General features: G+C 41.5%; 1 protein-coding gene across 1 annotated transcript; it reads left to right on the top strand.

Annotated features, from left to right (window-relative positions):
- Nucleotides 1-24,114: 24,114 nt before the first annotated feature.
- On the top strand, nt 24,115-50,403 carry HTRA3 (HtrA serine peptidase 3). Its single transcript, XM_068403271.1, has 9 exons — nt 24,115-24,933; nt 34,512-34,611; nt 36,374-36,596; nt 37,292-37,486; nt 40,141-40,173; nt 40,838-40,952; nt 46,943-46,991; nt 48,339-48,434; nt 49,430-50,403. The coding sequence occupies exons 1-9, from the start codon at nt 24,510-24,512 to the stop codon at nt 49,593-49,595; spliced, it is 1,401 nt and encodes a 466-aa protein (XP_068259372.1). The 5' UTR covers nt 24,115-24,509; the 3' UTR covers nt 49,596-50,403.
- The last annotated feature ends 638 nt before the right edge of the window (nt 50,404-51,041 follow it).

Genomic DNA, 51,041 nt, shown 5'->3' with positions numbered 1-51,041 from the left:
GCCAGCTGAGAGATTTGTTGTCATTGAGTTTGGTGTTCTATTTCAGGCAAAACCCAAGAAATATACCCTAGAAAGTACACCATTTTTAGCCACTGAGTTTATCACTTTCATTGCCAAGGAAAATATTTTCAAAATTGAAAAACACGTAGGCTTTATTTTCATACTTGTTGAAAAAAAAATTTCCACTGCTACACAAACACAAACAGACCCGTGAGCACAAATCCTCAGTGAGGTAATGGCAAAGCTCAGAAGCAAGTCTGCAAGAACTGAGACATGCTTATGTGAACAAAAAAACTATTAAATGTACAGGCTGGGTGGCTGACTGCTGTCTTCCACAGGTGCTAGACATAATTTAGCAATAGCATTTTTTTAATTACTGCTTTCAGTTTTTATTTGTCTTTGCTGTTATTTATAGAATATGCCTGTCAGAAGCTTTTGATCCTAATTACTATCTTCTAATTACTCTTATTGAGCTCCTTTAATTTTAATGGATATCCGTATGTGTGCCTGAGACTAGTGGACTGAAAAGACAATATTGAGGCTATGGTTTGCAACCACCATGTTCGCCCTTATGTGGCATAAGGGAGAATGTGGTCCTGGTTCTGTTATTAAGAATAGTCAGTCTACTACTGTAAGCAGCATGTTTGATCTGAAATGACTTGGAAATTTTTTTTTTAATTAAAAATTACCTTCCTTTTGGTGAAAGAGTTAAGTGTATACAATATTGGGAAAATAAAGTATTTAGTATAATTTTTAATTTTAGAAATGTGCAGAATTTTTGGCCTTTCTATAGAACTGGTGACTTAGTGAGGACAGAGGAGCAAAGATCGATAAATTCCTTTCTTCCCTCTTCTATTTTCACTGAAAATTTACTCTTTTTTATTAAGTTGTAACCTGAAAATCCAACAATGCCAAACACACCCTCAGGAAAAATGGCTATTACCATGCATATAAAAGGAGATGGCGTCAAGAATACTTTGTCTGTGGGTTTCATAAAAACAGATTTCTGAGGACAATTTGATCTCTCTCCAATGGAAAATTTCTGTGGACTTATGAGCCATTTTGAGTTAGAAAATGATACCAGTGCTGATGGTATTTGTCCATGGAAAATCTTGACCTATGTCATGAGGCCTAAAGGAAAGCAAAACAAAACCCATTTTCTATAGGAGAGAACAATGAAGATGGTTCTGAGAATAACAACTTATGTAAATGCATTTCTAACCTCTCACACAAACAGCTTCTGGGATCCCTACCAGTATTACCTAGACTGTAACAGAGCAGACACCACACAGAAAAGAGATCCTTGAAGCCTGCAAAGAGAATCAAAAATTGCCCCTAGGAGCTCTGAAAAGAAATTCCTTGACACAGATGTCTATGTACTCCTGGCTGTGCCCACAAAATTATCTCTGTAGAATGAAGACCATAACCCTCTTCCCTAAATAGTTATAGTCTAATAGCAAAGGTGACACAACTACTAAGAATTCGAAACAACAGCTAATGATAGATGTGGGCCACAGAAAAAGTCACATCATACAGAAGCTTCTAAAATAGTCAGAGCCACCAGTGAATGCAGAATGAGTAAGGAACACACCATTAAAAAAAACAAAACAAAACAAAAAACCTCAAAAAACCCCAAATGACCATCATAAGTACCATAGCATGGACTGGAGAATCACTATTTCACAGAAGTTTATGGCTACAGAAATTCAGTGCTTCATTCTGTCCTTCCATTCAACAGTCTGGGCATCTTTGACATAAGTTATGTATAAGGCAGCTTTTTCACGAGCTCTTTGAGAAGGCAGGCACGTGCAGCCTCCTTCCCTGAGACCTTACACAATGATGTCCTAAAAATGCTTGCTGTGAACAAAGCTGTTACCTCCTATGGTTCCTTGGGAAATGAAATGTCCTACAGTGTAAGAGTCTGGGAAATGAAAGGATGAATTGCCATGTATACATAACTGATTGGTTTTCTGTCTACAGGAAAACAAGATACATTTTGACTTAGATATGTGTTGAATAAAAGGTAACACACTTCCGAGCCTAGCTGAGTGCTGCTTTATCAGTTTCTGAGAAAAAGACATTTTTAAAATAAAGAACACATTGGTGGTACGTTTAGAATAGCGTAATTTAGGGTTTTTTTAAGATAATCTCTGCCTTCCTATGAAATCTATAATGATAGCACTGGACTAAGGGATAATGAGGCTAATATGAAAAAATAGAGAGCATACTGAAAAACAGCTGCTTGAGCTTACTTAAAACTATGTATACAATCAAAAAATGGTAATAATTTATCTGTCTATAGCATGTCAGATAATTTCTAGGTCAAAACCAAAATGAAAGACCAGAATTCCTACTACAGCAAAATTCTTCATTACGCTTCACTGTAACATGGTAATTTTTGGAATTATTATTGCATAGAATAAATATTCTCCTATCTATCAGGGTTTCAAACTCATCAGTGAAGAGGTCTGATCCAATGCCAAATGGAAGCAATGGAAAAACTAGGACTAGACTTGAGTGAGAGTCAGAACAGTCCTTGGAGGAGGAAGCCTGTTGTGAATAAAGTTCCTTCCTTACGGTATGGCTTTCCTTGAATGGATGCATATTTCCACAATTAAAACTGTTTTCATAAATGAGGTACATTAACTGCTGCAGGCCTTAATGAAGCAAACTGAAGGTCCTACATTACCTTCTTTGCTCTGTGGCAAAAGTATGGTTACTACATCTCAAGTAGTCTACTCACAACTACTGGCTGAAGGGCTTTTAGTAAGATTCTTGAAAGAAACAGTGAGAAGGTAGACAAAAAATATTTAGAATTAAAATGTATCATTTGAATATCAAACTAGGATATTGAAGAGAAAGGTAGCAAAAATAATGCAAATCTTGCTAGTGTTTTCTACAGGAGAGATATCAGAAGAGTTCAAGCTCCTTAATTTCATACACATATGGTGAAATAATTTTAGGTTCTTTCTTTATGAAATTATACTTTCTCTCTCCCACAATCCAATTGGTATCATCAGTTTGGTACTGGTGCAGTGGAATGGAATTGATGATACAGGAGGATCCTTGCCCAACCCAAATGAGTCTATGTAATCAATTTTTTAGCTAACACAGATTTTCCTGCCTCTCTGGTAATCCTTGCTATGCAGGATATGTTCCTTTCTTAAGGAAAGAGATATTCCTTACATTCAAAAAAACACAACCCTTTGAATGCAAATAAAATGACTAATGCTTCTTTAAGCTCATACTAGTTCCATGCAGTAACTTAAATGAGAGGCTATTAGTTCATCTGTGACTGAAAACCAAAACCAGATGGATTAGCTTGTTAGAGTTCTCAGAAAATACAGCTCTGAGTTATGGTCATGGTGGGGAATACATTTCTTTTTCAGTTGCCTTCTTTTCAGCTTCTCTTTCAGCTGTTTCATTATGCTAGGATTTTAGAAAATTGTTGCATCTAATCTCTTCTAAAAAATCTTATTCAGTAAGATGGAAGGAGCAGATGTTATTGTCAAATGTAAAAATGTAGCTAAAAGATGAAACACAAGTTTGCTAGGGACAACTCATAAACCCTACACGTTCTACTACTCTCTCTTCTATCAAAGAGAAGCTAAATTTGAAATACAGTTACAGCAACAGGAAAAACAGATATTGGTCTCCTTTTAAAAGCATATTCTTCTTTTGGAGTCTTTGCATGAATTTAGGACTAATGAATTAATGTGACGGTGCCTGCTGTTCATTGTTCTCTGTGTGTGCATGAATACGCTTAGTGAAACAATCTTGTCAAAGGAATTTGGCATAAAGATACCAACAGTGTGAACTGTAAGGGGCTTTATCAGGAAACAGGCAGCTAGACACCCAGCTTGGTCAGGACAGTACGATTGTATGCATGCCAAGAAGCACAACTTTATATGCGTAAGGAAGTTTTAACAGGAAAATGACATGTATTGCATTTCAACTCATAAATGCGATTTTTTTGGTTGTAAAGAGCTTCTGCTCTGAGAGTTCTGGCAGGAGAAGTGTGCTTTTGAGTCCCACTCCTGTTCACATTGGAGTCAGTAGGAAGGCCTCCACTGCTGTCGGTGAGAGAGTGGATTTGTTGGATTGATCAGCATATTTTAAGAACACAGTAGCCCCTCTCAAATTTCTTTGAATCCGATAAGCGGTGTGGATGCTTAGTCCCTGGCAGAAATTCCTGAAAAGGTTCATCAGGACTCATCACACCAACATCTTTCCACTATACCATATGCCTCAACTGTAACTGTCAGGGTAACTGCCTTGCCTAAACCCTCAGCTGTTAGGGTAATTGCCATGCCTGTTTGGCCTTTGCTTGGTCTACTGGGACTACCAAGTAGTGACCCACTACAGAACTTTGGAGCTGGCAAGCTGAATCAAACTTCCTTTATTGTATTATAAAACCTGAGTCCTGGACACATATCTAGCACCAGCTTCATTGGTTTTATTGGGGATGTAGATATTTATCTACAGGACGAGACACCAAACAGCCATTAGATGAGAGTAAGTTTTGATTTTGACCAGCTTCACTTTTATTTAAAAGGAAATAATGCAGTTGGGATAGTGTCAGTTTGGAGGGCTATTCAGTCTTCCAAGCTGTTACCTTTATTACACATAGCTGAGCTGATTCCAATAAAAACCCATGGAAAGACGGCCAGTGTCTTCTGTGAAAGGTAAACTAAGTCCTTTTCAAGATGTCAAATGAAACAAGACACAATGCATGTGATTCCTCTCGCCTAAATTCAAGGACTGAATTCAGCTGTCTAAGTATCACTGCAGACTCTGAGTTTTAACACCTTAATATATTCAAGATACTTGCACAGGGCTGCCAGGAACAAGAGGGCTATGAGCTATGCCCTTCTGAAGTTTCAGCACCCTTTTCCAGAGCAGACTAAATACCCTGGAGCAGCTCAAATGGCAGTAGATCCATATGTGTGCAACTGAATTGAGTCCTAAGTAGTTCCAATGTACATGTCTACATGTAACTCCGGTGTCGAAGCTAACCTTAACATCAATAGAGTTAATATGTCAGTAAAATACAGATAATTATTTGTCTGATCTGAAAGAAGACAGCCACATTTGATCAAATGAATTGCACCTTAAACTCCATTGACGATATTCATCAAATGAACTAAATGTTCTGCCCTTCTATAACTCAGTCCTTAACAGTAAAAATAGCTAAAGAGCCTGTGTTTTGTGTCTGACCACCAACACTGCACTGAAGTTTTCGTTTCTCTGCTAGCACCTCCAGATTGATACATAAGGATCTTCTCTCCCCAGAGAACTGTTATGGCTCTCCAGCTCATATATTTTCTGTATCTCCCACAAATTGAGTAAAGCTGTTTCAGTTTAACCATAGACTTAGATATCTAAGAGGGAGCTGTCAGACTGAAGAGACAGACTTTTAATAACACATCTAAGTTCCCTATACATTTTGCCTTTTCACTAGCTAACTCAGTTTGATCTTTCTAGTTGTGCCTTGAAAGCTCTCTTTGTATTGCGGAACTTGTACATACTCTGGAAATTTTAGCCTGCCTATGTAATAAAGAACCTAGTTATCAGCTGTTGTTTTAAAGGTTTTGTAAATTGTAGGGCACTTTGTTCAAGTCAGCCACTATAAAAGCTTAAGTTATGATCTCTCCAGATCATGTAAAGCAATGCAGGCTCAGAGAGGCTAAAATCTGAATGGAAGCTGTGATCTCGAAGAACTGCCAGGTGCTGCAGTGCAATGGTGGTAGTGATTCAGAAGACGGCAGTCTTGCCTCCCAGTCAGCATCAAACCAGTGCCAGGTGTGCTTCAAAGAGGCACTGTACTGCTGAGAAAGATAAACCTGACTCTTGGTGACTTGTGGTCAACTAAAGATCTCACGGAACATTTCACAAGGGGAAAGACATTAACCTCAGTGTCCTGGCCAGATTATACAGTATCAGTAAAAACAAGTCTAGAACACTTTGGGTCTAGTTTTGCTTTCCTCACTCTGAGCTGGAGTGTGAATGAATTCAAATGAGTTCTACCAACTAAAAGCTGCATTGGATTTGGCCCTAGAATCAGTTCCCTTCTAGATCTGCTGTCAGCAGGGAATGTCAGGGACATTTTGTTCTGGTTTGGTTTTGATGCTGTCAGGTGAGTGGGAGTTATTTGAACTCCAAAGACAGAAGTGGAAATCAAAAAGAAACTTAAATCCCCAGTGATTCTGTCCACAAGCAGACGTTTTTAGACCATTGCAATTAAAAAGCCTGTATAAGAAAGCATCACTTAAAATAGAAAAACAGATTGTTGGCACTTAGTGCATTTCAAGAAAAGAGCATTACAAAAATGGAGAAAAAAAATTTTAGTGCTGCTAAATCATATTTACTTACTAAATATTGATACCAGATGAGTTGCCATTTGTTGATAAAAACATTTCCACATGATAAACGCTTTCATCTAAAAGTTTTTGTGAAACATTGTAAGATGTGGACACTTAAGAGAAGAAAAAAAATGGAGGACAGGCTGGTTTATATGTGAACAAGCAAAACTTTTGAAAATATCTTGAGTATGATATGTAGGGAAAAATATCGTCACAATTCAATGGGTTGGTTATACCCTGGGGACTGGATACAGCAGAGAGACTTGACTGAGAGAGTTCGGCAAACTAAAATTTTGGGATACTTGCACTAAGTGTCTGAGATACCAGTGTGAATTTGCACTGAAAGGCCCAGCTTGTCCCTAAGCTATCTGACATGCACCCTTAGGAGTAGTTTTTCCATTATTTCATGGAATACTTTGCCATTCGAAAAAATTTTCAGCCTGACATGAAACACGATAAAATGGGATCCTTATACAGAATCCTTGGGAAAATCAGCTATAGATTGAAAAGGGACTGATTTAACTTGAACAAATAATATAATTTATTTGAGTGAAGTTCATTGCATCCAAGTCAGACATCTGGGATAACAGTAACGTCCATAAATGTGGGGGGTGAAGGAGGAAGAGGGGGGAATGGAGAGAGAGGAGGAGAGAGATTCTTCAAGAAGCCAGATGAGAAGACAAAGGTGAGGTTAAACAAAGTTCTGATGAGACAACCTCTGTTGAGAGGTTGTCTCTGTGACACAACTACTGTGTAGCACCAAAAGCGTAAGTATTTATAGGACTTTACTAGACTTATCTCACTGAGCTGAGTATTCTAAACACTAGACTGTAGAAACCATCTCCCATCTGGACCCTTGCATTTTTAAGGACAGAGAAAATGGTGGTAGCTCTCAAAGACAATTGCCAATAGCTTGTCTGAAAAAAAAAAAAAAAGGACATGTAGGCTGAAATTCCCTCTGGGTGAGAATGGGCCAGAATTCCGTTCCTCGCTTCCAGGATAAGTTCTCCAATCAGTATATTGCTATATAAAACTAACCAAATCTCCTTCTCCTCCAGCAGATCTTCTGAAGAGAAGAATTAAGCAAATATGCAGTTAAAGATGACACTCAGATGCCTAAGTGCAGAAGCAATTTCAGTTCTGAATTTCTTTCACTGCAGTGACTTCCAGCCAGCAATGTCACTGTTTCTAAAATTTTCAGCTACCTGGTTGTGAGAATTCCATCTCCTCTCAGCTGGCCATGTCTTTGTGGCACTGTGTAATGCCAAGCACATCCTCTATCACCTTTGAAAACTGAAACTCACCCTAATCCTACTAACAGAGGATTTGTGGGTTAGTGCAGCACCTTCTTCCTTCTACAAGAAGAGTAGGAAGGGCTGGGGAGAGAGGGACTGAAACATAAAGCTTTGAGACTCTTTGAGACACCTGAATGGCAGCACAATGGAGAGGAGTGCATGCCATTTGGGACCTCACTGGTTCACTGCTGTTCACAGAATCACAGAATCACAGAATGTTAGGGATTGGAAGGGACCTCAAAAGATCATCTAGTCCAATCCCCCTGCCGGGGCAGGATTGCCTAGACCATATCACACAGGAACGCGTCCAGGCGGGTTTTGAATGTCTCCAGAGAAGGAGACTCCACAAGCTCTCTGGGCAGCCTGTTCCAGTGTTCAGTCACCCTCACCGTAAAGAAGTTTTTCCTCAAATTTAAGTGGAACCTCCTGTGTTCCAGCTTGCACCCATTGCCCCTTGTCCTGTCAAGGGATGTCACTGAGAAGAGCCTGGCTCCATCCTCTTGACACTTGCCCTTTACATATATATAAACATTAATGAGGTCACCCCTCAGTCTCCTCTTCTCTAAGCTAAAGAGACCCAGCTCCCTCAGCCTCTCCTCATAAGGGAGATGTTCCACTCCCTTAATCATCTTCGTGGCTCTGCGCTGGACTCTCTCTAGCAGTTCCCTGTCCTTCTTGAACTGAGGGGCCCAGAACTGGACACAATACTCCAGAGGCGGCCTCACCAGGGCAGAGTAGAGGGGGAGGAGAACCTCTCTCGACCTGCTGACCACACCCCTTCTAATACAGCCCAGGATGCCATTGGCCTTCTTGGCCACAAGGGCACACTGCTGGCTCATGGTCATCCTGTTGTCCACTAGGACCCCCAGGTCCCTTTCCCCTACGCTGCTCTCCAACAGCTCTGCCCCCAACTTGTACTGGTACATGGGGTTGTTCTTGCCCAGATGCAGGACTCTACACTTGCCCTTGTTATATTTCATTAAATTTCTCCCCGCCCAACTCTCCAGCCTGTCCAGGTCTCTCTGAATGGCTGCGCAGCCTTCCGGCACATCAGCCACTCCTCCCAGTTTTGTGTCATCAGCGAACTTGCTGACAGTGCACTCTATTCCCTCATCCAAGTCATTAATGAATATATTGACTAGAACTGGTCCCAGAACCGACCCTTGCGGAACTCCGCTAGACACAGACCTCCAACTGGACTCTGTCCCGCTGACCACTACTCTCTGGCTACTTTCCTTCAGCCAGTTCACAATCTACCTCACTACCCGATCATCCAGACCACACTTCCCCAGTTTAGCTGCGAGGATGCTGTGGGAGACCGTGTCAAACGCTTTACTGAAATCGAGATAGACCACATCCACAGCTTTACCACCATCTATCCACCGGGTTACATCCTCATAAAAGGCTATCAAGTTGGTTGAGCAAGACTTCCCGTTGGTGAAGCCATGCTGAGTGCCCCTAATGATCCCCCTATCCTTGATGTGCCTAGAGACAGCACCAAGAACAAGTTGCTCCATCACCTTTCCGGGGATGGAGGTGAGGCTGACCGGTCTATAGTTACCCGGGTCCTCCTTCCTGCCCTTTTTGAAGACTGGAGTGACATTCGCTTTCCTCCAGTCCTCAGGCACCTCTCCCGTTGCCCACGACTTAGCAAAGATGATGGAGAGTGGCCTAGCAATGACTTCCGCCAGCTCCCTCAGCACCTGCGGGTGCATCCCATCAGGGCCCATGGATTTATGGACATCCAGATTGCTTAATTGGTCCCTGACCCAGCCCTCATCAACCAAGACAGATTCCTCCTCTATCCTGCCTTCTTCTGAGGCCTCAGGGGTCCGGGGCTCCTCAGGACAGCCTCCAACAGTATAGACAGAGGCAAAGAAGGCATTCAGTAACTCTGCCTTCTTTTTATCCTCTGTCTCCAGGACCCCCACCTCATTCATCAGTGGGCCTACATTGCCTCTAGTGTTGGCTTTACCTGCAATGTATTTGAAGAAGCCCTTTCTGTTGTCCTTGACCTCTCTTGCAAGGTTTAATTCCAAGGAGGCCTTAGCTTTCCTAGTTGCCTCCCTACATCCTCTGACAACAGACTTATATTCCTCCCAAGTGGCCAGCCCCTCCTTCCACGATCTGTACACCCTCTTCTTCCACTTGAGTTTGCCCAGCAGTTCCCTGTTCAACCATGCAGGTCTCCTGGTACCCTTCCTTGACTTCCTACCTGTTGGGATGTTCTGATCTTGAGCTCGGAAGAAGCAGTCCTTGAATGCTAACCAACTATCTTGGGCCCCCTTACCTTCTAGTACCCTGTCCCATGGGATTTCCCCTAGCAATTGCTTGAAAAGGCCAAAGTTGGCCCTCCTGAAGTTCAGGGTTGTGATTCTGCTAGCTATTCTGTTCCTGCCACATGACATCCTGAACTCTACCATCTCATGGTCACTACAACCAAGGCTGCCCTCAACCTTCACCTCTTCAACCAGACCCTCCTTGTTAGTGAGGATCAGATCCAGCAGCGCTCCTCTCCTAGTTGGCTCATCCACCATTTGCATCAGAAAGTTATCATCAACACACTGAAGGAACCTCCTGGACTGGGGATGGCTGGCTGAGTAGGCCTCCCAGCAAATATCAGGGTAGTTGAAATCCCCCACGACAACCAGGCCCTGTAATTGCAAGACTGCTCTCAGCTGCCTGTAGAAGGTCTCATCACCCTCCTCATCCTGATCCGGTGGCCTGTAATAGACACCCACAACAGTATCACCCCTGCCAGCCTGCCTCTTAATTCGCACCCACAAACTCTCAACTCGCTCCTGATCCGCCCCTGGACAGAACTCAATACATTCTAGCTGCTCACTCACATAAAGAGCAACTCCACCACCTCTCCTTAGCGGCCTGTCTTTCCTGAACAGGACATAGCCATCCATGACCACATTCCAGTCATGCGAGGCGTCCCACCAAGTCTCTGTAATTGCCACTAGATCATAGCCCCCCGACCGAACATGGATTTCTAACTCCTCCTGCTTATTCCCCATGCTGCATGCATTGGTGTACAGGCATTTCAGGGAGCGAGCTGGGCACACCGATTTCATCCCAGATTCACCCCCTGATTTCACCCCAGGGGGATGGGAGGCCTCCTGGTCTACCTCAACACTAGAGCGTTGCCCCAGTGGTGCAAGCCCAGCTACCACCCCATCCCCCTTCGAATCTAGTTTAAAGCTCTCCGAATGAGCCCTGCTAATTCCTGTCCCAGAACCCTTTTGCCCCTACGACATAAACCTTTCCCATGTATCACTGTCACGCCTGTTGTCTTATAAAACCAGCCATTATCAAAGAACCCAAAGCCCTGCCTGTAGCACCAGTCTCGTAGCCAGGCGTTAATAGAGAGAATCCTACTATTCCATCCCACGTCATCACCCGAAAATGGAAGGAGGGAGGAGAAAACAACTTGTGCTCCAGACTCTTTCACCAACCGCCCTAGGGCCTTGTAGTCTTTCTTCATCCCCCTCAGCCTACGGGAAGCAGCTTCTTCCCCACCTGTCTGGAAGATCATCAGGGGGTAGTAGTCTGTGGCCTTCACCAGGTTGGGGAGTTTCCTGGTGATATCCCTGATTTGGGCTCCAGGCAGGCTGCAGACCTCCCTGTGATGGGGGTCAGCTCTGCATATTGGGCCCTCAGATCCCTTTAGGAAGGAGTCTCCAACCACTAAAACTCTTCTCTTCTTCCTTGTGGAGGAGGTAGCTATACGCCTGTCAGGTTTTTCTGACTGTGGTGGGACCTCTGATATAGGTTGCCTCTCCACCACATCCCCGTTGGACCGGCTGTATTCCACTAGGGCTTCATATCTACTGCTCAGAGGCACCTGTGGAGGCAAGGTAGGCAAGGAGGGCACTCGCCTTTTGCCACGGCCATAGACTTGCCTCCACTCACTCCTCTCCTGTAGGTTATTGTTTTCCACCTGAGAGGGGCAGAGTACAGGGGTCCCTCGATCCTGGGAGCTCTCCGGCAGGTGCTCCCATTTTTGTTGCAGGGAAGGCAGAGCCTGGCTCCACCAGTCTATCTCTATTTCAGCCTCCCGAATGCTCCTAAGCCTTTCTACTTCAGCTTGAAGCCTTTCAACCTGGCTTTGCAGCTGTGCCGCTCGGCCAAGCAGATCATCTACTTGCTCACAGCGCACACAGCCCCCTGACACCACAGAGACGCTGTAGCATTCCCTGCAGCCTGCAACCTGCACCATCGCCTCCTTCCGTGGGAGCTCTGTCTGGGTTCCCACATCCATTTTGGTCTTCTTCCACCGGGTAGATACCATTGTTCTTCCACTGAACTGGGAAATACCTGTTGGTGGTACCCCTGGTTCACAGCTCCTTGGCACCTTCCTCGCCTTGTGCACTGGGAGGGAGTCAGTGCCCTCCCCAACGAGCTGCAAACAACTGCAGCCTCTCCTGCCCTGGGACACACCCAGTCACTGCAGATTCACACAGGCACTGCTGACTCCCCCTCCCCTCTGGGCAGGGACTAGTCCCTGACCTCCAGGAGGCTTTTTATCACCCGATAACAGGGGGTGGAGCGTTTAAATCGCTTAAATCGCCCGCGGTGCCTCCGCGGTGCCTCTGGCTACGCCCCCTCCTCTCCTGATTCGTTGCCGGGAACCTCCGGGTCCGGGGTCAGAGGGAAGCAGCTCGGGGCTGATGCTCGCGGGGGGCTCAGGGGGGGCCCAGAGTACGAAAAACCGCCCGGTTAAGCCCGATGTCGCCCTCGCCCCCGCACTAACCTCAAGTCGCTGCCGCCGCTTTCGCTGCTGCCGCTGCTGTCAGCTGTTCTTCCTGAATACCAAAAAACTAGCAGATCTATAAAAGAACGTGTACTTCCAACTCATCCTGCCAAAAACATCCAAAATTAAAAGGTTTGTCTGTGGACAAGCTTCATGAGTTTGTGCACTGCTACAGATGGAATTTTTGAATCCTTGATTTCTCTTGCAACAATGAACATCATGTTATTTAAGTTTCTTCTCAGATTTGATCTCAACTGCAAATACTGATATATTCATCTTGTTCTCTTCCATATGTAGTCACTGCTCTTTCCTAATGACTCTGAAATGCAGCTGCTTCATGACAAGTAAAGGATGAGAAAACTGGCATGCATGACTCCTTGACTAGTAAAATTTTCCAAAGACTGGGCCAGGAGCACACAGAAGTCCTGGGGACAGCAGTAAATATACATTCCCTTGGGTTCTTTGAAGTGGAGAGAAGGCAAGCATCTCTTCTTTTTCCTCCCTCACATACAAAAATACCCTTAAGGTCTGCATGTTTCCAAATACATTTCATGCTCTGATTTCACTGAAGTAATATGATTCAGTAATTTCATTATGCAAATTCCTCTAATTTAGAGTGCCTATTATTTGCTTTTCTTTTATCCAGTCACCACAAAAAAAACCCCATGACATTGATAAAAAACATTGATAAAAAGAATGTAGAGAGAATACTAATTTAAATAATTTTTTTCATCCTGAAAAACTGCGTAAGATTTCATATACAAGGCAGCTCTTGGCCCTGAATGGAAGAGGAGTGTGAAGCAGATGCGAGAGGTACAACACCCATCTGTCTTTCAGTGTGGCTTCAATAATGACAAGCAGAATTTCAACAGGCATCTAAGTAGAAGGGGTGGCAAGCAGAAAGCCTTGTCATGACCGCTAGTGAGTTTTCACAGTCATCTATGGAGACAAACCAGAGAAATGTGATTAATGAGCTGGAATAACATGATCTTGACGAGTACTATAGTTTGTGCTACAATGTTTCTTCACACTGCACACATCTGTCACAAACAGGCTCATGAAATCATTTGCCATTTGTTTTATCTGCAGAAACATTCTTTGTGTGCTGACATCATACAAAACGTTCCAGGGTAAGCAAATAAAGCCCTATGGCAAACAGTTTGGTCTAACAGTAACACCTGTCTTCTTAACTTGCTTTGGCCAACTATTTCACAGGGCTAAGCTGATAAAAATGCCCAAAGCTTGGGTGAGAAGGTTTAACGACCATCTTTGCAGTCTAGCCCTTTCTCTCAAAGTTACTCTGAGTCACAGGGTTAAGCGGAGAGTTCCAGCTTAAAATGTAGTAGCGGCGGCAGGATGTGAGAAAACTGCTGCTTCCAAACCAGCCACACCGTCTAGCGTAAGAAGTGTCAGTTCAGACTTGCTCTATTCTTCTCCAAGGATCTGTTTTAAGTCACCATAAATGAGAGGACGATGGCCCTTTGGACTGACGTGGAAAGACCACACTTACGTTCTTATCTTCTCCACACTTGATCCATTGCTCTCCACTTTATGGTTTCACTCACCCTATCAACTTCCCTACCCTGGCTTTGGGTTCTACTAGCTCCTCTCTTCTGCCATCATTCAGCCTTCACAGGGAAAATCCAGGCTGTGTTATAATTTTCCTCATTATGCTTATGTTGTCTTTGTCTTTAATTCCTCAGAAGTAGTTCTACTTACCTTCAAGTACTAGGCCTCTAACTTAAACCAAAAAGTTTCCAACTCTTATAATTTTATGGCAAATCCTGAAAATGTGTTGTTTTTCTTAAAAAATTAACTACTGCAGTAATTTGAGAGTCCCCATTCCATAACGAAACAATTTCCTTGCTCTCATTTCATGGAAGGAAGGTCAAAAACACAATTCCCAGGCTTATAAAAAGAAGACAATAAAAAGAAACAAAATATAGATTATTAATTTTTAAATACATAATTAGAAAAAGGCTCAGGAGTTTGAAAGCTTGAGGTTGGCAAGACTCCTAAACCCACCTTTCTTCAGCAGTTTTCCTTTGGACTGATTGTTTAATTAGATAAATTTGATGAGAAAAGCATTGCATACCCTAGGCAGGCACCACTTTTATAGTAAATCCTTTAACCTTTTCCAAGTAAAATTGAACAATTTGTCCTTTCATGTATTAAGTAGAATAAAGCTTTCTTAATTTACTCTGATTTCTAGAATTAATTCTATATTTGTTTCTGTAATTAATTCTACAATTCTGTTTCAGCCTTCCAATCCTCATCCCTCTTGGCACCCACTGTGCAGACTCTCTCACAAGAAAGATTGGCTGATATCCAGCAACATCCACATCACCCTTCTACAACACCAAGCCACCATAAAAAGATCCATAAAATCTGCAGGCCCCCGAACCTTGTTACTCTGCCAGCAAGGAAAAAAACAGTCACAGAAAATGGGATGGTATCAACAAGAAAAATTAGGGAAGAAATGGAAGTCAGAAGGAGGTTGATTTTGTGATGTTTTAGAGAATATACAGTTATATACTGAATACCTAGTGATACTAATAATGATAGTACAAAGGGAGCAAGTCAGATTAACACATGGAATTTGCACATTTAAAAGAGTAACTCATTTACAAGAAGTCTTTTCTTACTTGCTGAATAGAATTTAATATAATACACTTGGTATACCTCTATTCACAGTACATCCTCCTCTTGGCAAGATTAGAGAATCTTGCCAGTCTTTCCAGGAGATAATACATGCCATCTGGAAGAAATGTTTCTCTTTCCCCCACCCTCCCATCTGTTATATATTTATTTTTGATCTCCCCATCCTCAGCACTTTATCCTCTGAGCATCCCTAGACCTCAAACTCCAGCTGTACAACCATTTTCACTTTCACTGTATTTCTATTTGGGTTTTGCCTTGTGGTCTTATCACACTACTGAAAATACTAGTCTGCAATAGTCTTAACTGAATCCTTCTTCATCTCTAATTCTACTCCATCACTTACTTTATTTTTTCTTTAAATTCTGAGTGAGCTTCCTAAATTCATTTGAGGACTTCTGCTATCTGATTATTAACTCTTTAAGCAAGCAGATTGCCTGCATTATGGTCACAAAATAAGTAAAAAAGCAGGGAGGGAGTTCAAGATCCTACCTACCCAAGGCAGGATCTGTTCTTTCTACAGTAATTTCTGAACAATAACTACATAAGCTTTCTTACAAAGAAGGCCTTAAAAAAACAGAGATTCCACATCCTCTTAACAAAACTCAGTGCCAGTGCTTTGCTATCTTTATATTTTAACATATCAGTCCCTTTATATTTAAAAAGATCTTCATAGAATCAGTCCTAAAGTTCCCTAGCAGCATTTTGAGTCTTTTTCTTCTTGAGCTACCCCTGTGAACATGCAGAACAACTTGTTACCCTCTTCTTTCAGCAACCTTTTACATATTTGAATATTCTTATCATGTCCCTTTTCTGTCCTCTTTTGTTTTAGACTAAACAATTTCAGATCTTTCAAGCTTAGCTTTAAGGCATATTTCTAAACCTCTAATGATTTTACACTTTTATGGATTCTCTCCAATGGATTCATGTCTTTTTTGAAGCAAATGCAAACCTAGGCACAGAGTTCCAACTGAGAGCAGTGAGAAAAGAGGAAATATGAGGGGTAGAGGGTTTTTCTGGGGGAAGATACACCAAAAATACCATGTATATAGGTTCTATGTATTTCAACAAGGGGGAGAGGTGGTTTTGGTATGTTTTTCTTCCTCAGTGTGTGGGCTGATGGTCTCTCATAAGCTTGAAAACTTGTATGTGGAACTGTATTGAAGCAGTCAGTCCCTGCTTCATTCCTGGATTGCTCATTACTTGTGCCAAAGTATAGTATTTTGCACTTGTCCTTATCGAATTGCATCTTCTTTACTGGAAATATTGCTCTATTTAAAAAAAAATAAATTTCAACTTTTTTATTCTTTTGTCTTGCAGTGAGCTACAGTTACAATATGAACAGTGCTGGACTCAAGACATGTTCCTATGGAAACGCCTGACATAATTTCAGGTAGACTATGAAGGATTGATGACTTTTTTTGGACAGCAGAATTCCAAGAAGTAATACATCATGAAGTTTCACCCAGACTTTAATTTCACTGTTTGCTTACAAAAACATTATCAAAGACAGTGTCGAAAATATTAGTAATGTCAGTATGTACTTCTATGACAGCCACAGCTTTTACTCAGTCTACAATCCCTATTATTCTATTGTAGATGAAATTAGGTTTGTGAGACTTGGTACATTCTTAATCATAATGTCTGTTAAGTACCACTTCATGGTCTTCTGGAGGCTTATAAACTGACTTTATTTTCACTCTACTGTGAACCGCACTTCTAGGTTGCTTCTGATATTAAGTTCATTAAGAGCATCCTAAGGTGAAATGTATTGGGCCCTGCCGAGTAGAAAACATCTAAAAGTGACTCTTTCCCTTTAACTCATTCCATTCAAATTCATTCTTCTTTCTTTAACGTACTGTATCCTTTTTGCATGCAGCAGGATCTTGCAGGATATGTATATTCACGGGGACACATCCACTGGGACGAAGTTATTTGAGATTCTAGGCAGTTCAACAGCAAAGCAGAGCATGGAGCAGAGAGAAGCAAAATCCCATTCATGTTCAACAAGGCTAAGTGTCAGGTCCTGCACTTGGGGCACAACAACCCCATGCAACACTATAGGCTTGGGGAAGAGTGGCTGGAAAGCTGCCTGGTGAAAAAGGACCTGGGGGTGTTGATTGATGGCCGGCTGAACATGAGCCAGCAGTGTACCCAGGTGGCCAAGAAGGCCAACAGCATCCTGGCTTGTAGCAGAAATAGTGTGGCCAGCAGGACTAGGGAAGTGATCGCCCCTCTGTACTCCGCGCCAGTGAAGCCACACCTGGAACACTGTGTTCCGTTTTGGGCCCCTCACTACAAGAAAGACATGGAGGTGCTGGAGAGAGTCCAAAGAAGGGCAACGAAGCCGGTGAAGGGTCTGGAGAACAAGTCTTATGAGGAGTGGCTGAGGGAACAGGGGCTGTTTAGCCTGGAGAAGAGGAGGCTCAGGGGAGACCTTATCACTGTCTACAAGTACCTGAAAGGAGGTTGTAGTGAGGAGGGTGCTAATCTCTTCTCCCAGGTAACAAGTGATAGAATGAGAGGAAATGGCCTCAAGTTGTGCCAGGGGAGGTTTAGATTGGATATCAGGAAAAATTTCTTCACTGAAAGGGTTGTCAAGCATTGGAACAGGCTGCCCAGGGAAGTGGGTGGAGTCACCATCCCTGGAGGTATTTAAAAGATGAGTAGATGTGGTGCTTAGGGATATGGTTTAGTGGTTGACTTGGTAGTGTTAAGTTAAGGGTTGGACTCGATGATCTTAAAGGTCCTTTCCAACCAGAACGATTCTGTGATTCTATGTTTGTATGTTTTCCTCCGATTCACATTTATTAGAAGAATAAGGAGTTTCTGTGACTCACGATCATTTCCATGGGACTGTTGGTTCCACAAATTCAAATCACACACACAAATCTATGAGTTGAGCAGATGAAGTGTGGGTCTGGCAACATGTCTTGCCTGAAGAACCCACAAATGCATGGTTTGCATTGAAGGAAATTTCTCTTTCTTTCAGATAGCCCCACACACACTGAACTGACAGCAGTTGGTTTCACTGTATCTCTCTTTGGAGAGCTAACAGGAACAGTACAGCAGTATTTTCAAAGAACTACAAATCTAGGTATCCTGCCGAGCAGTGACTTGGCCTTAGGTCTGCCTAGTCCACCTAATCCTCCTCAGCAGCTACTGAGCTTGCACGTTGCAGCTGCAGACCTGGTAGCTCTTGCCAAATGGCCCTTCACATAACGTTCGTGTCCTATTAATGGAACGGCCCAGAAGTCCCTACAGGAGGGTGGGCTGCAACGCAAGAAACCTGCATACGACAGCGGGTTTGGTATTCCTTGTGGTTTTGCTTCTGCATAAAACTAAGGCTTCTAACACTCTACATAAGAAAACTGAATCTTCCAAGTAGATAGAATATTCACCTGAGACACCAAAACATCAAAGCCAAGTCCCTGCTCTTGATCAGAAAGATCAGAGAATTGAATCCGAGTCTTCTATAGCTCAGAAAAAAACACTGAAAATTTGGTTCTTGGATCTCGTGGAGGGGAAAAACAAAGGGGTCTTTTCTTTCTCTTTTTCATTCTCCATTCTTCTCTCTTCAAACACATATTTTGACCAGATCTACCCCTGTCTCCTTATACACACCCTCACACATCAAACAGCTCTTCCAAACAGAAGTTGTCATGCTTTGTTACTCTGGATATCTTTCTCTTTTATGAATCAGTATTTTCTAATAAAAAAAATAGACTTTTTTTCTTGTTCCCAAACACCTGCTCAAATATACACTTATCTTTTCACTGCAGACCTCATATTTAACGATAAAGCTGGAGATACAAGCGGGAATCTCTTCTACAGCAAGAAAAAGGCCTGTTAAGACGGTGACAGAATTTAAAGCATATGATTTCTAGGCCAGTTCCGTTATTAACGGTCTGAATTTCCTCCCCTTAAACATACCAACACAAACTGTTCTTTTGGCTAGAAACAGAGTGAAGAACAGAGCAGGCTGTGGCATTTCCTTCAAATAATCCTGTCTCTGTGCCAGAAGTCTACCTTTTTTTCTCGTGCACCACATGCAATGAGTTGAGTAGCTGTATCTCACAGTAGAGAACAAGCTCTTGATTTTTTAATTTGCTTTCAGTATACTGTGAGAGTATTTCTTGAATACATTTTTCGACTCATTAACACTTCCTAAAATTATTTATTGGCATCAGTTTGAGCAGAACACAGAGAAGAAAACTGACCCCTGCTTTTCAACTACTGTTAGGGGACGGGAGAAAGAGAAAGAAAGGATATTTCTAAGGCACAGCTTGCCTGGCTTATGAAGGCAGCCGAGAAAGTTCTCACTTTGTTTGAACTGGTGTGTTTGTGAAAGTCTTACTTCTCCTCCCACCCCCTCTTTTCTTCTGCAATGTCCAGTCTTGAAAACAAACTGACAGATGTTCTCTTGGATCAGCTTGTGAGACTTGCAATGTCAGGAGTGCAAACAGACTTTAGCTGTTTAGTTCAGGAAATGAGATGCAGACAAATCTGATAAATAAACAGTGTTTATTACTCCAGTTTCAAGTGTGCTTTGGATTTCTTTTCAAAATACTCCTACGAGGAACTGAGGATGAATATTAAACATGTGCTCCTAATGTAGAGACCTCAATGGAAAGGTCAGAGTGGTCTTTAACATACACAATTTGTATAGTGAGGTTATAACAGAAGTGAATGTTTCTGAACTTTAACCATATTAAAGAAACAATAACATGAAATTGGAATAATATAGAAATTCACTCCAAAGAAACTTATAAGACTTATGAATACATAGAGATGAATTAGAATAATAGGATATAGGACACTATGTGAATTAGCACACTTTGCAATTTAAATTCAGAGACACACAGAGATTGTGTGTCTGATACATAATTACCCAGTTTGGACTGGGACAAGACAGAGTGGAAAATATTCTTAGACTCATGCAAGTAAGTATGCAATTTATGGGGTCATAAATTTAGATTTATGCATCATCCAAATGGCACTTCCTTTACCAGCAGCATATAGATCCCTAATGCAGCACTAAGATAAGGCATCATTTCACTATTAATTCTGTGCAGTGTCACGTGCCGCCCTACTTCTCTGTCATGCCTATGTGGACCACACAGATAGAAGAGACCAGCATCCATGGCTCTGATGACACATGCAGCCAGGCAGAAGTAGGAACAGCCAGAGACCATAAACCTGCCCTGCATGTACACCAGCAGATGCAAATGAGCAGGCAAAACAGGACAATTAACTTCACAAAAAGCCAGCAAGGACTTTTTTCCTGTTCTGAGGAAGGGAAGAAGAGTTTAGAATGCAGTAGGTGAATTTTGGAGCAAACTCCTGATGTTCTCTTAAGGGCATGGTGACTACATGCTTCAATGTCCTTTGGGACTTGCATAAAATCACAATTTGGCCCTCAAGAGAGAAGACTGAGACCCACTGAGTCACCAGCAACATTTCCTGCATTGCTTTGGATTTGTCTTGAGGCACCTCCCTTCCAGCTCTGCAGTAAGAATCATTTCCACCAGACGGAGGTGATTCAGAACCCATGAAACGGTCATTTTTCCAAGTGATGGAGAACGATTACTGAATGAGTTATCATTTGAATAGCTTCTAGTGTCACATTTGAATTTTGAACGAATTCAAATTCTAGTGAAAGCTGTTCAACAAGTAGCACGAAGCCATGAACCCTCTTACTCACTATTCCCAAGAGGAACACCCAATACTTGGTGTGACTTCCATTTATTTCCTAGCCTTCCTCTCTGCATCACTGTCTTTTTTTTTGGAATAATGAATTTTGAAAGAAAAAAAATGGTTGCAGAGACTGACATATCCGTTATATTTCTTCAGTTTATGTTCTATAATTAACAGGAGCCTGATCAGTGCCCCTCAGAATACAATTAATACCCAGTCCTAGCAGTGGCAATATTATACAAATGCTCATCTGAGAGAAATCACGTAATCTGTTTTATTTTGGCTACGAGAAAACAGTCAGCAGAAAATACCTTTCAGGTTTTTTTATCATCACAAAATAATGAGAGGCAGACTGATAAGCCAATTATGAAAGATTCTGTGAAACTCCTTACACTCAGAATCACAGAATCAATCAGGTTGGAAGAGACCTCAGGGATCACCGAGTCCAACCGTTGCCCTGACACCACCCTGTCAACTAGACCATGGCACTAAGTGCCATGGCCAGTCTTTTCTTAAACACATCCAGAGATGGTGACTCCACCACCTCCCTGGGCAGCCCATTCCAATGTCTAATAACCCTTTCTGAAAAGAAATTCTTCCTAATGTCCAACCTGAACCTCCCCTGGCGAAGCTTGAGGCTGTGTCCTCTTGTCCTATCGCTAGTTGCCCGGGAGGCCGACTCCCACTTCACTACAACCTCCCTTCAGGTGGTTGTTGACTGCAATAAGGTCACCCCTGAGCCTCCTCTTCTCCAGGCTAAACAACCCCAGCTCCCTCAGCCGTTCCTCGTAGGTCAGACCCTCCAGACCCTTCACCAGCTTGGTCACCCTCCTCTGGACTCACTCCAACACCTCAACATCTTTCTTGAAGTGTGGGGCCCAGACACAGTATTCAAGGTGTGGCCTCACCAGTGCCAAGTACAGAGGGACGATCACTTCCCTAGACCGGCTGGCTACTCTATTCTTAATAGAGGCCAGGATGCCATTGGCCTTCTTGGCCACCTGGGCACACTGCTGGCTCATGTTTAGCTGGCTGTCGATCAGCACCCCCAGGTCTCTTTCCGCCGGGCAGCTTTCTAACCACTCTTCCCCCACCCTGTAGCGCTGCATGGGGTTGCTGTGGCCGAAGTGTAAGACCCGGCACTTGTTCTTGTTGAACCTCATGCCGTTGGTCTCGGCCCATCTATCTAACCTGTCCAGATCCCTTTGTAGGGCCTTCCTACCCTCCAGCAGATCGACACTCCCACCCAACTTGGTGTCATCTGCAAATTTGCTGAGGGTGCACTCAATCCCTACGTCTAGACCATCTCTAAAGATATTGAACAGCACCGGCCCCAGAACTGAGCCCTGGGGAACACTCATCCTAGATTGCAAACTCTTCAGTCAAGGTTCTATTTATCTGTCCATATTTGTCCTGTTTTCTAACCTATGACCTGTTTGAAGTCTTCAAGTGTGACTACAGAAAGAGATAACTAATAAGAATACCAATACAACTATGAAAGATTCTGTAGTCTAACAGCAGTAACTCACAGACTGCTCTTTGTAATTTGAAACATTTTCCCCAACCTCTTCCTTGCAACTAAGGTCATCATAAATAATGAAAACATTCACGTTACATACACACAGAGCTCTTATTTCTTTCTGACCCATGTTTCAGACCCAACACTTTTCATTTTTATTAGACTCTTGTTTCCTTAAAGGGTAATTTTGTATCAAAACAGACATTTTCCATATTTTAGATATTGCTCTGTAAATAAAGTTATTTAGCAAACCTCACCTTTCAAAAAAGTGACAAGACGTGTTCTACAGCAAAATTTTACATTTTTCTGATCACAAGACATGTAATATCTTTAGCTATCACATACACCTTTTTCCATAAGTGAGACTGCAGCTGTTTGGAGATTCCAGTCTTGGACCAACTCTGTCCCTATAACAGCGGAAACAAAACACTAACTGTAGCAGGGGTTTCTGGATGCTGCCTACTGCATTCAAGAGGTCCTTACTTAGAAGACAGCGTGATAATTTATCCCTTTTTATGACCCTATAGCCAGATGCATCTGGTCAGCAAATAGTGTCTACTTAAACCTGGTTCACGGGATCCCATCAGGAAAAAGCCCGAGGTAGTACCTTGCAGGATTGCATGAGTTTTATCCCTTGCACGAAAAAGAGGAAGGGGGAACTGCAGGCAGAAGTCAAGGTTGGAAGTGTCACATGCAGTAAGTAAGACTTGCCAAGTTTGGTACGGTATCCTGGTGAGCTATGTCAGAGGTCTTTCTCCTTAAGCCAGCTTAATTTTTCTGGAAGCCAGCTCAACCCATACCGAGATTAATTAATTGAAAGTTATGACTAGTCGCTACTTCAGAGCAAATCTGACTGTTTTGTTGATAAGGATGGCACGTATGGGCAAGGTTTACTCTGCATGTTATGAAGACTGTGTGGGTGACTAGTTAAGAGATCTCTGTTCCACCTGACAGTGTTACTGAATACTTTGGGATTAATAATAGACAAAAAAAACCCCAAACCTCAAGAGTTAAGACTTTGGCAATACTTTCAATTAATATTATCTAGAAGCTACTAAATCTTTTGTTGAAGTAAATGACAGTGGGGAGCCCAGTGGACCCCCTTTGGCTGTTGGAAAGTATCTCGTAGAACCTGCTATGATGCCATGTACGAGCGAGTGGCTACCAGGGGTATGTTCAGCTCCACGTGTCTCGGCTTCATCACCTCCAAAAAGGGATTTATGTCCAAGTGTCATTGTGTTTAATATCACAGCAGGGGCCCAACCCCAATTAGCCTTTGGCAGAGGTGACAAATGTCCTTATTAACACTGACAACATTAAAGACGAACATGAGGGAAGACAGAATGTCTGCCGGTTCTCTGCCCCCAGCACTCACAGAGGTCACAACTGCTCTCCTCACGTAAACTCTCTTACACATATATATCTGCATTTTCTTGCCCACCTGGCTCACCCACAGCTGCTGGCGTCGAGCGGATAGCCGCAGCAGGCTCACCCTCTGCCTTTCCCCCCTCGGGGCGGTGATTTACCCGCAGACGGGCGGTACCTGCCCCGCAGCTGAGGGGAGCGGGCCGTCCCCGACCTCTCCGCCCGTAGGGAGCCTGCCCCGCCCGGCCCGGCCCGGCCCGCCTGAGGGCTCCCCTGCAGACAGGCTCCCCCCGGCCCGCCCGCGGGGAGCCGTCCCTCCCCGGCCGGGGTGGGGCCTGGCCGTCGCTGCCGCCGCGAAGCTATTGCGGCTGCTGCTGGAGGCGGCGGCGGCCCCGGGCACGTCCCACATATAACCCCGCCGCTGCGCTGGCCGCCGGCCTCACTGCTTCCCGCGGCCGCCTGGGGACGGCGCTCACCTTGCGCGGCAGCTTGGCCATGGCTCGGCGCCTCAGCCCTGCGAGCTAGTGCCGAGGAGCAGCTGAGCTGCCGCGCCTCGGACGCGCTGAGCCGGCCTTGACTCCGCGGCTTTACACTCCGGCCTCCTTCCTTCCATCTGCTGCTCTTTCCCGCTCCGCCTGCAGCAGCTCTGCTCGGGGCAGAAGACACTTTTTCCCTCCCGTGTGTGCATAAAGCCCGACTTGCCCTTCACTCGCTGCACGGCGATTGCACCTTCCCCGCCGCCTCCTCCCCTCGGGCCGGGCGGGCTCGCACCCCTTCTCCGCCGCCTCCTCCCCTCGGGCCGGGCGGGCTCGCACCCCTTCTCCGCCGCTCTCCCCGCCAGCAGCCCGCCGAGGATGCGGGTGTCGCTGCTGAGCCCCTTGCTCCTGCTCTCCCTCGGCTGCAGCCCCGCCGCCGCGGAGCTCTCGGCTGCCCGAGCCAAGTGCCCGACCCGTTGCGATGTCTCCAAGTGCCCCAGCCCCAGCTGCCCCAGCGGCTACGTCCCGGACCGCTGCAACTGCTGCCTCATCTGCGCCGCGGGCGAGGGGGACTCCTGCGGCCGCAAAGAGGACCCTCCCTGCGGGGACAGCCTCGACTGCCGCTACCCCATGGGCAAGCGCTTCGCCAAGGGGGTCTGCCAGTGCAAGCTCAGCGCCCAGGTGTGCGGCAGCGACGGCCGGACCTACGACAACATCTGCCAGCTGAAGGCGGTGAGCCGCAAGGCGCTGCAGCACGGCCTGCCCGCCATCGCCCACGTCCAGAAGGGAGCCTGTGAATCGGGTAGGAGCCTGGTGGGGCCTGCCCGTGGGTCAGAGGGTGGTGGGTGGGCAGCACAGGGGCGTCCTGGTTTCCAGGCTGAGAAAAATCATGGTTTTCAGTGACCTGGGAAGGCTGGGTGGCTCCAGGGACTGTAAGAGGCTACAAGGTCAAGGCACCTTGCGCAGCAGCCCGTGATCGCTGTGGCATGGGGAAGGGGTGCTCAGGTCTTTTCTGAATGGCAAAAATCCACCTCCTTGATCCTTTGTGTGGGCTGGATGCCTCAGGCTGAGGTTTGGGAAGGTGTCCCCTCGGTAGCATGGCCGTGGGTGCCTCAGCATTGTGCACGTCACTGCGGCAGTGCTCCTGTGCGCAAGGCGCAAATGCACTGACAGCAGGGAAGTGAGCTTGGTGGAGGGCGTTGGGCTGCCAGGGCAATGGCAGAGAGCTCAGTGGAGGGCGTTGGACTGTCAGGGCAATGGCAGAGAGCTCAGTGGAGGGCGTTGGACTGTCAGGGCAATGGCAGAGAGCTCAGTGGAGGGCGTTGGGCTGTCAGGGCAATGGAAGTGAGCTTGGTAGAGGGCTTTGGGCTGCCAGGGCAATGGCAGCGAGCTCGGCGGAGGGTGTACAGCTGTCAGGGCAATGGCAGCGAGCTCGGCGGAGGGCATTCAGCTGTCAGGACAGGGCAGCGGTTACATCCTCAGCTGTCGCCCCTTCTGAAAGCAGGGTGTGCTGGCAGGGCAGCGTTACAAGCTTGCTCTCGTCCTGCCAACATCACATTCATTTCATAATGTTGGCACTCACCGCTGAAGTGTTTCAGTGGCATTGCCTGTGCAGGTTGCACTGCAGATCCATTGCACCATGGCCCGCACAAGCAGCGCAGGGACCTGGGGATACTTGTGCTCTGGGGCCTTCTCTGGTGGTGTATGGGAGGTTAATGGGTTCTCCTGACAGGCATCACTAGGCAGAAAACGCCTCTTAAAGCCATGTAGCTCAAACAGGGCAGAAAAAGCACCAAGTAGTATATAAACCACCTAAAACATAGTCTTTTGCCTGTTTTGTTTTCTTTTTCACAGGAAGTTTTGTAGCCTTGTAGAGTCTAAAGTGGGAAAAAATCCTTGTGAATCTCCTTTACAGTTTAAAATATTGACACTACGGGTATCAAAGGGTCTTCTGTTGGCAGTAACATACTAAGGCTTTTGGTTGGATATTGTGATATGCTATGGCAACTTCAGGCTTGATGGTTTAACTTCAGAAGGTTTAGTAATCACTTAAGTTGGTAATTTGTTTTTAGTATTAAAATGGGTCACTTTATGGAAGTGTTAATGCTGCTAATATCTTTTTATATGCTTACTGATATGTTATTTTAAGGGTTTGCTTCTGCTACCTTTCTCATAGTGTTCCTGGAAAGAAAACTCATATGCATAATGGAGTTTTAAATCATGCATTAGTGTTTCAGTTATGTCAGGTGAACCACTAACCATCCTGTTTTATTCATAGATAGCAACCTTACCAAAACTATTGGGAGGGGTCAGAGGGAAAAGGGCTACTGTAGCCTTTCTGTGAATAGGGGACCTTTCATGTATCTATCTCACTCTTGAGAGAAGGTAAACTGTGGTGCAGACAGGGAAGAGGTCAAATGATATTCCTGCAGTTCCTTTAGGAGCATCTTGTCAGAGCCAAGAGTTGCTCCAGATGCCAACCTGGAGCTGCAATGATCAGTCTCTCCAGTATTTTGTAGTTATAAATTGCCGTTTGCCTGTTCAATTTCACATCAGCATCCCTCAGCGTTAGTACTCCTAATACTTGGTTGGAACTGATCCATGTGAAATAATCAGAATGTTTAACCAAAATGAGTGAGCTAGCCTGCATGTAAGGGCTTACTGAGTGCTTGGGGTTTGGTGTATATGACATTGTCTTTAAGGAATCCTCCTGAATCTACTGTTAATAGGCTTAGGAATTTGGAGCCATGAGGTAGAGGTAACTTTTTTTTTTTCAAGCAACTATTTTAGTGTTCACTTTATTTTGGCTTTATTTTTTGTCCCAGAAAACCTCAGCTTGATGAAGCATCTGGTTCTCTGTTAAGTTTTAATTTATTTTTTTTTTTATTCAATTCTACAGCTGCACAAACTGAAGCTCAAAGAAACCAAGTGTCTTGCCCAAGGTCAGACTGAGTTGGTGGTTGAGTCAGGAATAGATCTCAATTATGGTATTTTTATTTTTTTTTAAACAATAACATACAATGGCTGTAATGAGAGGTTTAGAAGAAAGTCGACAGTTTAAAATTACTGTCGAGTTTCTCTCTTTTTCCTGTTCTTGAAAGAAATCTGGCCTCAGATGACTCAGAGTTTGAAGGGCTAAGTTAGTTGTGAAGTAAATCCAGTTTTACTTAATCATATGTACATTAAAACAATCTCAGATAACGGCAGCCTTACACAGTGTGACTTAAGCCATTTTCAGAACATGAAGTGACCCTGAGGAGCAACTTTTGAAATATCTGCTCCTGTCCATTTCCAGTTGCTTATGTTGATGCTAAGTTAGATTCTGGCTGTGATAAACCGAGATAGGCTGAGAAAATTTAGCTGTGGTTTCCTAGTGACAGAAGTCTGGTGAATGAGGATGCATGAAAAAGGAGTAGTAAAGGATAGTAAAGGATGCAGAAAGGAAGGGAGGAAAGAGGTGCCCAGGATGACTGAGTGATAATTCCAAAACTGACAGGATTTAAAATGGTTTTTGCCTTGTTGAAGGCCTGGATTAGCTTGAAGAACACCATGCCAAATTGCAAGTTTTAGATACAGTGTACTGAAGGGGGTATGTGCTGCATGGAGACACAGGAACTCTATCATTGATCTTCTTCAATATGCCTATGCCGTGGAAACTATTACTCGTACAGTTAACCTTATGTATCTGAGCAGATCGGTGGAGTTCTCTGAGATACTAATAGGAACAGTCTGCAGAACTTCTAGGCAAATTTAAACTATATGCTACAAATACTGGGTTTTTTTTCCATCTTCAACACTAGATACCTTAGTATATGGGAATTTTCTGAAGCAGCTAGCTTTTCCCTGCCTTCTGTCACCTACTGTGAGAAAGATAAGCTATTACAGGCTGGTGTGTAAGTCATGGCATAAACATGTATGGAAGACAACCTTTGTAATCAGAGACCCATTCTTACAAAGCCCTGTTTCTCACTGCAGCAAATTTAAGTTTTAACAGCGCCACATATCAATCTATTTAAGTGTCAAACTCCTCGCTCAAAGCATTCACAAGGCCACCTGCAGTCTGTGGCCACTTTATGTCAGACTCTTTCTTGCACAAAGGGCTGTTTATTATCTCTCAGTACAACTTTCTTAGTAGAGTTAATAATTCCCTGCAATGTTATTGTGCTAATGGCTTCTGTGAAGACAGTTCAGATGTCGAAAGATTTGTATTTTCTTACCTAGGATGTGCAAGCAAAAAAATTATTTTTTTGAAAAATAAGGGTGCTATTTTGTCAGTGCAACAAGGAAAGCTAAAAGATTGATTAGAAAACCTTTGAGGAAAGAAGTTCCAGAAAACAAGTACATTGGCTTTGACACTCATCCTTTGCAGAGTTCTGCCTCAGGATGTCTGTCCTCCACATTGTTGAACTGAAGTCACTCTCAGAAAATGATCACAATGTAAAGCCTCCCCATGTCAGTCAAATCTTTGCAAGATATGAACCTAAAAGTTCAGTTCCCTAAAAGAAACGTTTGAAATATGGTTAATGCATGAGCAGAGTCATCGCACACAGTTCTGTGTGGGGTGTTTGGAGTGTGCCTGTACATAACCTTGAAGATACAGAGGAACAACTGAGCATTACTTGCATTTCTGAGAAATTGGCCCAGTAAGAGATCCTGAAGTCTCCTACTAGTATTATTGTCATCAAAGCCTTACAGCTGCCACCAGCTGTATTTAGGGAAATGCACTGCAGAGTATTGGCTGGAAATGCAAACTCTAGTCACATTCCTTTAATGATTGTTTTTCTTACATCTGAGTTTGTTTTGAGTTCCTGCAGGTGAGGATGAATATTGTACAGTGTTTGGTAAATATCCAGAGTACAATACTTCACTGCTTTGTATAGGATAGCTAACAGGAAAGAGATGTTCTCATTGCATCTCCTTATGAGAGTCACTTGGGAAGGAGGAATAACTAGCATCTGAAGTCAGCGAGGCAGTGAGGTGTCTGTGCTGGAAGGCTTGTGCCAGTCTGTCTCCATCTGGCTGTTGTGATTGCTGTACTGCACAAGAAAGCCACTTTGGTGTTGGTTCACCAAATTGTTTTCATCTGTGCACGGTAGACATCCATTGTATAAACAAGTTGCCTGAACCATAATGTGGCATTAAACTCACCAAGGCTTTATGGTCAGTGCACAGCTATGCAACTTGATCTTAATGCTGAATTAATCAGAAAAGCTGCCCATGAACCTATGTTTCCAGCAGATGTTTCTGCTTTTTAAGCAGAGACATTATAATCTTTTATTTGTCTTTCATTTCTTTCCATGAAAGCACAGTAGGGACAGTGTTTATCCCTGGTGATCAGATCTGCCAGGTTGCAGTCCTCCCTTAGACATAATAATTTTGCTGAACACACAGATCTTTTCTGAAGCTGGTTTTAAAAGGGGAACGGGGGAACAGCCTTAGAAGAATGAGTTTCCCAGGCTCACAAATTCTTAATGAATATAAAATTGTGGATTTTAATACAACGTATTGTCTTTAAGAAAGCATTGAATGTGAGTTGATTTAATAATAGAGGGAGTAAGCTGGCAGATATTCAGAAACTTTCAGTCTTCTGCAAATGTAAATGGGTCTAGCTTTATTGTCTTCAGGGGGATTATGACGATTTATTTCTGCCGAGGTTTTTTTTTTTCAGTTCTCTTCATACTAGGTGAACTCTACAAATTTGTTGGAGTTGTTCCCAATTTACAGCAGTGTTAATGAGATTGGAGTGCGTTTATTGTCTCTGCAAAAAAGTAAATACAACACTATTAAATGAACTCATAGCCTGTAGATAACACTACTATGCAGGAAAAGTCTTAAGCTGGTAATAAGGCTACTCCTACCTGACAGGCACTTAGTTTTAGCAGTGTAAATGCAATGTGGTAGGAGCATATAGAACTGGTAATGTAAGATCAAATTTTACAAAACAAGCTGGACATCTTTTATGCCCATTTATGCACTTACATCCAAATCTGGATTTTGAGTGTGCTGTGAGAGGAGCTGGAGAGCTTCTGAAGATCTAATCACTTAATTTAACTGATGGGATGGGAGTTCAGATCTGCTGAAAAACTGGTTGATTTGTGGCTATGGAGCAGATTGGGAAAATCTAGTTCTTTTGATTAAGAAATATGTAGACAGCTAAAGACTCATAAAGACATAAATTTGGTTTTGCTTCAAGTACAACCTGGTTGCAGCACCTTTGATATCTTGGTTATACAACAGATAGTTAATTGGATTAAATTATGGCTCTTTTCCAAGATAAATTAGCTTTGGTTAGTGTGAGATGATGTTGAACATGCAGTAATAACATGGAAAATAATGGATGTTATTGAGAGACCTTTGAAAAAATATGTGGCAAATCTGAGTGGGTCAATAGGTCAAAATATACAAAGCTGCTGTAAACTCAGAGCTTTTACATTCACAGTCCAGCAGAGGTCTGAGGGCTGTGAGAAATTCTGCAAGACAGCAAGAGTGTCGGGGTGGCGGGGGCGAACAAGAAAGAAAAATACACGTGTTTAATTTTATGTTTTGGTAAGAACAGTAGCAACAGCTAGTGTCTACCAACTAATGCAAATTAAAGGATAGATTGAAGGTCTGACATAAAGCCCTGATTCTACTTCTGCAGTTATGACACTTGTTTTCGGGGTGACCTTACACAATGTTGCGTGTTGCTTCCTTCTTCAGTTTCTCAGGCTGCAATTCCTCCCATTTAAAGTACATTGAGAACTTCTGATGAACATCAACAGTTTAATAATTGTGCACTAAGATGTTATTAATAATAACTAACAGTTCAGTTCCCTTAAATAGGGCTGTATGTGTGAGAGTAACTGTTATTTTGCAGTGATATCTTCCAAGTCCACATGGGATGTCATATAATGTGTTTAAAGGTTCTTATCGCTCCTAGCTTGCAGAAAAGGATTCAAGAGAGATCAGTTTCTACGAGGGCATATCAACTTTGTAAGTCAGTTTTCACCAGTATTTAGTCCCCACCAGACACTAGTAACAACAGCTCATCTCTAATCAAGCCAGTAGATATTCAGCTACACCTTTCTTACAAAGTTTGCATGTCTGTTATTCTTGATCCTCCTTTGTTTCAAATTTCCCCTTAATATATAGTGCAGATTTGAATTCATCTTCAGGTTTGAGTATTCTTCTCTTCTGACCCCAGCAGAGAGGTTCTGGACTTCTGCTCAGACTGAGAAATGCTTTCACTATGGTGTGGAAAGAAGACAAGCTTCGCTTCAGTTTTACAGTCTGCTCTGTGTATTACTGCATTTTTTCTTCCACTTTTTCCATGTTTACATTCATCCACTACCTCTTTCAGACTTTTTCTCTCTGCCTACCCCAAATCTTACCTGGAAAGCCACTGCCACCCATGATGTTTCCCTGGTGGCTAGTCAGGAGTGGTGCAAAACTGAATTCTTTGGCAGGCATCCTCCTCTGGTTTTGGCCATGTGCAATGCTGTGATGATTTGGCATGGGCAGAACATTTCAGCGCTCAGCAGATGCAAAGGGATTTAGTTGCCCTGACTCACATAGAGCTATGCTGATTTACACCAACTGAAAGCCTGAATTCACCATGCTTTTCCCCCTCAATTCTATGCTAGTTCATCAGCTGAGGGTCTAGCCAACTGTCTTTCATAGAGATGTAGTCATTTCTGTTAAGATAAATGTGATGATAATGTTATATCCCGTCAGTGAACACTGCTGTGTATGCAAGCATTTAAAGTCATGTTAGTACACTTCAAAGGATATGCTGCATAATCAGGCAAGCTGCTTGTGCACTGAAGGTAAGATAAATCTTCAGTGGCCCAGTAAGTAAAATAAATAACAGTATATTGTGCTTACATTTGACTGTCCTCTGTGATTCCTGTTTGCGGTGTCTCTTTTAAACTAAGTACTGAAACAAGCATATTCAATTGGTTAGAGGGATTTTTCAGAGTGCATGAGAATGTACATAAAAATAATAGACCGAATCTAGTCCTGCCAAGTTGTTCCTTCTGTTTATACTGTATCATATAAATTTAGCTTGCTAAATGTAAGCATGGTTTCTTTCCCCTCAGAAGTAAATCCCGTGTCCAGTAACAGGAAAAAGAACTCACGGACTTCTATGGAGAAATGCCTAATTGTCTTGATCTGGTTTCTTCATTACTTTCTTCCTTGGTACTGCTGTTGGGTCCATTCCATAAGTTCCCATCTTTGCGTCAGGTCTTTTGGATACTGTGGTAATGTAAGGCCTCTCACTTTCTGACTTTGTAGGTCCTTTAACACTTCATTGTGAAAGCTTACTGAGAGACCAGAGGAACTATAACAACTAGTTCTCTGTCACCGACTATCTTATGAATTCATTCAAAGAATAGATCAGTGAGACATGGTTTTTTTATAAATAGGTTAGGCTCTGTTGTGCTGTAATCTTTATATTCAACCTAAGTAATTTACAAGTTACAAGGTTTAATGGTCAGTAAAACACTTGTAGATAAGGATTGGTGAAAATGATCTTTGAATTAAGAACTACATGGAATACCAAAATGCATGAGAACTCTCTTAAACTTCTCTCTCGTTTCTTTTCTGTGTGTCTTGTGTGATGCCTCCTACCTACTTTCCTTTTAAAGACTTGGGTAAAGAGCAGCTGATGAAAGAAAAGTATATACTTTCAACAGACAGAATCTGTATCTGGACTCATTACTATGTTATGTGATCTAGAAATAGGTAAATCTAGAACCCTTAAGACCAGGCGTTGACTTGGTACGCAAGAGCTACTGTGGAGTAAGTTCATCCTTCAGCGTGAGTTGAACTTAGAGCAAATCATGATGGTGCAAAGCATCACTTCTGAAGAGTTGATATTGTTTAGAAATTAGAACTTAAAGCCTATCGCTCCTGACTAAATAGTAGAAAAAGAATTACATCTCCTGGGATGAACAGTGTGCTGTTGCACCAGATTTGAAAAAAAGCCAAAAACGTTATCGCTGTATCTGATTCCAGCTCGTTTACTCCCTTCCGTAGATCTCACAGTTAATTTTAAAGCATCAGGCTGTGAACATGAAAGATGATTGCTATTTGAGAGTGGCAATATGTCCCCTAACGTATGTTTAACATATGTCGTGATATGTCCCCATGTATTAGGGATTGCAGTTACATATGACATTCTAGCATTAGCAGTATTATTACTTTGTGATGTTAGAATCCAGGATGTTGTGACATTAGAAGCCAGGATGCTGTGGGCTATTTTCCCTCTCTTCAAAGACCTTATTTCCACAGAATTATATTCAATGTTCATAAACACTGTGTATAGTGCGGTTTAACATAGTACCGTGCTGGCTTTTATCAGATCGCTTAGTATTTAGTGGTCTAAATCACAGCTGTGCCCGGCTGCTTGTGACAGCTTAAATGTGAATTCGCAAAACTTTTTAGGTGCAAAGGTTATAATTTACAGCAGGTTTCTAATGTATCTAGTTCAAAAAATCCTAACTTGGGTCCTACGTGTGGTTCCCAAATGCTGCGGCTATATTACTCAGCACTTATTAGACCACATCTAGAATACTGCATCCAGTTTTGGACCCCTCAATACAAGAAAGGCATTGACAAACTGGAGTGAGTTCAGGAGAGAGGGTCATGAGGATGGTTGGTGGAGCTGGACGTATCCCCTGTGAGAAGCAGCTGAGGGAGCTAGGCTTTTTCAGCCTGGAGAAGAGAGAGCTTCAGGAGGACCTAACAGCAGCCTTCCTGTACTCATGAGGAAGTTATCATCAGGATGATGGATCCAAGCTCTTTACAGTGGTGCATAACACAAGGATGAGAGACAATGGGCATGAGTTGAAACATGAGTCTCAACAAGAGAGGTTCAGACTAGACGTAAGAAAAACTCTTACCTCATGGAGGACAGTGAACCTGTGGGACAAGTTGCCCAGAGAGTTTCTGGAGTCTCCATCCTTGGAGGTTTGCAAGTCCCAACTGGAGAGAGCCTTTGAGCAACCTGGTCTGCCTTTGTAGCTGACCCAGCTTTGAGCAGGAGGTTGGACTAGAGACCTCCTGAGGTCCCTTCCAACCTGACTTATCCTATGACCCTATGCATTTTGGTTAATAATTAGTACTTTTCCTGAGAAAAATACTCCAGACAAGGCTTGTAGACTTCCAAAAATGTCAAAGAACTTATAGCCAAGTGATGCTGATGTTTAATTTTCTCGGGATCAAGCAAAATGCTGGATAAGTTTTAAACAATCTTACTGACTTTGATTTATTTTCTAATACCTGATTGGAAGCTATTCCAGTATGAGAAACAAACCAATTAAAAGCATATTTATCTCACCTACTTGGTAAAAAAGAGTATTGTCTTATTAACATATCCAATTCTTTCTGCTAGTATAGGTCACCTACAATCCAACAGCCCAAGATACAAATTCAACTTCATAGCAGATGTGGTGGAAAAGATTGCACCTGCAGTTGTGCACATTGAACTTTTCCTCAGGTAACACTTTCAATTCTTTGTGTTTTAATTGCATTGTTTAACAAAGGTCTACAAAGATTTTCAAGTGTAGTAACTTTCATTTTGAATTCTTGAAGTTCACAAAATACTCTGAAACATTACAGCAGACTCATTTATCCAGAGAACCACCCATTTGTGTGTTTTGTTCCTGTTTAGTAGATATATTATATTTGGCTTACAGTCTTTACAGTACTTTACAATACATATGTTCTGCCATAAATAAGTCTATCTCATCTTTGGAGGTCTCTTCAGCCTTCACCAAAATGTGTTGCTTGTTGGATTATGTTTGTTATCTCAGTTTAAAAAAAACTAGTCCAAAAGGTAAGCTAGAAAAATATAGCTCCTTGTTGCTTATTCCACTTTCAACTAGAGGTGATTTTGTTTTGGCAAGGAGAACATTAAGAGGTAGTGTGTTGACCAGATGTAACCTATCTAAACACAGAAATGATTTCTGATAGGAAAAAAATGTACTAAATTTGCTGACCAAAACATACCAATATTCAGTGTACTGAAGCTGGAGCTGAGCTGGCAAGTTTAACATTGAGTGCTCAAAACAACCTGGAAGGCAGGTTTAACATTGAGTGCTCAAACCAGCCTGCTGTCAGAACAAATTACTGCAAATATTATATATACTCCATTACCTGAATACCTTTCTGCTTGGAGTACTCTAATTTTGCAGAGGCTTAAGAATTTATTGGAGAATTTTTATAGGATTTTTAATATGCAAAATCGAGATATTCAGGTTTTCTGAGACATAGCTTTATGCACATGGTGATTGGTCTTTTGAGAGACTGTTACAGTTGAAGATGTTTAAGATCTTTGCATATGTAGTTAAGATTATTTGTTCTTTCCCTATAAGTAAATGTTTGTCCAGCAGCCTGCTGGGCGCTAATTGTGATACTCCCTTCTGCCTGGGATTGGCTCCAGCTCTTTACTGCTGAATAGCCCAGAACTTTCAAACAATTTCCTAATAAGGGCCACATCTTGGAAGAAAGAAGAATTTGTGGACCTTTTCTCATCTTCTACTGCCCGAGCACTTTCTGTTCCCCTAACAAATCTAAGGTCATTACAGCAATTGTTAATAGAAAAAAAGTCATAATACTTCAAACAGTTTATAAAGTCTTTTAACTGTCTATATTGCAGCAAGGGTTGTTTCCCACCAAATTTTACCCATTGTTAGTATTTTTCATTTCTTTTCTTTCACATTCCCAGTCCTTTCAGTTTCCAGACATACTTTTTCCTGCTGGTCTACACTTGGGCTTCATGATTCCCTGAGACGTCACCTCTTCCTTTACTCCTCTGTCCAGCTGCAAGGTTCCTTCTTCTTCCCCTTTTCCTGTTAGAGGATCTGTCCATTTGTCAGCCCTACTATTTCCTGTCATTTTCTTCCTGTATAGAAGCAGCAACCGGTGGGATCAGATGGGCTCCTCCTCCTTCTCTTTTTGTCACCTAGCCTCTTTGCAAGGAAGCCTATAAAGATAGAATAGGAAACCAAAGGAAAAGGACACTGCAAGTTGTCTGAAAACCTTGGTTCCTATCTCCCTGGCTGACTAAAAGCAGTCACTATTTTCAGAAAAGGATCCTTTCTTTGTCAGTTTTTTTAATTTAATTTTTGTAAGGGTTGTAACATTGGTCATCAAATGCTGTGTTATTTCTCAGGGTGAAAGGCGGTGAATGATTTCTAATGTAATCTTCTCTAAGTTATGCTTCCCTTGCGAGTGATAATTACTTGCTTTTTGTACAGGCACCCTCTCTTTGGTCGAAATGTCCCACTTTCCAGTGGGTCTGGGTTTATTATGTCTGATTCTGGTTTAATTGTGACCAATGCCCACGTGGTGTCAAGCACCAATGCTGTATCAGGGAGACAACAATTGAAAGTGCAGCTACAGAATGGAGATACCTATGAAGCAACCATCAAAGACATTGACAAGAAATCTGACATTGCAACAATAAAGATTCACCCTAAGGTGAGTGACATAAACAGATGAATTAATTTGGGAATGCTGTTTCAGTTTCATTTAGCACAGAGTGATTGGCTGGAATATATGTTTAGGGATTCCTTGAAAGTATATCTGGGGAAAACAGCATACTGAACAAACTGTTTCTGTAGGCCTGGAAATTTTTCATATCTTAGAATTAAAATACTTTGTCTTCTGTGCTAGGAACTGCTACAAAAGAAGAAAAAAAAATGCAGCTCAGTTAATAATGTGGCCAGATTCTGCTATCTTTACCTGAAGACCCAGACTATTTTGGCTAATGCTTCTAGCTTTGTTCCAATACATGGACTGCAAAGTGTTACATAGTGCAGAGAGAGTGGCAGACTGGTCAATAGCTGGTTTGTACACTATTTCGAGGAGGAGGAGGGCACAATATGCTGGAAAGGGGGGAAATCTGTTTCAAAATCTTGCTGAGTTTTTTTTCTGGATGAAATTGAAAGGTACTGCTGCTAGCAGTTTGTTTCTGAAGACAGTTTAAAGCAGTAACACCCTGCAGTATACTAATTTTATCTTGCCTAAGTTTTGGGTATATGATAGTGAGTGGCTCTTCTATTAATGTAGTGGAAAGTGTACGTTCCTAATTTCTTGCTAGTTTTTGATCTTTCCAATCAGATTATTTTCAGGTATAAACTAATGCTTATCTCTTTCTTTTGTGTTTGTTTAAGAAAAAACTACCAGTATTGTTACTGGGACACTCTGCTGATCTGAGGCCAGGAGAATTTGTGGTGGCAATTGGAAGTCCGTTTGCCTTACAGAACACTGTGACAACAGGTATTGTCAGCACTGCTCAGCGAGATGGCAAAGAACTTGGCCTGCGTGACTCTGATATGGATTACGTTCAGACAGATGCTATTATCAATGTAAGTACTAGGTATGTGAGGAGCTGAGCTTCACAGTCCTGGGACCATGAAATCCTCACTCTATTCAGCAGGGAAGTGTGTGCTCTGAAAGATGAATCCTCCAAATAAAAGCAGCTTTGTTTAAAATCAGTGATAGGCTCTTCTTTTTATAGAAGACTATGCAGTGTCTGTAAGTTACATTCAGGCATTAGTGTTGTGAAAGGTATGTTAAATAAAACTGCCCTCTTTGACATAGTCTATGAAGATGTTAAATATGACAGGCCCTTTTCATTCTGTAGATCTCGGGCAGTAACACATGGTTGTATAGACCAGCAGTAAATCAACACATTTCTCTCCCTGCTTGTTCAGCTGATCTGGCCAAGCAAGCTGTAGAATAGAGCCAAGGTTTCTTTCATCTCCGTGCATTAGAACCAGATGGAGCAGTCAAGTTGATAGTATCTGCTTCAATTTAATGACAAGACACTCGAGTAAGAACTTAAGGAGAGGACTGGATTTTTTGTGGTTGTTCTTGTTTTCCCTTTGCACGTCACATACTCCAAGTAAGAATCTAGATGTAATATAACAAAGTTTGAGTTACAATTTGAAGTTGAGGGTCCTAGCACTGCATGTTGTATAGAAGTACATGAAAATTATATCCCTTCAGAGCAGCTTGGAAGAATCCAAAGAGCTTAAGTAAAGTCCTTGGGTGTGTATATAACTTGTAGTGATTCTAAAAAGAGCACTGCACACATAACTGTGGTAGAAAATGGCCTGAAATTTTATGGTTTAAATCTGTTATGTGTTGAAAGGAAAATATTTTCAGCATTTATTTGCTGGACCTCAATATCAAATTTGACATAACAAGTCATAACGCTTAGCATTTTATGCATGCAAAGTGCTTCACAAATATTCATCGTCTCAGACTTGTTGAGAGATATTGTATGGGGAAAAAAAAAAAGGGTAATTACTTTTTGTGCTAAGATATGGTATAAAAGTGAGCTTTTTCAAAAAGCTTCTGTATGATCCAGGAGCTGAACCTCTTAAGAGGTTTAATTGGAATTACTTTCTTCAGTTGTAAACGGAGAATAGGAAGACTTAAGCAAAACGGATTACTTGGGAGCACACGTTGATTTGGTGGCAGAGACAGAATTAGAACATGGGATTCTTGACTTCACGCCTATACACATTCCTCAAGATCAAACTGCTTCCTTGTATATACTTAGGCATTCACTGCCCTCAAAAGCTAATGAGCAAGTTTAGACAAGGATAGCAGAGTGTGTCAGATAATGCTAGACCAAATGGGATAGTGATAGTAGAGGAGGTAAGGAAAATGACAGTATATTTGAATTGCTTTGCCAACTGAGACCAAAAAATATGAAGATAGTCTCTGGCATAGGGATGCTTTGTGCTTAGCTAATGCACTAGTTTTCTCCTGAGAATGGGAGGAGTTTGAGAGCTGGTCTATTCAGAGCATTCCTGTGGCTCAGCCAAGACTTTCCTGCAGGAATGTGCATGCAGCTGCCTTCTGAGAAATGCTAGAACAGCAGGAACATGGGGCAGGAGAAAACAGGGCCATAAGGTCCTAAACGGAGCTATACTGCATATGCCAAAGTTCTTTTGTTATCACATCCTTCAAGCAGAGGACAAGTGAATGAAAGATAATATGCTGAGGAAAGCTGAAAAATCATTATCTTGGTTCCTTTGTGTCAGTCAGACACAAGAATCGAGTGTGTAGCCTCTGATCACTGCAAAGATACAACATAAGAAACTGATCTCTTTGCTTAAACTCAAACTTTGAAGCTGTTTTAAAAACTTTAATGTCTGTTTTATTCTTCTGAGACTCTATAAGGTTTGCCCAGTGCTATCAAATGGTTTATACGGCTCATGTTGCTGCCATGCATCACTTAGCTTTTGTTTATTTTGAGTGGTAAGTTGCTGCTCTTGGCTGTTCAGTAGGCCTACTTGAAGACTCTGGCCTCACTCATAAACGAACTTGTTGAGCCAACATGAAGTTGGACAAGGAACTTCTCCAACTCCCATTTCCTGTAGTCCTGTTGGATGTTTCCTTTGAAGGCCATTGCGTATTAGGCAATTCCAGACTGCTCAGAGCTGCTATATGCCCTGCCTAGAGAGGGTTGCATGTCTGTGGTTACTAAATCATTCCTTACGTAATACCTACCTCATAGCGATACACTGTGATTAAACATGTAAAGCACTGTGTTCTTTGGTGGAGAATAAGAGAGACTGTTACAAACCAAAGTGATGAATAAAACTACTTAAAAAACTGTACTTGCACCTCACTGAAATATAACTTTAAATAGCAATTAATTATTTCAAAACCTTGTTCTGACAGTCTTTAGAAGAATCAAAATACTCGTTTTAACTATTTAGTGATTCTTCTCAAACTTAGGGTCTAACTGTTTGGAGTGGTAAGTTGCTGCTCCTAACTTAAGGCCTGTTTCTGGGGAAAAAAAAAAAATCTAATCGTAAGATATGTGAATGGGTAGGGTAAGACCTACCTTTAATCTTCTGTGATCAATGTTGTGTCCTTCAGTGCTGCCTAAGAAATTACCTTCTCTCTTTCATTTACTTGCAAACAAAATACTGTTTGAAATAAAAATTGCATTTCCTACAGTGAAGCACCAATTTATTGTTCCCTTATGTCATTTTTACAGTATGGCAACTCTGGAGGACCTCTAGTTAATCTGGTAAGTCCAGGTGACTTGGGTTTTGTTTTGTTTCAAGAGCTAGTGTGAAATAAGTGGGAGAATATTTTTTTGAGAAGAGTCATAGGTCATACCAGCTTCCAGTCATTCAGGCTAATGGTAGGCAGATACCCTAAAGCTAATACAAACTATGCAAATTAAGTCTCAGTTCAAACACTGTTGAAAAACATTTCCCCATAGAGCGGATGCAATTTTACATAGCAGTGAGGAAAATGGGATCTGGTAGGAGCAGTTCTGCTCGTTCACACTGTGAAACCTGGGATGCACAGCAAAGACGGGACCTAGTTAATCTGCACAACTGATTTTAAAATAGATTGCTTTAAACCAGCACTGATTTTGCAGATCGGTGAATTGTGACTGTAGTGGTAATAGTGATTCCACTACCCACTCAATAGAGGGAATCTCTTGCCGAGTGGTGGGATGGACCTTGGATGAACAAACTGTACTGTAGTCTCTCTGGCCATCACAGTTAAATGCAAAACGGATTGTGAATCAGAGCCCAGATCCTCCCTGATGAGTAATGTTTATTTCTTGAGTGATTACAACACTTTAAAATTTCTTACACCAGCTTTTAACATGAAATGCTAGGCAGTGGGCTGAACCCTGTCACTTAGGAGCAAATTAATTCAGTGCTGTCTCTCAACAGGATGGTGAAGTGATTGGGATTAACACCTTGAAGGTCACAGCTGGAATTTCTTTTGCTATTCCTTCAGACCGCATCACTCAGTTTCTCACAGAGTCACATGACAAACAAAGTAAAGGTAAGGTCTGCAAGAAACAGTGACAACTTCAAATTATTATCCTGATCTGTTGGTGAAGATCCAAAAGACACGGGTCTGAGATCCTATTACTGAAAGGAGCAGCATTATTTTACAGTATAGAACACCATAGACTTGGAAATAGAAAACAGCTTTACAGAAGTAGGAGAGACGTTTTGTTACTCAAACTCTGAAAGAGCAGACAGTATCTGTATAAATCTGGGAAAAAGGGCCTCTGAGGATAGTGAGGACACAGATGAGTCATTACAGTCTCAAATGATCTTGAGAACACATGCTGACTTGTTCAAGGAGTCTTATCCTCCTCTTTCACATATTGTCCAAGCAAAAAGGATATTAAGGTGTACTGTGGAGAAGGTAATGACTTTTTAAAAACATTTGTCCACAGATGGAGTGTAGTGTGTGTACTAGCAGTGGATGATCTTTATTTTGCCATGGTCATCTATGTCAGTGCTATATAACTGGATATTGTGATAGACTCAGACCCCAGCTGAAGACGAGCTGTGTGCTAATTCCTGAAGAAATAGATGGGAAAGAGGGGTAGAGGCAGAAAAAAAGAAAGACCTCTGCACTGACGAGTGTATAAATCTAAATATACCAGCAACTGACAACTGTAGTACTCTGGACTTTTTAAATGTGCCTGCCTTATATCTGTCACACTGTACAAGGTGTCATACTACATGCTGCACAGCCAAAGCTGATCTAGTAATGCTTCATCCAGGCCAAACCTTACTTTCTCTTTTGCTTGCCAATTTATCTGCCCACACCCTACTCATCTTGTGTCATGCCTGTTGGCTGCTGCTTCTTCTCTTGAATCTTTTTGATATTAATCTTGTCTTTTCCTGAGTTCATCCAGCTGCTGATGCCATGTTTTTTTCCCTACACCATTGTCCTCTCAGTGTTCTTTCAGATACTGTTCTTTCAGAAACTTCCCTTAGTCAGAGGTTTTAAAGTTAGGCATCTGCTCATGTATTCGAGACCATCACAATTCTGATGGATCCCCTCATCTGTGTTTTCCTGAATTCCTCAAATTAGATTGTTTTTACTTGTTGATTTGGGGAGGGGGGGGAAGTTGATGAAAAAAGTTGTTAATTATGTGCTGAAAAGTACATTTCAAAGTAGCTGACATAATTTTCTTTCAGCCAACAAGTCAAAAAACCTATTTATTCACCCAGGTTACTGTTGGCTTCTGAGAGAATCAAGTCTGTATCGTTGGTGCTGTTACCCATCAGAACTAAACTGCTCATCTTAAAACAGGGAGGAGCGATGGCTCACCCTGCAGGCATGGCTCTAGAGGCATGGACACAAGCCTTGTGCTGAAAGCCCACCGTCTGCCAGGGGGTTCCTGGTAGCTGGGGCTGGAAGTTCAATGAAGGCTAGAGATGCCACCACTGAAATCAGGCACCTTGCTCCTTCAGGCACCTTTGCCTCCAGAGAATGATGAACCCACTGAGCCCAGCTAGAGGGCCTAGAGATAACTTTGCCTTTGGAACCCTAAGGAGAAAAAATAATGAAAGATTCAAGTTTATCTTGTGATTGTAACATACTGTCTGATTTTTTTCATCACTCTCATTATCCCCTAATCAAAGGAAAAGGATTCACACTTATTCTTAGCATCAGTGTGACCGTCATTGGTTGGCATACCCGGGGCACAGGCAATTTTAAAAATTTGTTTGGTTTTTTTGGTTTTTTTTTTTTTGCTTGTCTGAAGTACCCCTTGTACTTTTGCTGCAGGCAGAACAGTCGTTTAAAGCCCTTGATGCATAGAGAAGTGAATTTCTAGGAGATATTTTCACCATATTTGAGATTTAGTTTGCATTTTTTAGGCCTTTAGTAATAGTTTTCAGGTTTGTTGTATAGGTGTTATTTCCTGACATAAGGATTTTAGTAAGCAGAATTTTTGGGATGTTTTTATAATGTTTTCTTTTGCTCAAATTACGTTTCAGTAGTTTCAGTGGGATCCGCCCTTATGGTACAATTAGGTCATAGAAATAAGTTTAAGGGTATTACCGTTTTGCTCTAAATATCATATTGCCTGAAGGTGATAAAATTCCCTTAGGAAACCGCTCTTTCCATATTTACTCTGGCATATAGAAGATACTCAGAATATTGTTTAATAAGCTTGACCTTAGTCTTTTAAACCTCAGTTGATCAGATAACTACCAGTTTTATATAGAAGGCATGTATTTTTGAAGTCCCATCCATTGTATATAACTTCAATTATATATATGAATGAATTATTTGCACTGATTATTATTATCTAAACATTCTATATTACCTAATGCATGGGTAATGCATAGTAATACCTAATGTATTTTTGACCAAAGATTTACCACAATCTGCATAGAGATATTAATCTGTTGAATGGTCTGAAAGCCTTTGCTAATTTTGGCTTTATCAGTAATAATGTTAACCTGCTTTTATAGTTAGGAATTCCTAAACTGGTGCATGACTTAAATGTCTCCATCTATATCTCAGTTTTAACCATCTGTGTATTCTGTCTTTACCTCTTGAAGTCATCTATATACTTAAGCATTGACTGATTTTTTTACTTCAGTGTCTCTTATTTCAGTCTTGGCTCTGCCATCTATTCCTAGTTTAGACTTGAGCAGAACAGTAAAACATGAAAGTGTTCAAACATGGATCTTCTAGGATGGAAGACAGTAAGTTAGATATTTGACAAAATATTAAAGTCCAGCCTAAGAGGTCAGCCTGGCCTGTCATATAATGTTAGCAGAAAAGTGAATAAACCTTGTTTCAGATGGGCAAGGAGAAATGGGGGAGTTCTGCACTGGCCACACCAGACAAGTCATTTATATGTATCCTTATTTACATCCCCAGAACACTGCATTAGTTGTGTTGAACCTATATGCTTACCTATGTATTTGTATGATTATTACTGATAATTATTAGCAATAGTCATGAGGGCTGCTTAGGAGGCTTTCTGAGTATACATTCAGACTACACATTAAATTCGACTATGAAATTTATATGGAAGGTACACTGCACATAATTCAGCATTATAGACTCAGGCTGTTTTCATAGTTTCTGTTTGGCAGTGGAATATCTTTCTTAAATGCTTTCAGGACTGCTCATGCAATCTGCAAGACAATCTAAGTGCCAAAGGAGTGAGCAGAGAAGTAGGAGTTTTGCCTGCCGCTTCAATAAAAAGTGCAGGATTCGTTTCTTCACTCGGAGATCTTGGTGATATCCTGGCCCCACTGAAATTGGCTGCAATGGGGGTGCTCATGTGCCAGAGTTACTCATGCCCATAAGAGTCTGAGTACCTGACCCCTTGATATGGATTTATCAGTTCTTTTTGCCACAGTTCGTAAGTCATAAACACTTCTGCCTTCAGCCTGTGTTTATCTGTCTGGTTTGTATCTCTATTGTTACAAGCATCAATAAAAAAAAGAAAAATAGCAAATGCTTTCCTTACTGTGGAACAGAAATCTCTGTAAATAGTAAACTGCTTCTAGGTACTTGGGGTCAGGTGCTTGTGACTTTCTGTCAACACAAAACAGATTTAAGTTTAAACTAATGGTTGAGGCTGGTTTGCTTGACTTTGTGCCACTGGAATCAGTGTTTAATCTGGCCTGGTCTTTACAAAAACGAAATACAATTTGAATATCTCTCTCTGCTGTGCCCTGCTCCAGCGTTAAGCTGCAATGGTTCCACCTTTGTTCGACCTTATTGTTCCAACATATTAACCTTCTTTAAACTATCACTGGGACTTCACCCTGGTGACGTGCTTTTTAGATTTACGATCTCACTTTATTCCAGGTCTCTTAATTATTTTTACTTCTGCCTCATGATTGCACAAATTGCCAGAATGACAGGTTTTGAGACTTTTTATTCACAGAGCAGATGTAATATGACAGTGGTAGTTCCAGGTGCCACATACTGTTCTGCCAATGTGACTTAACCCTGACGTCAAAATGCCTGTCCTTTGGGATGATAAAACACTACAACTGGTTGTCTGTGCCTGTTCAGTCTCTGCTGATACTTCTAATAAACTGGACAATTATTTTCCCTCTAAACATTGTTGATGAAAAATTTGGGGTTTGTGCAAGATGTTTGATTGGGTTAAACTTGAATGGAATAGACTTTTGCAAAACAAAAGGCCTGCAGTTTCTTTACCTGTATTCTAACATATGAAATGGCTGGGGGTGGGAAGAGGAGGAATCTATACCCAGCTGCTAAAATAATTCATAGCTCATAGCTATTAGTTTTACTTTATACCATAGCCTGCTACTGGTATCGTATGAACCGCTATTTGCAGTGTGTTAAACTTACTGTGTGAGAGAGGGCAGAAGGCTGTTTTGAATGTTAATGCATGAACAGGGGTGAAATAGTACCCGAAGATGAAGATGGAATGAGGCTTTTAGGTGTGAATAAGTCTGTAGTTATCAGACATTTTTGTTTTCCCAAAGCCTTCTTTTTACATGTATCATTAGCCACTGGGGAAATAATTCTGTTTTCGATCAGCGGCATCTCTACTGTGGTTTTTCATTCTTGCCCAATCTTCTCCTTACTGTTTTGTTTCTTCCAGATCAATTTCTTTTGTCCCTTCTTTCCTTTCATTTTTCTTTCATGTAAACATTCCGAACTCAGCCCCCAGAGTATGCTTTGTGCTTCTGCATATTTTTGCATCACACAGGCAATGACCAGCAGCAAACTGTTTAATGCAGACAGTAAACTGTCACCAGAGAGTCTGTCATCTGTGTCTCATGAAGACAACTTCATCATTTAACTGTCCACATTGTAGGGGCAGGGGGGTTATTTTCAGTGGGAGAGTTATCAAGTTGGGGTATTTTTAAAAGTGAAAACTTAAATTTATGCCATGTAGACTAGAGAAGCACTATGAGAGCACTAGTTCATGGCCATGCCCAAAGCTTTTGAGACTTTAATTTTGAGTAATTGGACTTCTTCGTGACACTCCTACTATAGCTGATTTTGATCTCATTAGTTTCACTTTAAAATGTAGGAGAGCCAGAACATTTCAGGGAAAAGCAGGGATGACACTTCCAGCTGTAAGATTGTTCAGAGTGTAGTAAATCCGGTGTTCAGTAGTTGACATTTGCACTGACACTGATGGGAATATTGGACTTGTGTAAGATTCAGGACTAATTCCTTTACTTGGGACTATTTTTCTTGGAAAGAATAAGAGTTCAAGGAGACTCTATACATCTCTTTTTCAAGCTCTTTCCTCACATGAGAACATGGAGAAGCTCAAATAAATTGTGAAGTAGTTGTGTTGGAACAAGTGAAGGGAAATATTGTTTCACACCGGATATAGCTAACTACCGAAGCACTCACTTCAGGAAGTCATCAAACTGCATTTTTTTCATAAGACAGCTGTGCAATATCATGACTACTAAAAGCCAACTACAGAAATGTGATGCTGTTCCTAAAGGAGTGAATTTTCACCATGTCAAATTCTGTAGAGTCCTGGCTAAAGTCTGTGGGTTTTTTTAAAACTTGCTTTTCATTCTTTGGAGTAGAAATAACAAGCCATTTGTATTAGAATCAGTGTGAGTCTTTTGGTTGTTCTTTCTCTGAAAAGGGGAAATTTTAATTTCTTTAAATCCCATTTCTACATTTTAATGAGAACACCATATGATTAAATTGTCTTGACCAGTTTCAAGTGAAATGGTGATTAACAAAATTTTCCATTTACTGAAGTCATGTGATACTATCTCACAGAAATTTTCCTGAATTTCCTGAAGGAAAATGCTTATGGGGTGTAAATGATCTTCTTTCTTACCCGCACTTGCAGTGAGAGGGATTGTCATTCTGTACACCAAGGCTAAACAAAATAAAAAATTACTTCAGTGTAGATGTGTATGATTTCTATTAGTTTTGTTAAAAGTTGATACATCCTGGTTTTATTGACATGTATTTTGGGTATTGAAAGTAGTTATTTTTGTCAGTGTTTGCCTAAATTTCTTAAATATCATCTATGTTATTTTTAGATGGGAAGAAACGTTTCATTGGCATCAGAATGCTGACAATAACACCTGCGTAAGTATCTTAGAAAGGTAATCTAACCGTTAACTGGAAAGAAAATAGTTGCTAAAGTGCAGAAGTAAAGCTTTATGCCTCCATGATAACAAAGCCAGAATATGGACACCCTCATCCAGTTCTTTACCGTCTCTTCTTTCTCACGTTGCTTTGTGTCTTGCTGGAATAACAAATGAGGAGTCTTATGCTTGTGTTCTTTCCCAGCAGTAGGCACGTTTCCAATGTGGCAGTAGACTACAAAATTAAACAAGATAATTTCCAGCTGTAGTAAAGCCATCTTTGTTTATTGAGTTACATTCTTACAATCCTCCCCAAAGGGTCAGATCCTCAGCTGGAACAAATCAGTGTAATGGCAATAACATCACCGGGCCACCACAGATGGAGAGAAACTCAGAATGTTTCTCTGCATAATTATGAAGTGAACATGATGTGAGATTTTACTGCTTTTGTGGCGTCTAATGAAGCAGTGTAAGATGTCTCCAGGCCTATTTTCAGGAAAAGACTACTTCCCTTGGTGTGTTTGCTTTAGTCATTTAATTGTTAGCTTCCTCAGACAAAATCAAATGAAGTGAAGCTGTGTGCAGCCATTTTGGCTTGTTTTCCATCTGAGGGACCCCAGGTTTTCATGGCAGACAGCAGAGTAATCCATCATTAGTTTAAAACCTTTTCTTTCTAGAAATGGGTTTTAACCCACGCTGTACACAGACCTGAATGATGTCATCTCCTCACAAATGAGAGGATGTTTTTAGATCTCTATTTTGCATCTGGTTCCTGTCTTCATTCTTTAGAAAGGGATGCACAAATAATTCCTCAAGAAAACTCGAGGAAGCTAACATTGCCTTGGAAAACTCTCACAGTTCTGATCTGTCTGATGACTGAAGTTATTAAAAGCTATATTGTTCTAAGTAAAAAATTAAGAATGACTTGCAAAATGAAAGAAGCAAAATCGTTTGCAAATTTCTGCCCCATCACCAGCATTAATTATTTGGGGCAGGAATGTCTTTTGTCCCTATACAGCACCTAGGACAGACAGTCCCTGTCCCTGTGCTCTTCTACAGTGCCCTCTATGCTACTGCTACAAATAGTCAGGTTCTTGCAGATGTATGAGACCATTAAATATAGCATGCTTTGCACAGGTAAGTAGTTTTGTCTCCTTAGAATCTATGTTACTTGTTTTAATCCAAATTCAAATCCCCTACATTCTCATCAGAGGAACAAGAGGCAAACAATTAACTGTTTAAGTCATTCATTTTTGGTCACAAAAAAATTTGAGAATAAATAAATAATTTTGGATGCTACTGCTTTTGTAGTGGGATCAAATGCTATATAATTTTGTTCTTCTTTTAGCTTGGTGGAAGAACTGAAACACAATAATGCTGATTTTCCTGATGTCAGAAGTGGAATTTATGTACATGAAGTTGTTCCAAACTCACCTTCTCATAGGTATGTGGAGCACATTATTTTCTTCACCATAAATAAATCTCCAAATAGATACTAGTAGGTAATATTTCTATTTATATTCAAGTACTTTCTCATACCAGTCTTGATTTATATTTAAACAATTAAAAATTGTGCATTTAGGTTAAAAAAAAAAAGTTAAAATATTTGTGCTAAGATTCTACTCACATCTACAAAAGTGAAATATTTCAGTATCAGAACTTTTAAAATGAGATTATGAAACACTAACAGTGTGCAGATTTACAGAACACCCCACATACAATGAACCAAATTTTATTTTTGACAAGTATGTTGAATATTAATAAATAGAAACTTGGATTGAGTTTAAACAGGAAACAAGATAACATTCACATAAGACACTGTCAGAGCTAGTATCCGAGACAATGCTTTATCTTAGAGGAAGAGACTTTTACAGAACAGTTGGAAAAAAAAAAGAAGACACTTCTAAAATTACTTTAGGAATTATTAAGAATATGCAAAGGCAATAAAAGCAGCTATTCTGGATTACATCTGAACAGCAAGAGAGAAATGATTGACCGGTAGTTCAGTTGGTACACTTTGCTTCTCTTGAAATTTTGAGAGAGGTTTAATTTCCAATGCTTGAAATACATGCTGGAGAGATAAAAGCATGTTCTTGCAAATGGATGGAGTGGAGTGAGTCAGTCATGGCTAAAAGTCTTTTCTGCTTCCCCTTGGCTGTAGTCTTGTGGAAGACAAAGAGAAAGGTAGAATACTTTTACTGTCGGTGTGTTTTTTGCTGTTTTAGAAGAAAACCCTCAATGAAATAATGTGAACCTGATTTTTCATTTAGTGAGTACTACTGATTATTCTTTCGCAGTCAGTAGGGTGGAATTTCCTTTCAATGGAAACTAAAAGAAGTAAAAATTTATCATATTGGCCAAAGAGATGGTGAATAGTCTTTGTACTCTTTCTCTGCATAGAAGGCATACTTAACTGCTTTTTTCTTCTTGTCTTTACAGAGGAGGGATCCAAGATGGAGATATCATTGTTAAAGTCAATGGGCGTCCTTTGATGACTTCCAGTGACCTGCAAGAGGCTGTGATGAATGAATCACCTCTACTACTTGAAGTTCGAAGAGGAAATGATGACTTGCTATTTAACATTGAGCCTGAAGTTGTCATGTAAATAGAATTGAGAAAACTCTCACCATAAGTAAACTCACTTATTCTGGAACACTAGATACCTCCTTTACAGCTACAGTAATTATACTTCCTGTTGACTAATGACAAGGTGGACTAACTTAATTGCCTGAGCCATTTCTGTACATAGTAGCTAGAATGAATTCAGTTATGCCATTCATAGAAGATTTAACTTTCAAAGAAATTTAAGAGCTGTGTTCTGGGGCGGGGAGGAAGAAAACAAATTTTGGGTAGCTGGTAAAAATGGGGTCCAATTCCAGTTCCTGCAGGTTCAGAGCAGATTCAGTTCTGCATTTTGAAAGACCAAAATACTACTGGAAGTGAGGAAGCATGCCGAAAGGGGAAATTATTCTTCAACTGCAGTCATGGCTGCAGCAGAACCAAGCTATTGCAATGCACAATTGAGCTTTTTTTTTATGTAACTTTTTCAATGTGAAACGAGTATTGGCAAAGCTTGTATTTGTTCTTAGTGCTTCTATGCTACATGTCAATGCAGGTAGATTAAATCTGTAAATATCGAAAGGAACAAAAATGGTATCAGGCTATAGAGTGTTACACCTAGGTCATGCGATTTTGGAATATAGTAAATGATTCTTATAGAATTAATGCCTTATATATAAATCAAAACGATGTGCTGAACAAAGTTAAGTTTGAGAAAGTGCACAGTTTTTTACGAATTTGATACAAATTAGTTTTGCATTTTACTGGTAAGCTTTGCTGTAAAATTGTTATACTACTTTTGGCTTGTACTGTGTATGTTTCTACTGTAAGGAGATTAAAGTTTACACAAATAATGTGTTGGTGTAAACCTCTTTTTAAGCAAGTATGTCTTCCCTTCCTCTTCTGTCAGACTTGAATAGACTCTCCCAAGAGAAAATTTTCTTACAGAAAATTGAAACCCTTTGCAGCCCTATAGTCTTAATTATTCTGCCCTTATTTAGACTATGTTTAGAAATGCTTTGCACACAAGTAATTTATTTACACTGTTTTTTTCATATTTATGAATTGTGCTTTGATGTCATTTAGAGAGTATCTAGTTGGGATCCTGTTGTCCTCCATTCTGCCTGTATGTGACCAGAAGCAGAAAGGAAGCAGTATTAACCCTGTTTTACAGCTAGAGTATGTGAGACTTATGTCATAAACCTGGGACAGAAACTGCTAAGAGCTAAATCCAGATCTCCTAGGTACCCTAAACTACAGAACTATCTTATTTCTTAGTGAATATGGCTACCTTTCCCAAAGAGACAGAGGAGTATCTCTATCTGGAACATTTTCTACAGCAAGCTGTGCTTTCTAGACTTGATTCATGTGTCTTTGTTTAACTCCTTTTTGCATCAGAGTATATCTTTGGGGCAGCTAGAACCTTCACTTTAGGTTGCCATCGCAACTAGACTTTCTGGCTGTACCAACTGACTTGTTTGTGACAAGCCTT

This window comes from Nyctibius grandis, chromosome 6 (genome assembly GCF_013368605.1).
Source record: "Nyctibius grandis isolate bNycGra1 chromosome 6, bNycGra1.pri, whole genome shotgun sequence".
Classification (NCBI taxonomy): Eukaryota; Metazoa; Chordata; class Aves; order Nyctibiiformes; family Nyctibiidae; genus Nyctibius; species Nyctibius grandis.
The sequence above is the reverse complement of the archived record's forward strand: the minus strand, read 5'-3'. Positions and strand labels throughout refer to the sequence as shown.

Excerpts from the sequence above, each read along its gene's own strand:
- HTRA3 (XM_068403271.1), top strand. The coding sequence starts at position 24,510 with ATGCGGGTGTCGCTGCTGAGCCCCTTGCTCCTGCTCTCCCTCGGCTGC. Across the intron at positions 24,934-34,511 it reads GAAGGGAGCCTGTGAATCGG|GTCACCTACAATCCAACAGC; the intron begins GTAGGAGCCTGG and ends CTGCTAGTATAG. Across the intron at positions 46,992-48,338 it reads ATGCTGACAATAACACCTGC|CTTGGTGGAAGAACTGAAAC; the intron begins GTAAGTATCTTA and ends TTCTTCTTTTAG.